The following is a 58,245-nucleotide window of genomic DNA, read 5'->3' on the forward strand; positions in this document are numbered from 1 at the left end:
TGTCCCAAATAGCCCGATATGTGTCCTTCACTATTCCACCAATAGCGGAAATCCCCAGCCTGAATTGGAAATGGAGTGAAGTCAGAGACTCACCCGTAGCTAGGAAGCTGCAGAAAAAAAAATGTAAAAAAAAATTGCACAGACCATCAACAAAAAAAACCAGTGGAATGGCCTCAAACAACCCAAAAAATTACATGCTGCAGAAAATGGTGCGCAATGTGTCAGCGCAGTTTTGTCTGCAGCATGTAATAACATTCAATATGAGCAATGACATAAGAAAAAAAAACCAGTGGAATGGCCTCAAACAAACCAAAAAATTACATGCTGCAGAAAATGGTGCACAATGTGTCAGCGCAGTTTTGTCTGCAGCATGTAATAACAATCAATATGAGCAATCACATAAAAAAAGCCAGTGGAATGGCCTCAAACAACCCAAAAAATTACATGCTGCAGAAAATGGTGCGCAATGTGTCAGCGCTGTTTTGTCTGCAGCATGTCATAACATTCAATATGACCAATGACATAAGAAAAAAAAAACAGTGAAATGTCCTCAAACAAACCAAAAAATTACATGCTGCAGAAAATGCTGCGCAATGTGTCAGCGCAGTTTTGTCTGCAGCATGTAATAACATTCAATATGAGCAATCACATAAAAAAACAACAGTGGAATGGCCTCAAACAAACCAAAAAATTACATGCTGCAGAAAATGGTGTGCAATGTGTCAGCGCAGTTTTGTCTGCAGCATGTAATAACATTCAATATGAGCAATGACATAAAAAAAACAACCGGTGGAATGGCCTCAAACAATAAAAAAAATTACATGCTACAGAAAATGGTGCGCAATGTGTCAGCGCAGTATTGTCTGCAGCATGTAATAACATTCAATCTGAGCAATGACATAAAAAAAAGATGCTTACCGCAGTGTCACCAGGAGCCGCTCCTCTGGTGTGATGGCAAGCCTCATCCTTGTGTCCTGCCTTTGGATGACATCCTCTAGTTTTCCAACCAAATAATCGAAATGTTCCATCCTCATCCGTACATAATTGAAGAATTTCTGTGGGTTGTACCGCAACTCCAGATAGAGAGTGGACTGGACACCCCTGGTCATCCGCAGTTCATTGATTGGATGTATCCAGAATCGTCGCACTCTCCGTTGCATCCTCCGTCTTTCTGCTGCCGCCTCCTTCTCCCGCACTATGATATCCAGGCGATTCGTCTCAAATATAACGTCAGTAACCAAACTCGCAATCCTACCAAGTACACCATCCATCCTTGCCACTAAACTAAAACCCTCAAAGATGGGCTGTAAATACAGTCAGTATATAGATTTCCCTTATTTTACAGTAGCCAATCAAATTTGGGTGCCTCCCATTTTAAAAACGGATCCGTCGTAAAAACGGATGCAACGGATGGTAAAAACGTATGCAACGCATCCAGCATTTCAACGCAAGCGTTTAGCGGATTTGCGATGGATCCGTCGAAATGCTGTATGCGTTGCATACGTTTTCCACTTTTTTGACGCATCCGTTTTTTCGGCAAAAAGACGTTTTTGTGACGGTTTGCAGTTAACGCTAGTGTGAAAGTAGCCTAATTCATCTCTCTCCTCGCTACTCCTCCGCTTCTCCACTCTGCAAATCTCTTCACTGGCTCCCATTCCCTCAGCGTATCCAGATCAAATTACTAATACTGACCTACAAAGCCATCCATAACCTGTCTCCTCCATATATCTCTGAACTAATCTCCCGATATCTTCCCTCACGTAATCTCTGGTCCTCCCAAGACCTCCTCTCCTCCACACTTATTCACTCCTCACCAACCGCCTCCAAGACTTCTCCCGAATATCCCCCATCCTCTGGAATTCTTTGCCCCAACATGTCGACTATCAACCACAGTTGGATCCTTCAGACGGAACCTGAAAACCCATCTCTTCAGGAAAGCCTACAGCCTGCACTGACCCCGCTGCCTTCTCAACAGTATCGGAGCTACCACCTCAGCAACACCGGAGCTGCTGCAACCCTCGATCTATTGTCTGTTGTGAATTCTGTGGCAGAGCTCCCTCCTGTGGTCACAAGTGGTACTTCGGCTGATTCTCTCTGTGAGCTTCCGTTGGTGGAGGAAAGTGGTACTGCGGCTTCTGAGTTTCCTTCCTCAGGTGATGTGGTGAAGTCGTTAGGTGCTGCTCTATTTAACTCCACCTAGTGCTTTGATCCTGGCCTCCAGTCAATGTTCTAGTATTGGACCTGTTTCCTCCTGGATCGTTCCTGTGGCCTGCTGCTCTGCATAGCTAAGTTCCGCTTTGCTATTTTGTTTGCTGTTTTTTTCTGTCCAGCTTGTCTATTTGTTTTTTCTTGCTTGCTGGTAGCTCTGGGACGCAGAGGGTGTACCTCCGTGCCGTTAGTTCGGTACGGAGGGTCTTTTTGCCCCCTTTGCGTGGTTTTTGTAGGGTTTTGTGTTGACCGCAAAGTTACCTTTCCTATCCTCGCTCTGTTCAGAAAGTCGGGCCTCACTTTGCTAAATCTATTTCATCTCTACGTTTGTCTTTTCATCTTAACTCACAGTCATTATATGTGGGGGCTGCCTTTTCCTTTGGGGTATTTCTCTGAGGCAAGGTAGGCTTATTTTCTATCTTCAGGCTAGCTAGTTTCTCAGGCTGTGCCGAGTTGCATAGGGAGCGTTAGGCGCAATCCACGGCTGCCTCTAGTGTGGTTGGAGAGGATTAGGGATTGCAGTCAGCAGAGTTCCCACGTCTCAGAGCTCGTTCTATGTTTTTGGGTTATTGTCAGGTCACTGTATGTGCTCTGACCTCTATGTCCATTGTGGTACTGAATTACCTTATCATAACAGTACTGGAGGCCCAAAGTACTAATGATTCTCAATAGAGGGAAAAAAGAAGTTCTGAGACCATTTTTTTTTTCTGCACTGTGTTTTGCCTTTTTTTTTCCCTAGACATTTGGGTGGTTCAGGACACAGGTGTGGACATGGACATTCAGGGTCTGTGCTCTTCAATGGATAATCTCGTTATAAATGTACAAAAGATTCAAGATTTGGTGGTTCAGAAGCCTATGTTAGAACCAAGAATTCCTATTCCTGATTTGTTTTATGGTGATAGAGCCAAGTTTGTGAATTTCAAAAATAATTGCAAACTGTTTCTGGCCTTGAAACCTCGCTCCTCTGGTGACCCAGTTCAACAAGTGAGAATTATTATTTCTTTTTTGCGTGGCGACCCTCAAGACTAGGCATTTTCCCTTGCGCCAGGAGATCCGGCATTAAGTAATATTGATGCGTTTTTCCTGGCGCTCGGATTGCTGTATGATGAGCCTAATTCAGTGGATCAGGCAGAGAAAAATTTGCTGGCTCTGTGTCAGGGTCAGGATGAGATAGAGGTATATTGTCAGAAATTTAGAAAGTGGTCCGTACTCACTCAATGGAATGAAGGTGCGCTCGCAGCTATTTTCAGAAAAGGTCTCTCTGAAGCCCTTAAGGATGTCATGGTGGGATTTCCTATGCCTGCTGGTCTGAATGAGTCTATGTCTTTGGCCATTCAGATCGGTCGACGCTTGCGTGAGCGTAAATCTGTGCACCATTTGGCGGTATTACCTGAGCTTAAACCTGAGCCTATGCAGTGCGATAGGACTTTGACCAGAGTTGAACGGCAAGAACACAGACGTCTGAATGGGCTGTGTTTCTACTGTGGTGATTCCACTCATGCTATCTCTGATTGTCCTAAGCGCACTAAGCGGTTCGCTAGGTCTGCCACCATTGGTACGGTACAGTCAAAATTTCTTCTGTCCGTTACCTTGATCTGCTCTTTGTCATCGTATTCTGTCATGGCATTTGTGGATTCAGGCGCTGCCCTGAATTTGATGGACTTGGAGTATGCTAGGCGTTGTGGGTTTTTCTTGGAGCCCTTGCAGTGTCCTATTCCATTGAGAGGAATTGATGCTACGCCTTTGGCCAAGAATAAGCCTCAGTACTGGACCCAGCTGACCATGTGCATGGCTCCTGCACATCAGGAGGTTATTCGCTTTCTGGTGTTGCATAATCTGCATGATGTGGTCGTGTTGGGGTTGCCATGGCTACAAGTCCATAATCCAGTATTAGATTGGAAATCCATGTCTGTGTCCAGCTGGGGTTGTCAGGGGGTACATGGTGATGTCCCATTTCTGACTATTTCGTCATCCACCCCTTCTGAGGTTCCAGAGTTCTTGTCTGATTACCGGGATGTATTTGATGAGCCCAAGTCCGATACCCTACCTCCGCATAGGGATTGTGATTGTGCTATCGATTTGATTCCTGGTAGTAAATTCCCAAAAGGTCGACTGTTTAATTTATCTGGGCCTGAGCACGCCGCTATGCGGAGTTATGTGAAGGAGTCCTTGGAGAAGGGGCATATTCGCCCGTCATCGTCGCCATTAGGAGCAGGGTTCTTTTTTGTAGCCAAGAAGGATGGTTCACTGAGACCTTGTATAGATTACCGCCTTCTAAATAAGATCACAGTTAAATTTCAGTACCCCTTGCCGTTGTTATCTGATTTGTTTGCTCGGATTAAGGGGGCTAGTTGGTTCACCAAGATAGATCTTCGTGGTGCGTATAATCTTGTGCGTATTAAGCGAGGCGATGAATGGAAAACTGCATTTAATACGCCCGAGGGCCATTTTGAGTATCTAGTAATGCCATTCGGACTTGCCAATGCTCCATCAGTGTTTCAGTCCTTTATGCATGACATCTTCCGAGAGTACCTGGATAAATTCCTGATTGTGTACTTGGATGACATTTTGATCTTCTCGGATGATTGGGAGTCTCATGTGAAGCAGGTCAGAACGGTCATCCATGATTGGACTCAGCCGACATCTCTGAAAAGTCTGAAAAAGTTCCTGGGCTTTGCTAATTTTTATCGTCGCTTCATCTGCAATTTTTCTAGTATTGCTAAACCATTGACCGATTTGACCAAGAAGGGTGCTGATGTGGTCAATTGGTCTTCTGCTGCTGTGGAAGCTTTTCAAGAGTTGAAGCGTCGTTTTTCTTCTGCCCCTGTGTTGTGTCAACCAGATGTTTCGCTTCCGTTCCAGGTCGAGGTTGATGCTTCTGAGATTGGAGCAGGGGCTGTTTTGTCGCAGAGAAGTTCTGATTGCTCGGTGATGAAACCATGCGCCTTCTTTTCCAGGAAGTTTTCGCCTGCTGAGCGAAATTATGATGTGGGCAATCGAGAGTTGCTGGCCATGAAGTGGGCATTCGAGGAGTGGCGTCATTGGCTTGAAGGAGCTAAGCATCGCATGGTGGTCTTGACTGATCATAAGAACTTGACTTATCTCGAGTCTGCCAAGCGGTTGAATCCTAGACAGGCTCGTTGGTCGCTGTTTTTTGCCCGTTTTGACTTTGTGATTTCGTACCTTCCGGGCTCTAAAAATGTTTACCCTGGTTACAAGCGTAAAACTAAAAAAAAACAAACAGCACATACTTACATTCTGGTGTCCGTCAGGTCCCTTGCAGTCTGCTTCCCGCACTCAGTGACTGCCGGCCGTAAAGTGAAAGTAAAAGCACAGCCGCTGTGCTCTGCTTTCACTTTACGGCCGGCAGTCACAGTGCGGGAAGCAGAGACGGCAAGGGACCTGACGGACACCAGAATGTAAGTATGTGCTGTTTGTTTTTTTTTAGTTTTACGCTTGTAACCAGGGTAAGCATCGGGTAACTAAGCGCGGTCCTGCGCTTAGTTACCCGATGTTTACCCTGGTTACAAGCGAACGCATCGCTGGATCGCATCGCTAGATCGGTGTCACACACACCGATCTAGCGATGACAGCGGGAGATCCAGCGATGAAAGAAAGTTCCATACGATCTGCTACGACGTACGATTCTCAGCAGGATCCCTGATCGCTGCTGCGTGTCAGACACAGCGATATCGTAACGATATCGCTGGAACGTCACGAATCGTACCATCGTAGCGATCGAAATAGTATAGTGTGACGGTACCCTTACAGTTCATCAGCGGTGCAGCTTGAGGAGTGAGCTGATAACCTGAAATAGTAGGGGGTGGTGCGGTGTGTGCCCTGGAAGATTGGGCCCTGCATCCCCCTTATCAGATAAACCCCTGCTGGCGCCATAACTCTGGAGGGATTAACCCCCTCCCTGCTGCTCTGCCTGTGGGGGCTGTGAGGCTGCTTCAAGGCGCAGTGCCTGGACAAATCCTCAGTTGCTACTTCATTAACCCCTGACAATCTTTCTGCCTGGCCAGTAACCCTTCTAGGATCTGCTTGGATATTTAACTCTGCTGGGACTGTTGCTGTGGAATAGACTAGCCATAACTATAAAGGTGATCCTTTTGTGGGGCCCTTCTGCTGATCACTATGCATCATTCCAAAGGTGCTGGGGCTGCTGACAAATTAAGGAAATATGCCAGAGAAGATGCCCCTGATAATATACGCACTCTCAGAAATAATCCTACACAGAACCAACGGGGGAAAAATCGTCTCTCTGACAGTAATGAGGAGGGAGAGCAAGACGATCTGACTCTTAAACAAGCGTCTGAGCAATTAATGCAGGCCATATCCCTCACTAGATCTTCTCTTACTGAAAAGATAGAAGACGTACACACAGAAGTGGGCCGTCTGCGCCACGATATGCAAGCTATGAGAGGACGTATCTCGGAAATTGAAACAAGAGTGTCTCATATAGAAGACACCATTACCCCTATGGAAGCTAAGTTGTCAAAGGCTGCCGGTTCTGTAAATGCCTGGAAACAAAAAGCAGATGACCTGGAAAACAGACTGCGCCGCAATAATATTCGAATCATCGGCCTACCGGAACGTTCGGAGGGTCAGCAACCTGAGCAATTTCTAGAGGATTGGCTTAAAACCTCCCTGGGAGATGGATTCTCCTCAACATTTTCTGTGGAGAGGGCTCATAGGGTCCCAACCAGACCTCTTCCCCCCGGAACTCCGCCCCGGCTTTTTTTGGCGCGTCTCCTCAATTGCAGAGACAGAGATGCGATTCTTCGCTTGGCGCGACAGAAGGGCCCTATTAAGTTCAATAATGCTGCAATTTCAATCTTCCCTGATTTCTCCATGGAGCTCCAAAAGCAGCGGGTTCGGTTCATGGAAGTTAAGAAGCAGCTCAGGGATAAAAACATTGTCTACTCCATGCTTTATCCGGCTCGGCTCCGCGTTGTCCATGAGGGTTCTTCCCTGTTCTTTACAGATCCGGCGGAGGCAGCCGAATGGTTGCGGTCATACAAGGTGTCTGGTGTACCGGACTCCTGAGCTGTTATAATTGTTCAATGGCAACACAAATTGGAGCTCTCTGTATAGGTGCTGAGCTTATCAAAAAATACCGGACGCTGGTTTCAGTGAGGGTATCCCCTTTGCTATCTGACTGTAGGAGTGTAGGATTATACTCCTCTACTGTTCAAGTTTTGTTTTGTATGGGTTTTTATACCAGTTTTGATTGTTTGATAAGTTTGTTAGTTGCCATTGGTAATTTTGTGCTCTGCGGTATGTCCCTGATTCCTGTTCAGGTTATGGTGTATATTTTTCCTTTTTCTAAGTGTAGATATGGGGTCTGAGATTATATGCATGACGTGGAACATACGGGGTATTAAGACTCCCCGAAAGAAAATAAAGGTCTTTTCGCAGATTAAACGCTATCATCCCCATGTGGTAGCTCTTGTAGAAACACATCTGACCAGAGACACAGTTAAATGTACACAAAAGCCCTGGGTGCAATGGTCCCTTCACGCATTCCATACCAGTTATTCAAGAGGGGTCTCACTGCTGATACATAGGAATGTTAGATGGGAAGCTAGAGAGGCACGACGAGATCCAGAGGGTCGCTTTGTTTTTGTACACGCCTTTATTAACACACAGGAATATGTGATATTATGTGTCTATAATCCCCCCCCCCGGCTAATATATCGATTCTTCGCATGGCAATGGGTTTCTCCCTAAATTATCCTGATGCTAGCGTTATTTGTATGGGGGATTTTAATTTAGTCATGGATAATTCCATGGATAGATTGAGGCTTGACGACGTGATATCTGGAGGGCCTTCTCCCCAGTCCCCCTCACAATTGGCACTGTTTATGGATGGTAGTGGATGGTTGGACTTGTGGAGAATACGTCACCCTGAGGTAAAGGAATACACTTGCCATTCATCAACTAAGCGGTCTCTATCTCGTATAGACTACATATTTGGATCTTGCGGCCTGGCATTATGGGTGGATAGTGTTGAACATGGCAATAGGGGGGTATCGGATCATAGTCCAGTGATTCTTAAACTTAAATACGGTAAATTAAATAATAATATACCCTGGAAATTGAACCCCTTTTGGTTGAAATTAATAGATTCTAGTGATAGAACGGTTGATCAGCTGAAATGTTTTATCTACACTCATCCAGACCCTCCAAATCTTGGTTTATTTTGGGATACTCTAAAAGCATACTTAAGGGGATGTCTATCCTCCACGATCTCTTATATCAAACGGATAACGGCGGGGGAAGATGGGGAGATGGAGCGACGGTTGAGAGACTCGGAGGCCGCCTATGTGGCTAACCAAACTAGTGGTAACAGGGCGGAATGGCTTACTTCCCAGAGGTTATATACTCAATATATAGACACTAAATCAAAACGCAAATTATTCTTTACCCGTCAATCCTACTTCGAATTGGGGAACCAGGCCAGTACATTTCTAGCTTTTTTAGTACGCCAACATAACACCTCTAATACAATATTACAAATCCGGGCACTTGACGGTACATTGGTATCCTCTACTGAAGGGATTCTCCGGTGTTTTCATGATTATTATAAATCATTATATAGGGCTAGTAGTGATCTTGGTGTCCCAGAATGTTTAGACTATCTATCGGATATAGCGTTCCCCTCACTGAGTCCAGCCCAGCAAGCCTTCATGGAGGCTGAGTTTACCTTAGAGGAAGTAGAGCAAGCTATCACGGATATGGCCACTGGGAAGGCCCCGGGACCTGACGGATTTCCCGTTGAGTTATGTAAGAAATATCGAGGCCACTTGGCACCACTTTTACTGAAGGTACTTCGGAATATATGGGAGGGAGAACTCATGCCCGAAACATTTTACGATGCAAATATTATTGTACTTAAGAAGGAGGGAAAGGATCCTCTGGAGTGTGGATCGTATCGCCCCATATCTCTTGTAAATGTAGATTACAAAATCTTCATCAAAATTTTAGCTACTAGGCTGAACACAATCATACTGGACCTTGTACACCCAGACCAAACCGGCTTTATGCCTGGAAAAAGCACTTCCATCAATATCAGGCGGGTCCAATCGGTGATTCAATACAGTTCTCTGGAGTTAGATAATAATTGGGCATTAGCATCGCTAGACACGGCCAAGGCGTTTGACTCTCTTGAGTGGCCTTTCCTATCTGCGTGCCTACGGAAATACGGTTTTGGGGATAAATTTATTAGAGGGATAGACACATTATATAAGAATCCCAAGGCGCGTATAATTGTGAATAACTCCATCTCTGATTCTTTTACCCTGCACAGAGGAACCCGCCAAGGATGTCCTCTGTCCCCGGCCCTTTTTGCCCTTGCAATAGAGGCCTTGGCAATACGCATAAGATCCTCTATGGATCTTAAGGGAATAAATATTGCGGACCGTGTGGACAGTATAGGACTCTATGCCGATGATATGATAATATTTATGGATAAAATGGAAGAAACATTGCAACAAATAATAGCGACCATAGATAAATTCAGTAAATTCTCTGGTCTTTATATAAATTGGGATAAATCTGCCCTGATGCCTCTATCTCACACTCCGATGCCCGATCTCGAGGCTCTATCGCCTCTGCCTATCGTTTCTAATTTCAAATATTTAGGTATCCATATGTCTCAATGTATACGGCTGGACCTTCAATTTAACATCTATCCGTTACTGGATATGGTCAAATCTAAATTCATAACTTGGAGCAAACTCCCTCTCTCTGTTGCAGGCCGCATTAATTTAATCAAAATGATATTGCTTCCCAAGCTTAATTACTGCTTTCAACATAGTGCTATGTCAATACCTAAGTCTTTCTTTACAAAATTAAATTCCTTTATCACATCCTTTATATGGGGGAAGACTAGGCCTAAACTTAAATTATCTACTCTGCAGAGACCGAAAAAAGGGGGTGGGGTGGCCTTACCAAATTTTTATTTGTACTATCTTGCTGGACAAGCTAAGGCGATAAATAAATGGATGCCCAATAACTCTCTGCCCAACTCTGAGAGTCATTTACTTCACTCTGCCCGGATTGATTGCCCACTGGGGTTCTTGGAGATAGAGAAAGTCAGTACTCCTCGTTTACTACCTTTACTCCGATTGGCAAGATTAATATGGAGACAAATTAAAAGAGTTATTAAATTTGTAGATATAGTAGCTGAAATGCCATTGTGGAATAATAGTTGTATCTCAGAGCTACTGAATCACCCATCTACTGATTTCTGGATCTCATGTGGTGTTCTCTCGGTAGGTGACGTACATGCCCAAGGGGTTTTTGTATCATTTGAACAACTGCAAAAAACGTATAACATCCCGAGATCTCAATTTTTCCGGTATCTACAGCTAAGGTCAGCTTTCCAGTCGCACATGCGAAGTGTTGGTACAGGTCGAGCGATTTCATCTTTACCTCTGATAGGCATTCTCAAATCGCAGGGACCCCAAGGACTGATTTCCTCTTTGTATACATATCTATTATCTGTCGGAGATGGGTCCACCATCAATTCTATCAAAGGGAAATGGGAGGAACTTCTTCCTGATGTACTGGGGGAGGAATGGGAGGAAATTTTGGAATCTCCAACTAAAGTTTCTCCTTCAGTAAACAATAAGATGACCCAGTTATATATTATATACCAGACATATTTGACCCCGACACGACTTTTCAAAATGGGTCGCCTCCTCTTGTCAGATTGTTTACGGTGTCGTACACATGATGCAGATTTTATTCACATGATTTGGAGGTGCCCGGTAGTTCTACATTACTGGAAAGAGGTGACGACACTACTAACATCTTTATTGTCGATTCCTGTCCCACTTGAGCCATTGACCTGTTTATTCGGGGTATGGGATGCGGAAACGTGGGATCACTATACTGGGATCTTCCTTCGTGAGACACTCTTCATGGCACGGAAGGTGTTGGCATTAAGATGGATGGGTGGTTCCCCCCCCGACTCTTAGAGCTTGGATGGATTTGGTGAATTCGATTATCCCGTATGAAAAAACACTATACCAAAATAGAGGATGTCCAGGTAAATTTGAAAAGATCTGGGGTAGATGGAACTCCTCTTATCATACTATATAATCTATACTGGCTAGATGTGTGTGCGGGGAGATGGATGGGTGGTTTTGGGGACATCGTTTGCAGAGCAGGATTTGCGTATGATTTTCCTTTTGGCGACTTACTATAGATGGTTAAAGTAGTTAAAGTTAATAATAGGTATTTCATAAGGTACTAGTGATTTAACATGCACAATGTATTACCCCTGTAAATTTTGGATAGGATATATCTCTGTAATTATCTGTATCCTGTGGTATAACTGACAATGACAAATGCAATCTGTGTAATGTTTGTTTTATTCTGAAATTAATAAACGAATTAAAAAAAAAAAAAAAAAAAATGTGAAGGCGGATGCTCTGTCTAGGAGTTTTGTGCCCGACTCTCCGGGTTTATCTGAGCCAGTGGGTATCCTCAAAGAGGGAGTAATTGTGTCTGCCATCTCCCCTGATTTGCGGCGGGTGCTGCAAAAATTTCAGGCTAATAAACCTGATCGTTGCCCAGCGGAGAAACTGTTTGTCCCTGATAGGTGGACGAATAAAGTTATCTCTGAGGTTCATTGTTCGGTGTTGGCTGGTCATCCCGGAATCTTTGGTACCAGAGAGTTAGTGGCTAGATCCTTTTGGTGGCCATCTCTGTCGCGGGATATGCGTACTTTTGTGCAGTCCTGTGGGATTTGTGCTCGGGCTAAGCCCTGCTGTTCTCGTGCCAGTGGGTTGCTTTTGCCCTTGCCGGTCCCGAAGAGGCCTTGGACACATATCTCTATGGATTTTATTTCAGATCTTCCCGTCTCTCAAAAGATGTCAGTCATTTGGGTGGTCTGTGATCGCTTCTCTAAGATGGTCCATTTGGTACCCTTGTCTAAATTACCTTCCTCCTCTGATTTGGTGCCATTGTTCTTCCAGCATGTGGTTCGTTTACATGGCATTCCAGAGAATATAGTTTCTGACAGAGGTTCCCAGTTTGTTTCGAGGTTTTGGCGAGCCTTTTGTGGTAGGATGGGCATTGACTTGTCTTTTTCCTCGGCTTTCCATCCTCAGACTAATGGCCAAACCGAATGAACCAATCAGACCTTGGAAACATATCTGAGATGCTTTGTTTCTGCTGATCAGGATGACTGGGTGTCCTTTTTGCCTTTGGCTGAGTTCGCCCTTAATAATCGGGCCAGCTCGGCTACCTTGGTTTCGCCGTTTTTCTGCAACTCTGGGTTCCATCCTCGTTTCTCTTCAGGGCAGGTTGAGTCTTCGGACTGTCCTGGTGTGGATACTGTGGTGGACAGGTTGCAGCAGATTTGGACTCATGTAGTGGACAATTTGACCTTGTCCCAGGAGAAGGCTCAACGTTTCGCTAATCGCAGACGCTGTGTGGGTCCCCGACTTCGTGTTGGGGATTTGGTTTGGTTATCTTCTCGTCATATTCCTATGAAGGTTTCCTCTCCTAAGTTTAAACCTCGTTTCATTGGTCCGTATAGGATTTCTGAGGTTCTTAATCCTGTGTCTTTTCGTCTGACCCTTCCAGATTCTTTTTCCATACATAACGTATTCCATAGGTCATTGTTGCGGAGATACGTGGCACCTATGGTTCCATCTGTTGATCCTCCTGCCCCGGTTTTGGTGGAGGGGGAGTTGGAGTATATTGTGGAGAAGATTTTGGATTCTCGTGTTTCAAGACGGAAACTCCAGTATCTGGTTAAGTGGAAGGGTTATGCTCAGGAAGATAATTCCTGGGTCTTTGCCTCTGATGTCCATGCTCCCGATCTTGTTCGTGCCTTTCATATGGCTCATCCTGGTCGTCCTGGGGGCTCTGGTGAGGGTTCGGTGACCCCTCCTCAAGGGAGGGGTACTGTTGTGAATTCTGTGGCAGAGCTCCCTCCTGTGGTCACAAGTGGTACTTCGGCTGATTCTCTCTGTGAGCTTCCGTTGGTGGAGGAAAGTGGTACTGCGGCTTCTGAGTTTCCTTCCTCAGGTGATGTGGTGAAGTCGTTAGGTGCTGCTCTATTTAACTCCACCTAGTGCTTTGATCCTGGCCTCCAGTCAATGTTCTAGTATTGGACCTGTTTCCTCCTGGATCGTTCCTGTGGCCTGCTGCTCTGCATAGCTAAGTTCCGCTTTGCTATTTTGTTTGCTGTTTTTTTCTGTCCAGCTTGTCTATTTGTTTTTTCTTGCTTGCTGGTAGCTCTGGGACGCAGAGGGTGTACCTCCGTGCCGTTAGTTCGGTACGGAGGGTCTTTTTGCCCCCTCTGCGTGGTTTTTGTAGGGTTTTGTGTTGACTGCAAAGTTACCTTTCCTATCCTCGCTCTGTTCAGAAAGTCGGGCCTCACTTTGCTAAATCTATTTCATCTCTACGTTTGTCTTTTCATCTTAACTCACAGTCATTATATGTGGGGGCTGCCTTTTCCTTTGGGGTATTTCTCTGAGGCAAGGTAGGCTTATTTTCTATCTTCAGGCTAGCTAGTTTCTCAGGCTGTGCCGAGTTGCATAGGGAGCGTTAGGCGCAATCCACGGCTGCCTCTAGTGTGGTTGGAGAGGATTAGGGATTGCGGTCAGCAGAGTTCCCACGTCTCAGAGCTCGTTCTATGTTTTTGGGTTATTGTCAGGTCACTGTATGTGCTCTGACCTCTATGTCCATTGTGGTACTGAATTACCTTATCATAACAATTGTCTCCATCCCCACCATCCTGTAGAATGTAAGCCCGCAAGGGCAGGGTCCTCGCCCCTCTGTATCAGTCTGTCATTGTTAGTTTGTTTACTGTATGTGATATCTGTAATTTGTATGTAACCCCTTCTCGTGTATAGCACCATGGAATTAATGGTGCTATATAAATAAATAATAATAATCAGAATATACGTATAATAAATTAATGTAATCTGTAACAATATAACAAGAAAAAAAAAATCAAAAACGTCAGAATTGCAGTTTTTTGGATGATGCAACATTGCAATAAATTGCAATAAACATCGTATGCACCCCAAAGTGATATAAATACAAACACTGTCTCGGGCGCAAACAATAAGCCCTCACACAGAAAACGTGTGTTTCGCCGGTCTTCGTCTGGAGAGCTGGGCTTAATCTCTTGGTACACTATGTAAGTTATGACTCTTGCAGTGGCACTTTATTCATGGATACCTTGTCCAAACATATGTATTAACTACGCACTATGACACTTTACCATAGGAGCCATTTATGTCCATATTGCAACTCCATTGGGAGTTTGACCCCTTATGGGACTAGTAGGAATGCGACTAGTGCTCCTTTACTGTTTTTAGTGCGTTTTTGTAATGTCTATGGAGCATAATAATTGTATCTTTCTGCATGTACATTCTTTTTGTCATTTTGACACAAAAAAATTCCCATGGCATCTGCTTTGGTAGTGCTACTCTGATATGATGTTATTCTGTACAATTTTCTTGAATTAATAAATGTTGTTTAGGTAAAATATACTCTTGACCCTTTTGTGGCCTTCCGTATCCCAATTAGGGTTTGCTGTGTTATATGGTTTACATACAGTAAACCATTTCATATCCATTATAGTTTTACATTTTCCTCACTAATAATGTTAGTAGTGTGAGTGTAAAATTTGGGAGCTGTAGGTGTTAAATTAAAGCATTAATTCACGGAAAAAAAATGGCGTGGGCTCCAGCGCCATTTTCTCCACCAGAGTGGTAAAGCCAGTGACTGAGGGCAGATATTAATAGCCTAGAGAGGGAACAAGGTCATTGCCCCCCCCCCCTGCTAAAAACATCTGCCCCCAGCCATCCCAGAAAAGGCACATCTGGAAGATGCGCCTATTCTGGCACTTAGCCACTCTCTTTCTACTCCTGAGTAGTGGTAGGATAGGGGGTACTAAGGGGTTACTGTCACCTTGCTATTGTAAGGTGACATTAAGCCAGGTTAATAATGGAGAGGTGTCAATAAGACACTTATCCATTATTAATCCAATAGTCTGAAAGGGTTAAAAATATACACACACATTAAGAATTAAGTCTTTTAATGAAATAATGAAACACACAGGTTTAATATCTTTATTGCACTCTCATTCCAAGCGAAGCCCTCGTTCTCCTGTAAAAAATTCCAGAATAAAAAAGCAACAATAGCTCATACCTGTCCACCATACAGTCAAGTCCCACGCAGTAATCCATATCTGGGGGCATTTACATTTTACAATCGGGAGCACTGCTAATGCAGAGAACGAGGGCTTCGCTTGGATTGGGAGTGCAATAAAGATATTAAACCTGTCTGTTTCATTATTTCATTAGAAAACTTTATTCTTAATGTGTGTGCATTTTTAACCCCTTCACCCCCGGAGCTTTTTCTGCTTTTTCATTTTCGTTTTTTGCTCCCCTCCTCCCCAGAGCCATAACTTTTTTATTTTTCCGTCAATATGGCCATGTGAGGGCTTATTTTTTGCGGGACGAGATGTACTTTTGAACGATACCATTGGTTTTACCATGTCAGGTAACAGAAAATGGGAAAACAATTCCAAGTGTGATGAAATTGCAAAAAAAGTGCAATCTCACACTTGTTTTTTGTTTGGCTTTTTTGCTAGGTTCACCAAATGCTAAAACTGACCTGCCATTATGATTCTCCAGGTCATTACGAGTTCATAGACACCAAGTATGTCTAGGTTATTTTTTATCTAAGTGGTGAAAAAAAATTCCAAAGTTTGCTTTAAAAAAAAATTGCGCGATTTTCCGTTACCCGTAGCGTCTTCAATTTTCGTGATCTGGGGTCAGGTGAGGGCTTATTTTTTGCGTGCCGAGCTGGTGTTTTTAATGATACCGTTTTGGTGTAGATCCGTTCTTTTGATCACCCGTTATTGCATTTTAATGCAATGTCGCGGCGACCAAAAAAACGTAATTTTGGCATTTTGATTTTTTTTCTCGCTACGCCATTTAGCGGTCAGGTTAATCCTTTGTTTTTATTGATAGATCGGGCGATTCTGAACGCGGCGATACCAAATATGTGTATGTTTGATTTTTTTTTTATTGTTTTATTTTGATTGGGGCGAAAGGGGGGTGATTTGAACTTTTATATATTTTTTATTTTTTTTATATTTTTAATCACTTTTTTTTTTTAATTTTGGCATGCTTCAATAGCCTCCATAGGAGGCTAGAAGCATGCACAACTCGATCGCCTCTGCTACATAGAGGTGATGCACAGATCACCTCTATGTAGCAGAAATGCAGGGTTGCTTTGAACGCCGACCACAGGGTGGCGCTCAAAGCAATCGGCCATCAACAACCATAGAGGTCTCAAGGAGACCTCTGGTTGTTATGGCAATGCACTGCTGACCCTCGATCATGTGACGGGGGTCAGCAGTGCGAGCACTTCCGGCCACACGGCCAGGAGCGCTAGTTAAATGCCGCTGTCAGCGCTGTACAAAACAGCTGACATGTCGCGGCTTTGAGGTGGGCTCACCGCCGGAGCCCACCTCAAAGCAGGGGATCTGCCAGCTGACGTACTATTCCGTCAGCTGGCAGAAAGGGGTTAACCCTTTCAGACTATTGGATTAATAATGGATAAGTGTCTTATTGACACCCCTCCATTATTAACCAGGCTTAATGTCACCTTACAATAGCAAGGTTACATTAACCTCTTATTACCCTATATGCCAATGCTACAGGGCAGTGGGAAGAGAGAGGCTAAGGGCTCATTCTCGCATGCGAGAAACTCCGATGAGTCTTGCACATCAATACCAGGCACTGCACCCGACACTCAGGAGCGGAGCATGCGGCCGCATAGCAAAACATGCAGCCACATACTCCGCTCCTGAGTGCCGGGTGCAGTGCCGGGTATTGATGTGCGAGACTCATCTGAGTTTCTCGCATGTGAGTATCAACCCTAAGTGCCGGAATAGGCACATCTTACAGTTGCGTCTTTCCTGGGGTGGCTGATGTTTTTAGCCGAAGGGGGGGGGGGGGGGCAAAAACCATGGACCCTCTCTAGGCTATTAATATCTGCCCTCAGTCACTGGCTTTCCCTCTCTGGTTGAGAGAATTGCGCTGGAGCCCATGCCAGTTTTTCCGCAACGCAAATTAATTCTTTAATTTAACACCTACAGCTCCCAAATTTTACACACGCACACTACTAACATTAGTAGTGAGGTACATATAAATATCTAATGGATATGCAATGGTTAACTTGATGTAAACCATGACTCAATTATCGGCTGTTCTGCTAACTCTCTATGAAATATAAGTGTATATATATATATATATATATATATATATATAAGGCTGCCGTCACACTATCAGTATTTGGTCAGTATTTTACATCAGTATTTGTAGTCAAAACCAGGAGTGGGTGATAATACAGAAGTGGTGACATGTTTCTATTATACTTTTCCTCTGATTGTTCCACTCCTGGTTTTGGCTACAAATACTGATGTAAGATACTGACCAAATACTGATAATGTGACGCCGGCCTAATTGTGTCACTGACATATATATAACCCCTGTCAAAAAATTATGTAATCACCGGACTTGGAGGATGTTAATTCAGTTGTTTAATTTAGTTTAACCCCTTCACCCCCGGAGCTTTTTTAGTTTTTTTTGTTTTTCGCTCCCCTTCTTTCCAGAGCCATAACTTTTTTTATTTTAAGTCACTATGGCCATGTGAGGGTTTATTTTTTGCGGGACGAGTTGTACTTTTGAACAATACCATTGGTTTTACCATGTTGTGTAACAGAAAACGGGAAAAAAATTCCAAGTGCAATGAAATTGCAAAAAAAGTGCAAACCCACACTTGTTTTTTGTTTGGCTTTTTTTGCTAGGTTCACTAAATGCTAAAAATGACCTGCCATTATGATTCTCCAGGTCAGTACGAGTTCATAGACACCAAAGATGTCTAGGTTCTCTTTTATCTAAGTGGTAAGAAAAAATTCCAAATTTTGCTACAAAAAAGAAAAAATGTGCGCAATTTTCCAATAACGGTAGCGTCTCCATTTTTCATGATCTGAGGTCAGGTGAGGGCTTTTTTTTTGCGCACCGAGCTGAGGTTTTTAAGGCTGCCGTCACACTAGCAGTATTTGGTCAGTATTTTACATCAGTATTTGTAAGCCAAAAACAGGAGTGGGTGATAAATACAGAAGTGGTGACGTGTTTCTATTATACTTTTCCTCTAATTGTTCCACTCCTGGTTTTGGCTTACAAATACTGATGTAAAACACTGACCAAATACTGATAGTGTGACGGCAGCCTAATTATACCATTTTGGTACAGATAAGTTCTTTTGATCGCCCGTTATTACATTTTAATACAATGTTGTGGCGACCAAAAAAACATAATTTTGGCGTTTTGATTTTTTCTCGCTACGCCGTTTAGCGATCAGGAAATCCTTCTTTTTATTGATAGATCAGGCGATTCTGAAAGTGTCGATACCAAATATGTGTAGGTTTGATTTTTTTTTATTGTTTTATTTTGATTGGGCCAAAGGGGGGGTGATAAGAACTTTTATACATTTTTTTTATATATTTTTAAACACCTTTTTTTTTTTTTTTTTGGCATGCTTCAATAGTTTCCATGGGAGGCTAAAAGCATGCACTACTTGACCACCTCTGCTACATAGAGGTGATGCACAGATCACCTCTATGAAGCAGAATTGCAGGCTTGCTACGAGCGCCGACCACAGGGTGGCGCTCATAGCAATCTGCCATCAACAACCAAAGAGGTCTCAAGGAGACCTCTGGTTGTGATGGCAACGCACCGATAACCCCCGATCACGTGACAGTGGTCAGCAGTGCGCGTACTTCTGGCCTCACGGCTGGGAGCGCTTGTTAAAGGACGCTGTCACAGTTTGACAGTGGCATTTAACTAGTTAATGGGCGAGGGTGGATTGCGATTCCGCTCGCGCCCATTGCGCGCACATGTCAGCTGTTGAAAACAGCTGACATGTTGCTGCTTTGAGGTGGACACACCGCCGGAGCCCACCTCAAAGTGGGAGATATTGCCAGCTGATGTACTATTCCGTCAGCTGGCAGAAAGGGGTTAAAAAAGCAGATTACAGACATGGCAGAAAACTAAAGTCATTTCAAATGGCAACTTTCTGGCTTTAAGAAACACTAAAAGAAATCAAGAAAAAAAATGTGGTAGTCAGTAATGGTTACTTTTTTTAACCAAGCATAGGAGAAAAATTATGGAGTCACTCAATTCTGAGGAAAAAATTATGGAATCACCCTGTAAATTTTCATCCCCAAAACTAACACCTGCATCAAATTAATTAGATCTGATCTTTAGTCTACATCTAAAGGCCCCTTCACATTTAGCGACGCTGCAGCGATACCGACAACGATCCGGATCGCTGCAGCGTCGCTGTTTGGTCGCTGGAGAGCTGTCACACAGACCGCTCTCCAGCGACCAACGATGCCGGTAACCAGGGTAAACATCGGGTAACTAAGCGCAGGGCCGCGCTTAGTAACCCGATGTTTACCCTGGATACCATGCTAAAAGTAAAAAAAAACAAACACTAGATACTTACCTACAGCCGTCTGTCCTCCAGCGCTGCGCTCTGCTTCTCTGCTCTCCTCCTGTACTGTCTGGGAGCCGGAAAGCAGAGCGGTGACGTCACCGCTCTGCTTTCCGGCTCACAGACAGTACAGGAGGAGTGCAGAGCACAGCGCTGGAGGACAGACGGCTGTAGGTAAGTATGTAGCGGTTGTTTTTTTTTACTTTTAGCATGGTAACCAGGGTAAACATCGGGTTACTAAGCGCGGCCCTGCTCTTAGTTACCCGATGTTTACCCTGGTTACCAGTGAAGACATCGCTGGATCGGTGTCACACACGCCGATCCAGCGATGTCTCCAGGGAGTCCAGCGACGAAATAAAGTTCTGGACTTTCTTCAGCGACCAACGATCTCCCAGCAGGGGCCTGATCGTTGGTCGCTGTCACACAGAACGATTTCATTAACGATATCGTTGCTACGTCACAAATAGCAACGATATCGTTAACAATATCGTTATGTGTGAAGGTACCTTAAGGGCTTGTTTTCACTTGCGAGAAACACGTCCGTGTCTTGCATGTGGAAACGAAGCTCTGGCACCGGCACTCCGGAGCGGAGCGTGCGGCTCCATGTGTTGCTAAGCGGCCGCACGCTCCGCTCCACAGTGCCGGCGCCAGAGCTTCGTTTCCACATGCGAGACATGGACGTATATCTCGCAAGTGAAAACAAGCCCTAAAAAGGAGCGATCACACCTTGGAGAGCAGTTGCACCAAGTGGACTGACATCAATCATGACTCCAACACGAGAGATGTCAATTGAAACAAAGGAGAGGATTATCATCCTGTTAAAAGAGGGTAAGGGTATGTGCACACGTAGAAAGCTCCTCTGCGGTTTTTCCTGCGGATTTATCGCGTTTTCTATTGCGGATTCCGCTGCGGTTTTTACATCTGCAGTTTTCTATTGGAGCAGGTGTAAAAACGCTGCGGAATCTGCAGAAAGAAGCGACATGCTGCGGAATGTAAACCGCTGCGCTTCCGTGCGTTTTTCCCCGCAGCATGGGCACAGCGTTTTTGGTTTCCCATAGGTTTACATTGTACTGTAAACTCATGGGAAACTGCTGCGGATCCGCAGCTGCGGAAACGCTGCGGATCCGCAGCAAAATCCGCAACGTGTGCACATACCCTAAGGGTATGTGCACACGTCAGGATTGCATCAGGATTTGGTCAGGATTTTTCATCAGTATTTGTAAGCCAAAACCAGGAGTGGAACAATTAATCATCACGCAATGTTGCAAAAGCTGTTGGTTGTTCACAGTCAGCTGTGTCTAAAATCTGGACCAAATACAAACAACATGGGAAGGTTGTTAAAGGCAAACATACTGGTAGACCAAGGAAGACATCAAAGCATCAAGACCGGAAACTTCAAGCAATATGGCTCCAAAACAGGAAATGCACAACAAAACAAATGAGGAACGAATGGGTGGAAACTGGAGTCAACGTCTGTGACCGAACCGTAAGAAACCGCCTAAAGGAAATGGGATTTACATACAGAAAAGCTAAACGAAAGCCATCATTAACCCCTTAATCCCATATGACGTACTATCCCGTCCAGGTGACCTGGGACTTAATTCCCAGGGACGGGATAGTACGTCATATGCGATCGGCCGCGCTCACGGGGGGAGCGCGGCCGATCGCGGCCGGGTGTCAGCTGCCTATCGCAGCTGACATCCGGCACTATGTGCCAGGAGCGGTCACGGACCGCTCCCGGCACATTAACCCCCGGCACACCGCGATCAAAGATGATCGCGGTGTGCCGGCGGTGCAGGGAAGCATCGCGCAGGGAGGGGGCTCCCTGCGGGCTTCCCTGAGACGATCGGTACACGGTGATGTACTCACCGTGTACCGAGCGTCTTCTCCCTGCAGTCCCCGGATCCAAAATGGCCGCGGGGCTGCATCCGGGTCCTGCAGGGAGCACTTCCGGGTCAGGATCAGGCTGCAGCTGCAGCTCTAATCCTGCCCGGCTGTATGTCAGATCACCGATCTAACAGAGTGCTGTGCACACTGTCAGATCGGTGATCTGTGATGTCCCCCCCTGGGACAAAGTGAAAAAGTAAAAAAAAAAATTTCCACATGTGTAAAAAAAAAAAAAAAAATTCCTAAATAAAGCAGAAAAAAAAAATATTATTCCCATAAATACATTTCTTTACCTAAAAAAAAACAAAAAAACAATAAAAGTACACATATTTAGTATCGCCGCGTCTGTAACGACCCGACCTATAAAACTGGCCCACTAGTTAACCCCTTCAGTGAACACCGTAAGGAAAAAAAAAAAAACGAGCCAAAAAACAACGCTTTATTATCATAACGCTGAACAAAAAGTGGAATAACACGCGATCAAAAAGACGGATATAAATAACCATGGTAACTCTGAAAGCGTCATCTTGTCCCGCAAAAAACGAGCCGCCATATAGCATCATAACCAAAAAAATAAAAAAGTTATAGTCCTCAGAATAAAGCGATGCCAAAATAATTATTTTTTCTATAAAATAGCTTTTATCGTATAAAAGCGCCAAAACATAAAAAAAATGATATAAATGAGGTATCGCTGTAATCGCACTGACCCGAAGAATAAAACTGCTTCATCAATTTTACCAAACGCGGAACGGTATAAACGCCTCCCCCAAAAGAAATTCATGAATAGCTGGTTTTTGGTCATTCTGCCTCACAAAAAATCGGAATAAAAAGCGATCAAAAACTGTCACGTGTCCGAAAATGTAACCGATAAAAACGTCAACTCGTCCCGCAAAAAACAAGACCTCACATGACTCTGTGGACCCAAATATGGAAAAATTATAGGTCTCAAAATGTGGAGACGCAAAAACTTTTTTGCTATAAAAAGCGTCTTTTAGTGTGTGACGGCTGCCAATCATAAAAATCCGATATAAAAAACGCTATAAAAGTAAATCAAACCCCCCTTCATCACCCCCTTAGTTAGGCTAGGTTCACATTGCGTTAATGGGTTAACGCTAACGGACAGCGTTGCACGGCGAAAATGTCACAATTAACGCCGTGCAACGGGTCCGTTAGCACAACCATTGACAGCAATGTGATTTTCGGGTGTAGCGCATCGCTAGAGCGTGCCATTTTCGGCTCGCGCTAGCAAGGTGCCATTCTTTTGTGGCGCGCCTCAAACGCTGCTTGCAGCGTCCGCGGCGCGCCCGAGGTCCGATCCCCGATCTTCCAGAGCGGGGACGTTAACGCGACCACTAAACACGACACCTAAAAAGACATTGCATTAGCGCAATCCGCTAGCGCTAAACGGATTTCCCTAACGCAATGTGAACCTAGCCTTAGGGAAAAATAATAAAATTAAAAAAAATGTATTTATTTCCATTTTCCCATTAGGGTTAGGGCTAGGGTTAGGGCTAGGGTTAGGGTTTGGATTACATTTACGGTTGGGATTAGGGTTGGGATTAGAATTAGGGGTGTGTCAGGGTTAGGTGTGTGGTTAGGGTTACAGTTGGGATTAGGGTTAGGGGTGCGTTTGGATTAGGGTTTCATTTATAATTGGGGGGTTTCCACTGTTTAGGCACATCAGGGGCTCTCCAAACGCGACATGGCGTCCGATCTCAATTCCAGCCAATTCTGCATTGAAAAAGTAAAACAGTGCTCCTTCACTTCCGAGCTCTCCCGTGCGCCCAAACAGGGGTTTACCCCAACATATGGGGTATCATCGTACTCGAGACAAATTGGACAACAACTTTTTGGGTCCAAGTTATCCTTGGGAAAATAAAAATTTGGGGGGCTAAAAATCATTTTTGTGGGAAAAAAAAGGTTTTTATTTTCACGGCTCTGCGTTGTAAACTGTAGTGAAACACTTGGGGGTTCAAAGTTTTCACAACACATCTAGATAAGTTCCGTGGGAGGTCTAGTTTCCAATATGAGGTCACTTGTGGGTGGTTTCTACTGTTTGGGTACATCAGGGGCTCTGCAAATGCAACGTGACGCCTGCAGACCAATCCATCTAAGTCTGCATTCCAAATGGCGCTCCTTCCCTTCCGAGCTCTGCCATGCGCCCAAACAGTGGTTCCCCCCCACATATGGGGTATCAGCGTACTCAGGACAAATTGGACAACAACTTTTGGGGTCCAATTTATTCTGTTACCCTTGTAAAAATACAAAGCTGGGGGCTAAAAAATCATTTTTGTGAAAAAAAAAAAGAATTTTTATTTTCACGGCTCTGCGTTATAAACTGTAGTGAAACACTTAGGGGTTCAAAGTTCTCACAACACATCTAGATAAGTTCCTTGGGAGGTCTAGTTTCTAATATGGGGTCACTTGTGGGGGGTTTGTACTGTTTGGGTACATCAGGGGCTCTGCAAATGCAACGTGACTCCTGCAGACCAATCCATCTAAGTCTGCATTCCAAATGGCGCTCCTTCCCTTCCGAGCTCTGCCATGCGCCCAAACAGTGGTTCCCCCCCACATATGGGGTATCAGCGTACTCAGGACAAATTGGACAACAACTTTTGGGGTCCAAGTTATTCTGTTACCCTTGTGAAAATACAAAACTGGGGGCTAAAAAATAATTTTTGCAAAAAAAAAAAATTTATTTTAACGGCTCTGCGTTATAAACTGTAGTGAAACACTTGGGGGTTCAAAGCTCTCAAAACACATCTAGATAAGTTCCTTAGGGGGTCTAGTTTCCAAAATGGTGTCACTTGTGGGAGGTTTTAATGTTTAGGCACATCAGGGGCTCTCCAAACCAACATGGCGTCCCATCTTAATTCCAGTCAATTTTGCATTGAAAAGTCAAATGGCGCTCCTTCCCTTCCGAGCTCTGCTATGCACCCAAAAAGTGGTTTACCCCCACATATGGGGTATCGTCGCACTCAGGACAAATTGCACAACAACTTTTGTGGTCTAATTTCTTCTCTTACCCTTGGGAAAATAAAAAATTGGGGGCGAAAATATCATTTTTGTGAAAAAATAAGATTTTTTATTTTTACGGCTCTGCATTATAAACTTCTGTGAAGCACTTATTGGGTCAAAGTGCTCACCACACATCTAGATAAGTTCCTTAAGGGGTCTACTTTTCAAAATGGTGTCACTTGTGAGGGGTTCCAATGTTTAGGCACATCAGGGGCTCTCCAAACGCAACATGGCGTCCCATCTCAATTCCAGTCAATTTTGCATTGAAAAGTCAAATGGCGCTCCTTTCCTTCCGAGCTCTGCCATGCGCCCAAACAGTGGTTTACCCCCACATATGGGGTATCGTCGCACTCAGGACAAATTGCACAACAACTATTGTGGTCTAATTTCTTCTCTTACCCTTGGGAAAATAAAAAATTGGTGGCGAAAAGATTATTTTTGTGAAAAAATATGATTTTTTATTTTTACGGCTCTGCATTATAAACTTCTGTGAAGCACGTGTTGGGTCAAAGTGCTCACCACACCTCAAGATAAGTTCCTTAAGGGGTCTACTTTCCAAAATGGTGTCACTTGTGGGGATTTCAATGTTTAGGCACATCAGGGGCTCTCCAAACGCAACATGGCATCATATCTCAATTCCAGTCAATTTTGCATTGAAAAGTAAAATGGCGCTCCTTCCCTTCCGAGCTCTGCCATACGCCCAAACAATGGTTTACACCCATATATGGGGTATCAGCGTACTCAGGACAAATTGGCCAACAATTTTTGAGGTCCAATTTCTTCTCTTACTCTTGGGAAAATAAAAAATTGGGGGCAAAAAGATAATTTTTGTGAAAAAATATGATTTTTTATTTTTACGACTCTGCATTATAAACTTCTGTGAAGCAATTGGTGGGCCAAAGTGGTCACTACACATCTAGATAAGTTCCTTAGGGTGTCTACTTTCCAAAATGGTGTCACTTGTGGGGGGTTTCAATGTTTAGGCACATGAGGGGCTCTCCAAACGCAACATGGCGTCCCATCTCAATTCCTGTCAATTTTGCATTGAAAAGTCAAATGGCGCTCCTTTCCTTCCAAACTCTGCCATGCGCCCAAACAGTGGTTTACCCCCACATATGGGGTATCAGCGTACTCAGTACAGATTGTACAACAATGTTTGGCATCCATTTTATCCTGTTACCCTTGGTAAAATAAAACAAATTGGAGCTGAAATAAATTTTGTGTGAAAAAAAGTTAAATATTCATTTTTATTTAAACATTCCAAAAATTCCTGTGAAACCCCTGAAGGGTTAATAAACTTCTTGAATGTGGTTTTGAGCACCTTGAGGGGTGCAGTTTTTAGAATGGTGTCACACTTGGGTATTTTCTATCATATAGACCCCTCAAAATGACATCAAATGAGATGTGGTCCCTAAAAAAAAATGGTGTTGTAAAAATGAGAAATTGCTGGTCAACTTTTAACCCTTATAACTCCCTAACAAAAAAAAATTTTGGTTCCAAAATTGTGCTGATGTAAAGTAGACATGTGGGAAAGGTTACTTATTAAGTATTTTGCGTGACATATCTCTGTGATTTAAGGGCATAAAAATTTAAAGTTGGAAAATTGCGAAATTTTCGCCAAATTTCCGTTTTTTTCACAAATAAACGCAAGTTATATTGAATAAATGTTACCACTAAAATGAAGTACAATATGTCACGAGAAAACAATGTCAGAATCGCCAAGATCCGTTGAAGCGTTCCAGAGTTATAACCTCATAAAGGGACAGTGGTCAGAATTGTAAAAATTGGCCCGGTCATTAACGTGCAAACCACCCTCGGGGCTTAAGGGGTTAACACCTAAACAGAAAAAAACAAAGTTACAATGGGCTAAGGAAAAGCAATCATGGACTGTGGATGACTGAATGCAAGTCATATTCAGTGATGAATCGCGAATCGCCATTGGGCAAGGTGATGATGCTGGAACGTTTGTTTGGTGCCGTTCCAATGAGATATATAAAGATGACTGCCTGAAGAGAACATGCAAATTTCCACAGTCGCTGATGATATGGGGCTGCATGTTAGGTAAAGGCACTGGGGAGATGGCTGTCATTACATCTTCAATAAATGCACAAGTTTATGTTGATATTTTGGACACTTTTCTTATCAATTGAAAGGATGTTTGGGGATGATGAAATCATTTTTCAAGATGATAATGCATCCTGCCATAAAGCAAAAACTGTGAAAACATTCCTTGAAAAAAGACACATAAGGTCAATGTCATGGCCTGCAAATAGTCCGGATCTCAATCCAATTGAAAATCTTTGGTGGAAGTTGAAGAAAATGGTCCATGACAAGGCTCCAACCTGCAAAGCTGATCTGGCAACAGCAATCGGAGAACGTTGGAGCCAGATTGATGAAGAGTCCTGTGTGATGAAGAGTCCATGCCTCAGAGACTGCAAGCTGTTATAAAAGCCAGAGGTGGTGCAGCAAAATACTACTGATGTGTTGGGAGGTTTTTTTTTCATGATTACATAATTTTTTCCCTCATAAGAGGGCGATTCCATAATTTTTCCCTATGCTTGGCTAAAAAAGTAACCATTACTGACTGCCACATTTTTGGTTCTTGATTTCTTTTAGTGTTTCTTAAAGTCAGAAAGTTGCCATTTGAAATGACTTTAGTTTTGTGCCATGTCTGTGATCTGCTGCTTTTCTACAAAATTAAACAACTGAACAAGGCTGGTGATTCCATAATTTTTGCCAGGGGTTATATCTATCTATCTATCTATCTATCTATATCTATATATATCTACCTATGCAGACATGTGCAGACATTTATTTTATCTATTCTATTGTAACCTGTCAGTGTGATTTTACTGTACACCGCACTGATTTGCCGGTTTTTCTATAGGACACCGGAGCGTATTTCTCGCTAGTCACACTGATGGTCCGTGTGGCGTGCGAATTTTTCTCGCACCCATAGACTTGCATTGGCGTATTTCAGGCGTAATATGGTGATAATCACAGCATAATGCGATTTCTCTCGCACGTATAATACGGCTGAGAAAACAATGGATGATGGGAGCTGCCCCATAGCCAAACATGGGTCCGAGGGCTATGTGATTTTTTTATCGCATAGCTCTCATCCATATTACGCTCTAGTGTGACTCCGGCCTTATACCTATTGTCAGACCACCCACTGATCGAACTTTCAGTCTTTTGTATTAGCTACACGTTTCCAAAAGTTGCGAGTGTTTAAGGTATCTAGAAGATTCTTCAGGGAAAATTAAATCTGCATGAAAAATATTTACAGAAAACATAAATCGGGACGAAAAGCTCCTAAAAACAATCCCCCGTTGGTAAGTATACTTCGGCTATGTTCCCACTGAGTATTTTTACTGAGTTTTTCGAGTGGAAACTCCCAAGGAAGATCTTGAAGCATTTCCGCTCAAAAACCCGGCAAAAAGTCTCAGACATTAAGGGCACGTTCACACATCATTGCAGACGAGCGGAAATGAAGGAGACACCCCCTCCCCCCTTCAGGAAACACTCCTCCAATCATTTTTTTTTTTTTTTTGCATTTGTTTAACATTTATTGTAAAAATGTTTTTATATTTTTGGGCCATTTTTTTTTTTACAGCCACAAAGTTATGACGCAAAAACCCTAAAAAAAGTATTTTGTGCTCCCCCTATTGGGTTTAATGGAAGGTACAGAGCAGAAAACGATTCAGGTCGGGTCACTTATTTTTAGGCGATTTTTCAGGTGTTTTTATAGTCGGACCCGCCTAAAAAAAAACTCCCCAATAATCGGTGTACACAGCCTACACCTCATGTTCGGCTGGCGGCTGCTGTGTGACTTGTGAAATGAACGAGCTCCCGCCGCCTGTCACGCGTTCCTATAGTAACAGGAGGAGCAGCAGCGACTCCGCCCTCATCACGTGGTGGGCGCTGTTCTCCTCCTCGCACTGGCCGCCGGGAGTTGTAGTCTTCCGCTTCTGCGGCCTCCATTGCGCTGCTGGTTCTGGGCGGGGCCGTCCTGACCTGGAAGTGACGCTCTCTCTCCGCTGTGTTTGGGTTGTGACAGCAGAGGAGCTTGTGTGTGTTCTGCTGTCTCCGGGTGACACAGGTAGGTGACATCTGGGGGGAGGATGGTGGGAGTGGTGGTGCTCGGGGTCTGTGAGTGATGGGACATGCACAGTATAAAGGGCAGTATATTATATATGATCCTGGGAGCGGCCCCTGGGGATGGATGAGGTAGAGCAGATGTGTCAGGTCCCAGAATTTGGGTTTGTCACCAAAATCAGCTGTAAATAGTGATCTATGGCGTCCTGATCCTCTGGTTTCCGCTCCATCGTAAAGCCCCCGGCGGAGCGGTGCGTGGGGGGCCGGCCCATAACCAGACCCAAGCCCACGAAATGGGGGTCAGCCAGCCTCCTCCTATGTCTAGGGAGAACGGGTTCATACAGTGGCGAAATAAGTATTGAACACATCAATGTTCTAAGTAAATCTATTTCTAAAGAGGTTATTGACATGAAATTCTTACCAGATGTCGGTAACAACCCATCCAATCCACACAGGCAAAGAAGTCACTATAGATGTCCATTTGTTATGTATAATAATGAGAAATGACACATAAAAGTATTTAACACATGAAGAAAGAGAGGTGCAGAACGTCCTGACAGCAGCTGAAATACATCAGTAATTAGAAAATAATCCTGCAACTTAGTGACGAATAATATCAGCTAGTTCTACTTGTGGCCTATAAAAAGGTGTCTCATTACCAAGGTGCCACACAAGAAGCCTCTCATGATGGGTAAAACCAGTGAGCTGTCTTAAGACCTTCACAACCTTATTGTTGCAAAAGATACTGATGTCATTGGTTATAAATGAATTTCTAAACTGAAAGTTCAAGTGAGCACTGTGGGGCCATAATCTGGAAGTGGATAGAACATCATTTCACCGTAAGCTGGCCACGTCCAGGGGAGTGAAAAGAATTGTCAGAAGAATTATACAAAAGCCAAGGACCACCTATGGAGAGCTACAGAAAGACCTGGAATCAGCAGGTAAAAATAGTTTCAAAGAAAACCATAAGTAATGTCCTCAATCTCCATGGCCTGTATGCACGCTCACCACGCAACCTCCATGGCCCGTATGCACGCTCACCACGCAACCTCCATGGCCCGTATGCACGCTCACCACGCAACCTCCATGGCCCGTATGCGCGCTCACCACGCAACCCCCATGGCCTGTATGCGCGCTCACCACGCAAGACCCATGGCCTATATGCACGCTCACCACGCAAGACCCATGGCCTATATGCACGCTCACCACGCAAGACCCATGGCCTATATGCACGCTCACCACGCAAGACCCATGGCCTATATGCACGCTCACCACGCAAGACCCATGGCCTATATGCACGCTCGCCACGCAAGACCCATGGCCTATATGCACGCTCGCCACGCAAGACCCATGGCCTATATGCACGCTCGCCACGCAAGACCCATGGCCTATATGCACGCTCGCCACGCAAGACCCATGGCCTATATGCACGCTCGCCACGCAAGACCCATGGCCTATATGCACGCTCGCCACGCAAGACCCATGGCCTATATGCACGCTCGCCACGCAAGACCCATGGCCTATATGCACGCTCGCCACGCAAGACCCATGGCCTATATGCACGCTCGCCACGCAAGACCCATGGCCTATATGCACGCTCGCCACGCAAGACCCATGGCCTATATGCACGCTCGCCACGCAAGACCCATGGCCTATATGCACGCTCGCCACGCAAGACCCATGGCCTATATGCACGCTCGCCACGCAAGACCCATGGCCTATATGCACGCTCGCCACGCAAGACCCATGGCCTATATGCACGCTCGCCACGCAAGACCCATGGCCTATATGCACGCTCGCCACGCAAGACCCATGGCCTATATGCACGCTCGCCACGCAAGACCCATGGCCTATATGCACGCTCGCCACGCAAGACCCATGGCCTATATGCACGCTCGCCACGCAAGACCCATGGCCTATATGCACGCTCGCCACGCAAGACCCATGGCCTATATGCACGCTCGCCACGCAAGACCCATGGCCTATATGCACGCTCGCCACGCAAGACCCATGGCCTATATGCACGCTCACCACGCAACCTCCATGGCCTATATGCACGCTCACCACGCAAGACCCATGGCCTATATGCACGCTCACCACGCAAGACCCATGGCCTATATGCACGCTCACCACGCAAGACCCATGGCCTATATGCACGCTCACCACGCAAGACCCATGGCCTATATGCACGCTCACCACGCAAGACCCATGGCCTATATGCACGCTCACCACGCAAGACCCATGGCCTATATGACGCTCACCACGCAAGACCCATGGCCTATATGCGCTGTCACCACGCAACCCCCATGGCCTATATGCACACTCACCACGCAAGACCCCATTGCTGAACAAAAAGTGCGTTTAAATTTTACTCAACAACATTTAGACAATCCTGTGAAATACTGGGAGAATATAGTCTGGTCAGATGAGACCAAAATTGAACTCTTTGGATGCCATAATACACACCATGTGTGGAGGCCAAAAGGCACTACATATCACCCCTAACACCATACCAACAGTGAAGTCTGGAGGTGGGAACATCATGGTGTGGGACTGTTATTCAGCATACGCCACTGGCAAACTTCATATAATCGAATAAATGACGAATGGACAAATGTTCAGAGACATTCTTGATAAAAATCTGTTCCATCTACCTGAATGATGAACATGAAACAAAGGTGGACATTTCGCCAAGACAATGATCCCAAGCACACTGCCAAGAGAACTCTCTGTGGGTTTCAGAGAGAGAAAATGAAGCTGCTAGAATGGCTGAGCCGATCACCGGACCTGAATCCAATAGAAAATGTATGGAACAAACTAAAGCTGAGAGTTCTTAAGGTACCGTCACATTAAGCGACGCTGCAGCGATATAGACAACAATGCCGATCGCTGCAGCGTCGCTGTTTAGTCGTTGTGTGGTCGCTGGAGAGCTGTCACACAGACAGCTCTCCAGCGACCAACGATGCCGAAGTCCCCGGGTACCCAGGGTAAACATCGGGTTACTAAGCGCAGGGCCACGCTTAGTAACCCAATGTTTACCCTGGTTACCATTGTAAATGTAAAAAAAAAAAAAACTACATACTTACATTCCGGTGTCTGTCGCGTCCCCCGGCGTCAGCTTCTCTGCACTGTGTAAGCGCCGGCCATAAAGCAGAGCGGTGACGTCACCGCTGTGTTCTGCGTTACGGCCGGCCGGCGCTGACACAGTGCAGGGAAGCTGACGCCGGGGGACGCGACAGACACCGTAATGTAAGTATGTAGTGTTTTGGTTTTTTTTTACACTTACAATGGTAACCAGGGTAAATATCGGGTTCTAAGCACGGCCCTGCGCTTAGTAACCCGATGTTTACCCTGGTTACAAGTGAACACATCGCTGGATCGGCGTCACACACGCCGATTCAGCGATGTCAGCGGGTGATCCAGCGACGAAATAAAGTTCTGGCCTTTCTGCTCCGACCAGCGATGTTACAGCAGGATCCTGATCGCTGCTGCGTGTCAAAACACAACGATATCGCTATCCAGGACGCTGCAACGTCACGGATCGCTATCGTTATTGTTCTAAAGTTGCTCAGTGTGACGGTACCTTTAGAAGGAGCCCACGGGACCTACAGGATGTGAAGTGTTTGTGTGGAAGAATGGGCAATATCACTTCTGAGCAAGGCCTGTGACTAGTTTCTCCATACAGCAGACGTCTTGGAGCTTCATCACCAACAACGGGTTTTGTACGAAGTATTAAATACATTTCAGTAAGCGCCTTCAATACTTTTTTCCGTGTCATTTCTCATTCTTAATATAACAATTTCTGGACATCTATGGTGATTTATTTGCAAGTGTGGATTAGATGGGTTGTTACGAACATCTGATGAGAATTTCATGTCAATAGCATCTTTAGAAATAGATTTACTTAGAAAATTGATGATGTGTTCAATACTTATACAGCGGGTGAAATAGTGGATTAAGCGTCCATCCAGCCCCCTGTACTCACATCTGGTGTATGGACAGATCAGTCCCTGGCTCATAAGTGAAATAAGCCATAATCTCGGCCTCTTGGGTGTCACAGCCGGTGTATACAGCGGTCTGTAAGCTGTGAGCCAGCCCCCTCCATATGACAACATAGAGAATACTCAGGACTGGAGGTGAAGCTGCTGGGACCAGTGACGGATTGGCCACAAGCAGATCGCGCCAATTGTCTCTTATTTAATGAATGAAATCTTCTGGCATTTAATGCTACAAATGGCACTCAGCTCTGCTACATCTGCAGTCCCTTCATTTGGATTCGCAAGAAAGAGGAAATCTGGGTTATTTCAGAAGTCTGGTGAGAGGAGGGGCACAGGAAGTGAGTGTGGTTTGTAGTCTGCGCACACCGTTCTGGGGGAAAAACACGCTGCATTTAGAGGGGGGTTCCAGCCTCATACAGTGATAATCCCTCACTTTATGGTCAGATCTGACTGCTGTGACCCCCATTGACCCTGAGAATGATGGGGATTCCCTTCACAACAGCGCTTCGGCCCATCCCATCTGCTGGTACGGTTTCCGTTGACTCTACGGATTATTTCCCAAATCAGAACTTGTACCCTGAACATAGGATGGGGGATAACATGCTGATTGGGGGGCTGATGATTGGAGAGGTAGCAAGCATACCCACCGCGCAGAGCCCCAGTCTCCGGATTGCAGGGGACACCGAGCAATGAACCAGTCAATCGCTATTTTATAGCTATGGAGATAACTTTTCATTTTTGGGTTATAGCCATTTATATGGAGCTTTCATGCTGTTCCCCCGCACAGCAGGATGTTGCGGTGAAGGGGAAGCAGGGCTAAACCTGTGATGCCGCCTCTTCATTTTCAGCGTCATAGGCGTTCCAGAGATCCGACCTCCACTAATCATAAAGGGCACATCCTACAGATACATAATCACTTCATAAGATAAGAATACCACTTATACAAAGTATTTGGTATTGAGGTGCCAAAAAGGAAACGTCTGTAGTCAAAGGAAAGGCAGACTGTTGTCTTACAGAAAGACAGGGTTGATCCCTTGTTGCTCTATAAGAAGGCGGGGGCAGGTCAGAGTCCCTTTGCGGGAGGGCGGGCCGTAGTCCCTTTGCGGGAGGGCGGGCCGTAGTCCCTTTGCGGGAGGGCGGGCCGTAGTCCCTTTGCGGGAGGGCGGGCCGTAGTCCCTTTGCGGGAGGGCGGGCCGTAGTCCCTTTGCGGGAGGGCGGGCCGTAGTCCCTTTGCGGGAGGGCGGGCCGTAGTCCCTTTGCGGGAGGGCGGGCCGTAGTCCCTTTGCGGGAGGGCGGGCCGTAGTCCCTTTGCGGGAGGGCGGGCCGTAGTCCCTTTGCGGGAGGGCGGGCCGTAGTCCCTTTGCGGGAGGGCGGGCCGTAGTCCCTTTGCGGGAGGGCGGGCCGTAGTCCCTTTGCGGGAGGGCGGGCCGTAGTCCCTTTGCGGGAAGGTTGCATTCGCTTTGCATTGGCGCATGCACAATGACCCTGTCATCTTCTCCTTTCAGATGGACCAGTCCTCTCAGTCCTACATGCTTGCCAACATTACCCACTTGCACTCAGAACAGCTCCTGCAGGGCCTGAACCTCCTCCGCCAGCACCACGAGCTCTGCGATATTGTCCTCCAGGTGGGCGATGTCAAGATCCACGCCCATAAAGTGGTGCTCGCCAGCATCAGCCCTTACTTCAAAGCCATGTTTACAGGAAACCTTTCGGAGAAAGAGAATTCGCAGGTGGAGTTCCAATGCGTCGACGAGGCCGCCCTCCAGGCCATCATAGAGTATGCCTACACAGGGACCGTCTTCATCTCCCAAGAAACGGTGGAGTCCCTTCTTCCGGCCGCGAACCTCCTGCAGATCAAGCTGGTGCTGAAGGAATGCTGCGCGTTCTTGGAGAGCCAGCTCGACGTGGGCAATTGCATCGGGATCGCCCGCTTCGCCGAGACGTATGGCTGCCACGAACTCTACCTAGCTGCCAACAAGTTCATTTGCCAGAACTTTGAGGACGTTTGTCAGACGGAAGAGTTTTTCGAGCTGACGAACTCCGAGCTCCATGAGATCGTGTCCAATGACTGTTTGAATGTTGTGAATGAGGAGAGTGTGTTTTATGCCCTCGAGGCCTGGATCAAGTACGACGTGCAGGAGCGACAGAAGTTCCTCTCCCAGTTGTTGCACTGTGTCCGGCTGCCATTGCTGAGTGTCAAATTTCTTACCCGACTCTACGAAGCGAATCACCTTATACGCGATGACCACACGTGTAAACACTTACTGAACGAAGCTCTGAAATACCATTTTATGCCTGAACACAGACTCTCCCATCAGACGGTGCTAAAGACGCAGCCGCGCTGTGCTCCCAAAGTGCTCTGCGCAGTGGGAGGGAAAGCTGGACTGTTTAATTGCCTGGAAAGGTACGTTCATGGGTCTTACCATTTAAAGGGACGCTCCATCTTCACTAATATTTCTTTCCATTGCTCTAAAATTTAGATGCTAAGTCCTTGAGGATCTTCGACCATTTTTTTGACAGTGGTCAAGATGGGTGCTAAGACTGTGCAGGTCGGGTCCTTTCGTGTTGGGCAGAAATGGTTTATCACCACTCTTGTCTTGTCTTTTTCAGCAAGCAGAAATGCTCATTTTGTTTTTGGATCCGGTGAGGTCTCCGCCTCCCCAATATCTGCCCTCAGAACAGCATCAAGTCACCCTCATATATATTATAGCTCAGTGCCAGGTTTTACATCTTCCTGCCTCCCTCACTGATGATTGACAGCAGGAGCTCCAGGCAAACCAGTGCTGTCAATCACTAGTGAGGGTAGAGGAAATATGCAAAACCAGTGGGCGGAACCCTGCACTATGGGTATGCCAAGCATTGTAATTAGCATATTTCATTGAACTTCGGTAATTGCAGAATGAAAGCTATTAAAGGAGCCATCTTTATAAGGGCTCTATCCCCTGCAAGGGTCCGTGCTTAGTTGATTCTGTCCGTTTGGGCTGACACACTCCTTTTAAAGTACTGTTAGTGTATCCCGATCTACTCCACAAAGGGTCAGCTCTTCGGATCATGTTTAGGCACTGCTGGAGAGCACCCAGTGTGGCTCTGGGGGAAGTCTCAGAGTTGGTTATTTATACCAAGCAGTTCACACCCGTGGGCTGTTCTGGGCCGTTCACACCCGCGGGACGTTCCCAGCCGTACACACACGCTGAATGTTTACAAAATGAACATTCCGGTAAAACAGCCGGAATCATTGGTTCTCAGTAAATTAAAAAGTCTCAGTCTCTTGGAGCACTGTCATCACATGTGATCGTAGGTCTGCGGGGTAAATCTGTGCAAGAAATGTATTTTATAAAGCATTGCTGATTAACAGGCAGATATGAAGAACAGGCAGAGCGTGTCCATCAACAGTAGCTAATACTAATAGTAGATTGTTTTTTACTTTCAGCCCCCACTGTCCACAGAAGGGGATTCCTTTAAGATCTCACAGGACAGGGATAGCATTAATGGCAGGCGTTAGTAGACGCGGTTATTACTTTGTAGTCTGGTGAACTCTCTCTCTCTCTCTCCTTTTTTCTCAGCATGGAAATGTACTTTCCCCAAGACGACTCTTGGATCGGCCTGGCCCCTCTCGTAGCCCCCCGTTATGAATTTGGACTGTGCACTCTGGACCAGAAGGTGTATGTGGTCGGGGGCATCGCCACTCACGTCAGACAGGGCATCAATTACAGGAAGCATGAGAGCTCTGTGGAGTGCTGGGACCCCGTGACCAACACGTGGACGTCGGTGGAGAGAATGAATGAATGTCGGAGCACCCTCGGCGCGGTGGTCTTGGCTGGGGAACTTTATGCCTTAGGTGGATACGACGGAACATCATGTTTACAATCTGTTGAAAAATACATCCCGAAAGCTAAAGAATGGCAGCCAGTCGCCCCCATGATTAAGACAAGAAGTTGCTTTGCGGGGGCAGTCCTGGACGGTATGATCTATGCGATCGGGGGCTACGGGCCCGCACACATGAACAGGTATGGGTGCATAGTGTAGTATTGTCTTGTGTTTACCCCGTTTGTGCATTTCAGTCCTCTGGATAATTAACCACCAGGGATGTAATTAGCGACCTATGAATACATTGTTGTTAGGGGAACAACTTCTGTATGTAAATGGCAGATCCCTCCATGGGAAGGAGGTAATAGTGACGACCTCATGGGGGCAAATTTGCCTTCGGGATCTCCACCTTTCTTGACTTTCCGTGAAATGATTAATTATCTACAAATCACTGTGCAAAATAAACCCCAGGCCATCTGGTCACCAAAGTCCACACAAAGGCGTGAAAGACATCACTTCTGAAAATGGGAAAAAAATTGCTAAATTTGGTAACTTTTCAGATTTTTTTTCAATTGGGTGTTGCCTAAATATGCACAACAATTATTCTATCATTTTTTACGTACAAGTAGCTGAAATATCAGCCAGCTCATAGTCATATTAGGCTATGTGCACACGTTGCGGATTGGTGTGTGGATTTTTCCGCACTGTTTTTGCAAAATCTGCAGGTAAACCGCACTGCAGATTACCCGCGGATTACCGTGGTTTTTGTGGGGATTCCACCTTCGGTTTTACACCTGCGGATTCCTATTGAGGAACAGGTGTAAAACGCTGCGGAATCCGCACAAAGAATTGACATGCTGCGGATAAAACACCGCTGCGTTTCCGCACATTTTTTTCCGCACCATGTGCAATGCAGATTTTGTTTTCCATACGTTTACATGGTACTGTACAACGCATGGAAAACAGGTGCAGATCCGCATCGTCCGATTCGCAGCAAAATCCTCAACGTGTGCACATAGCTTCATATTTCGTTTTCTGCCACGAGGACCGATCAAAAGATGCAGCAGAGTAAATCGGCAGCGGAAAATTAAATGGCGCTGCACAACACGGATGTTGTTGCACATTGCACCTCTTTTTATTAGATCTATACATTGTGCCATTCCTCTATTTTTCCTCCTGCAAATATATGCAGAAATGTACAAATAGGCGTCACTATTCAGTGGGGGTGGCATGTTCCTAATTGTTCAGTCAGTGCTGACAGTATTACACGGGGCAGGGACACGTGCCACCGACAAGCGGGATGATGATTCTCAATTGTCCAGTTGTTTTTCCTCCCATACATTTCCAGGAGGAATAACAGAGGGACAGCTGAAAGCAAAGATTTGTGAAAAAGATGATCCAGAATTACTAAAACTGAGACGTGAAGAGAGTGGACGGGCCTTGTGGATATGACACTGTGGACACCTCATTAATTGTAACTTTTTCCCCTACCCCCTCCAGTGTGGAGCGATACGATCCCGCTAAAGACTTCTGGGAGATGGTGGCCCCGATGGCCGACAAGAGGATTAATTTTGGAGTGAGCGTCATGCTGGGATTTGTATTTGTAGTGGGGGGTCACAACGGAGTGTCCCATTTATCAAGCATCGAGAGGTACGACCCCCATCAGAATCAATGGACGGTCTGCAGACCGATGACCGAACCCAGGACAGGTGAGAAAAATCCTGAATTCTTCACGTTTCTGGCGCGCGTTCCTGTGAGGAATTGGGAAAACCTAGAGGATTGCCTTGTCCCTAAGAGCAGATCTATATACACAGGAACACAACCTGGGAGGAAAAAATGCCACTGTATTTATCACTTGAAGGGGCTGTTCAACATCGGGAGGTGAACAGTTCTGATAACATCACGTCTGCACCAATAGTGCATATGTCCTAGCAGGTAAGTGCAGACTCGACGTCATCAGAGCTGGCAATAAGTGGTGCCAGATAACTGTGTGGCCTTCGATGTCTCCTCTAAACCAGTGTTCCCCAACTCCAGTCCCCAAGGCCCACCAACAGGTCATTTTTTCGGGATTTCCTTAGTATTGCCCAGGTGATAATTGCATCACCTTCACAGGCAATAATTGCATCACCTGTGCAATACTAAGGAAATCCTCAAAACATGATCAGTTGGTGGGGCTTGAGGATTGGAGTTGGGGAACATTGCTCTAAACAAGTGCAGCCCAAAACACGTTGGTCCAATTTGTTGCACACCGCACAACAACTGTAGAAAAAACCCATATGTCTGTAAATTACGGGTCTACAACCTTGCAGATTTCCAGCTGTTTAAAGGGAATCAGTCACCCCAAAATTGGCCTATAAACTACAGCCACCGGCATCACGGGCTTATCTACAGCATTCTGTAATGCTGTAGATAAGCCCCCGATGTATCCTGAAAGATGAGAAATAAAGGTTATATTATACTCACCCAGGGGCGGTCCCGCTGTGGTCCGGTCCGATGGGTGTCGCGGTCCGGGTCCAGCGCCTCTCATCTTCATACAATGTCGTCCTCTTCTTGTCTTCCTGCCGCGGCTCCGGCGTACTTAGTTGCCCTGTTGAGGGCAGTGCGCAGGTGCTGGGAAAGGCCAGAGAGGCACAGCACCTGCGCACTGCAGTACTTTGCTCTGCCCTCAACAGGGCAACTAAGTACGCTTGTGCCAGAGCCGCGGCAGGAAGACAAGAAGAGGATGTCATTTGCTGAAGATAGGAGGCGCTGGACCCGGACCGCCCCTGGGCGAGTATAAAATAACCTGTTTTTCCTATCTTTCAGGTTACATCGGGGCTTATCTACAGCATTACAGAATGCTGTAGATAAGCCCCTGTTGCCGGTGGCCTTAGTTTATAGGCCAATTTTGGGGTGACAGATTCCCTTTAAAGACTACAACTCCCATTATACCCTCATTTATTGAAATGTGTGAACATGATTGAAGTGCAGTTCTTCTAATACAAAATATAGAAATATTTTAGGGGCTTTCAGTGGAGACCCCCTTTATTGAGCCAAAGCAGAGTGCAGGATCATGCACAATTGTATTAATACTTTTTTTTTTTTTTTCCCCCGTCTTGTTCCAGGGGTCGGAGCGGCGGTGATCGACAACTATCTCTATGTGGTTGGGGGTCACTCAGGATCATCCTATCTCAATACTGTACAGAAATATGACCCCATTTCAGACACGTGGCTGGACTCGGCCGGCATGGCATATTCGCGATGTAACTTTGGCCTGACGGCCCTTTGACGAACGTGAGCAGTCGGTGTAATAACGTATTCCTGCATGAGTGGACGTCCGAGGCCTCAGAGAGAGATCTACGAAGACGTGGCGATCCCAGGCGAGATTTGTTTGGTCTGCCTGGTGAACGTGCGCTGCACATGCTGGCACTTCACTAGCCGATGATTTTTTTCCCAAACTTAGCCTACGCTCCAGAGTACCTAAGATTGCAGTGGTAGTCAGGGGAAGTCGTCGCTGTGTATCGCTCGTCTTACAGTTATAAGTTTACATTAAGGACTATTGGCTTTTATATCGGTGCTCTCAGTATAATTAGATAAACATTTCCTCCTAAAATTAAAAAAAAGAGCAGTAGATGTAAAATGAATAGTAAGCCAATAAGTCCAAAACTTTACAGCGATTCATTCCTTAATTCATTTTTATGGTGGCTGAAGCGCTGTTTTTCTTCTATAGACCGAATATGTTCTAATGAGTGTTGTGGGCATGCTCGGTGATCTGCGCAGAGGATGTGGCGCAGGAAGGGGGGAAGAGATAAGCTGTGACCATCATCAATTGTAAATGGTGGATCCTGGGTAGATAATACAGTACACCTCCCTGCGCAGTGACCTCTGCACAGTTCACAGAGCATGCCCACAACATTCTCCCATAGTTATAACTGACCATCTCTTGCTCCCTACGGTCCATGTAGTTGCTGTTAAGAATTTTTCTGAATGCTGTGCAGCATCTAGGGCAAGATGGGCGCCCCCCTTCTTATTCATGAACAGAAAAAAAAAAATGAAATATTTTTTAAAATCCTATTTAAATAGTAAAAAATGTAGGTGATAATTCATTTAACTCCTTGGTGACGGCCGACATGTATGTACTTAGTCGTGTGTAGTGATGAGCGAATATACTCGTTACTCGAGATTTCCGGAGCACGCTCGGGTGTCCTCCGAGTATTTTAGTGCTCGGAGATTTAGTTTTCTTCGCCGCAGCTGAATGATTTACATCTGTTAGCCAGCTTAAGTACATGTGGGGGTTGCCTGGTTGCTAGGGAATACCCACATGTAATCAAGCTGGCTAGTAGCTGTAAATCATCCACCTGCGGTGATGAAAACTAAATCTCTGAGAACAAAAAAATACTCGGAGGACACCTGAGCGTGCTCGGGAAATCTCGAGAAACGAGTATATTCACTCATCACTAGTCGTGTGCGATCTCTATATGGACCTGAACCTGCTCCTTGCAGCGTGGGTGACGGCTGTGTTATACAGCTGGCACCCGAGAATAACTGCTTTAATTGGAGCTACCTCCGATCACAAGGGTGTACCTTCTTAGATATCTCTGACAGCCATAACATCGGCCTTTAAAGGGCTTTAATATGGCATCTGTCAGTTCTGATGACGATCGACCACCCCCCCCCCCCCTGCACGGCGTAACCGCATGGGGGCTGATTAGTTGGCGTTGCAGCCAGGAGCCTATACAGGACTGATGCATGCCATGTTGGAACTTTTCTGCCTTTGAGCGGACTGCGCCGATCATCAATACACTTCAATAGTATAGTTTAGGCAATCGAAGATATAGGTCCCTAGACATTTTATAAAACTACACCTCATTAGCCAAAAAAGCAAATAAATAAACTTTGGTATTAGTGTAATCATCCTCACCTGGAGAATCATTCACCGGTCATCTTTACTGAACAATGAACGCCATAAAATTAAATTCCCCCCCCCCCCCCCAAAAAAAAACAACAACAAAACAATGGCAGAATTGCTGTTTTTTTTTTTTTTTTCCCGTTATTACGCTACACTTGCAATTTTTTCTTACTGTTTTTTGGCATATGCTATAGTAAAATGAATGGCGACATTTAAAAGTACAACTCGTCCCCAAAAAAAAAAATCCTCGCAAGGTTAGGGGGATGGAAAGATCTAAAAGTTATGGCTTTTGGAAAGAATGGAGGAGGAAAAAAATAGAAGTCCAAAAAACAAAACTCTCACTTTCTGTGTCTGGTAAAGCTGGGTGACCACAAATATGGCTTCTGTTACACTTCCCTTTATGCAGCAGATTGCAGTGGGCACATAAGATCACCATTATGGCAGCCATACTGGCCGTCACCCGGCTTACCCGGAAACAGATGGGACTTGAGGAAGAACCTCGGGGCGCATGAACTGCTTTAATTTTGGGAGGAAATGTTGTAGCGTATGTATCTGCCTTTCTGCATCTTGACCAGAAGGTTTTTAGTGCCGAGTGGATCGAGATATGGGGTGGTGCCAGCTGTGTACCGTCCTGGAGTACAACCCCCAATATCTACGCATATACAGTACCTGATGAAGGTCGTGAAATACCGATGCATGGTAAACCAGGTGTCCATCATGGAGTCTCTTCTGGAAATATTGTAACTCTTACTATTTAAGGAATGAATGCAGTGACCCTTGTACAGGACGTGTTGTCTGTAGATAGATATTTATGAGACTGAACCCAGGAGTATGGGCATGCAGCACCACTGGGTCACCAGGAGGCGCTGTCGTACCGCAGAGCAGATCAGAGCACCATAGTGGTGGCTTATGGGTCAAGTTACCTCAATGACTGCAGTCAGACAATATCTGGGGAAAAAGACTGGACTTCAAAGAATAGATTAAAGTGGCTGCTTTCCTTAACAGCGCCACCTTTATCCAAAGGTTGTCCCTGGTATTGCAGCTTGGCTCTAATTCACTGCAGTAGAACTGACCTGCAATACCAAACACAACCCACTGGCAGGGGTGGCCTCTTTTCTGGAAAAAAGGCAACCATAGTTATCTATCCCTTTTAATCACAATTGGGAGTCCAAAATACATGCATTTAAAGGGGTTGTCCAGGATTAGTAAAATATGGCTATAGCCTCACTAGTATAACTGGAAGCTGGTGGGATCCAATGCAAAATCTCCAACAGGCACCACACCTATCTGGACCCTAGATTTTTTTTTAGGCCCCTTACCTCCAGGACCTAGGTACTCTCCTGATCACAATTGTCTCCAGGGTGGGTCTCGTGTTGCATCTCAGCCTTGTAATGAATGGGATGTTGCAATACCACACACAGCTTTTAGGGGAGGCTGTTTTTTTTTTTTTTTTTTTTTTTGTTTTTGTTTTTTAAGGCAGCCATGTTTTTATTTTCCTAGACAACCCCTTTAAACAAACAAACAAAAAAAAACTCTCTGAAAAGTGTCTGTGTCCTTTAGCTTTTCACATCTAGACAGTGAAACCCTGCTCCGATGGCTGCAGAGCAAGCTTGCGAAATATGCCATGTCTCACAGGAGTCAGCTGGTAGAAGCCATTATTGTGCATTCTCCAGATCGTGGCTGATAATGGTAGTCTCCACTGTTGGGCAGACCACGCTTAGGCCGGGGTCACACTTGTGAGTTCAATGCAAGAAACTTGCACGAGTCTTTCGCATCAATACCCGGCAATGCCGCCGGCACTCGCACCGGAGCGTTCAGCTACCTAGAAATACATGCAGCCGCACACTCCGGTCCCGAGTGCCGGCGTCAGTGCCGGGTATTGATGTGAGAAACTCATGCAAGTTTCTTGCATTGAACTCGCAAGTGTGACCCCGGCCTTATACAGGTTGTTGCAGAAGTATACCTCCCAGTCTCAGGCAGGGCATGCTGGGAGTTGTGGTTCTGCAATAGCTCTAAAGCCGCAGATTGTAGATCATTGTCAGAAAGATACCCAGCAGAACATTAATTGCAGCGGAGGATGTTTGCAAAGCAGAACTTCTCTATGTTTCCCAAGGCTCAGGCACACAGGACGTAATATACCGTCACCTGTGCCAACAATGGCAAATAACATCCCGATTACTGGGGGTTTCACCACCAATTTTGCCCAAGAAACAGAATTCTGAATATCCCCTCCTGCATGGAACGACGGTCGAGCACGACCACCACGTCCACTTCATTCCTTGTGAGACAGTGCAGAGCTCTCCTTGGCAGTGCACGTGAATTCATGTGGGGCTATTTACTACCTTTTTAAAAAAAAAAAAAAATTTAAATTAATGGTGGTCCCTGCAGTCAGACCCCCAGTGATTAGTAGGTTATGCCTTCAGTTATGGAATACCTTCAAAACTATTTGAATGGCGTTTACAAGCAGTTATGTAGGTAAAACAAATTTAACCTTGTAAATACATTGTTATTTCTACTTTGCATCTGTATAATAAACCAGAGCTGCATTCACTATTCTGCAGGATGCCAGATTCGTTAATGTGCCCCCCCCCCCCCCCCATACAGTAGAAATCCTCCAAACATGCCAATATCAGCCGGCTAGGCTGACCGTGTAATGTGTATGGCGACCCCCCGAAAGATGATGTCGGGGGAAGAGAACGATCTGGCGCCTCTGACCTCCGGACTGAAGAGCCTTTTGTTCACCCTGAGATAAGCCACCGCTGAAGGAGACGTCAGCGGCTCTCTCCTAGATGACACAGGAGCGCTCAGGCCCCTTATAGTCGAACCACTACAATGCAATAATTAGTCATTACTTTACACCGCCATTTTCCAGAATGCAAGTCGCCATTGATTTCTCTGGCAGATTTTAGCTCTGAAGCTTGCGGTAATATGAATGCTGCTCTGGTGCCACACCTCTCTACCGGTGGTTGAATTTGGTATTGCAGCTTGGCTAAATGAATGGGTCCGAGCTACAAAACTATACATAAGCAATCAACAGCTGTGGCGCTGGTTCTGGAAGAAAATGGCCTTTGTTTTTTAATCCTGGACAACCCCCTTCATACAGTGATCATTTATACCATATCCAGAAAGGGTTAAAGGGGTTACTCCCATCTCCATAGTCAGATAAAGCACTTTTGCGATTTACTGCATATTAAAATATTCATCCATTCTTAAGATATTAATACTTTTCTTTTGTTTACAGCTCATTGTCTAGGAGACCGACCACCGCTGCTGTCTAGCTTATAAGCACCTAACTGAAGCTGGCCAGGATCAGGCAGACACATTGCTCCTCTGTGTTCATGGTCAATTTCAAACCAGGGTTTACAAGCGCAACAGAAAAAAAATAAAAAAAGCTTGTAAGCTCTGTGCATGTTTTCTGCTTTCTAGCAGCGGTAGTCGGTATCCTAGGCAACAAGCTATAAATCAAAAGAAAAATGTTAATAGCTCACGAACAGCTGATAATTTTAATGCACAGTAAATTGCTAATGTGCTTTTAAGAACTATCCGACTAGACCCATTTATAAAACGGGGAAGAGCCTTTTAAGCAGAGGTAAATGTGAATTTTCTGTCCCACAGCATAAATACAGGTGAACTAGGGAGCGCTGCTCTATAAATGTGTATACCTTTATCATATAGAAAGCTGGGATAATATGTGCAAAGGTCTTAATCTGCATTTCATGGAATTTCATGTTCTAAATAAATTTATTCTTACGATCTCTTTAAGTACATTACAAGCCTGGAGAATGTGTCATTCATCGTACAAATCATTCTAGCAACCTACTATATCATCAAAGGGGGGTACTCAATCTTTTCTCTACAAGGGATAAAAAGAAAGGAAAAAAAAGTATTAAAAATAAAGTTTAAGTTGCCTCTCTCAAAAGTAAAAAATAAAAATTAATGTTTTATGTTCATAAAAATGATATAGAATGAACCCATATTGTAAAACACCATATAAAAAAAATAAAATAAAAACATGAATAGCATCACAGCTAGGATAGAAAGGTACCAGGACAGGCTAATAGAGCATTGCAGTTAGGATAGAAAGGTACCAGGACATGCAAAGCATCACAGCTAAGATAGATACAGTCATGGCCAAAAGTATTGACACCCCTGCAATTCTGTCAGATAATACTCATTTTCTTCCTGAAAATGATTGCAAACACAAATTCTTTGGTATTATCTTCATTTAATTTGTCTTAAATGAAAAAAACACAAAAGAGAATGAATCAAAAAGCAAAACATTGATCATTTCACACAAAACTCCAAAAGTGGGCCAGACAAAAGTATTGGCACCCTCAGCCTAATACTTGGTTGCACAACCTTTAGCCAAAATAACTGCGACCAACCGCTTCCGGTAACCATCAATGAGTTTGTTACAATGCTCTGCTGGAATTTTAGACCATTCTTCTTTGGCAAACTGCTCCAGATGCCTGATATTTGAAGGGTGCCTTCTCCAAACTGCCATTTTTAGAGCTCTCCACAGGTGTTCTATGGGATTCAGGTCTGGACTCATTGCTGGCCACCTTAAAAGTCTCCAGTGCATTCTCTCAAACCATTTTCTAGTGCTTTTTGAAGTGTGTTTTGGGTCATTGTCCTGCTGGAAGACCCATGACCTCTGAGGGAGACCCAGCTTTCTCACACTGGGCCCTACATCATGCTGCAAAATTTGTTGGTAGTCTTCAGACTTCATAATGCCATGCACACGGTCAAGCAGTCCAATGCCAGAGGCAGCAAAACAACCCCAAAACATCAGGGAACCTCCGCCATGTTTGACTGTAGGGACCGTGTTCTTTTCTTTGAATGCCTCTTTTTTTTCTCCTGTAAACTCTGTTGATGCCTTTGCCCAAAAAGCTCTACTTTTGTCTCATCTGACCAGAGAACATTCCTCCAAAACGTTTTAGGCTTTTTCAGGTGAGTTTTGGCAAACTCCAGCCTGGCTTTTTTATGTCTCGGGGTAAGAAGTGGGGTCTTCCTGGGTCTCCTACCATACAGTCCCTGTTCATTCAGACGCCGACGGATAGTACGGGTTGACACTGTTGTACCCTCGGACTGCAGGGCAACTTGAACTTGTTTGGATGTTAGTCGAGGTTCTTTATCCAACATCCGCACAATCTTGCGTTGAAATCTCTTGTCAATTTTTCTTTTCCGTCCACATCTAGGGAGGTTAGCCACAGTGCCATGGGCTTTAAACTTCTTGATGACACTGCGCACGGTAGACACAGGAACATTCAGGTCTTTGGAGATGGATTTGTAGCCTTGAGATTGCTCATGCTTCCTCACAATTTGGTTTCTCAAGTCCTCAGACAGTTCTTTGGTCTTCTTTCTTTTCTCCATGCTCAATGTGGTACACACAAGGACACAGGACAGAGGTTGAGTCAACTTTAATCCATGTCAACTGGCTGCAAGTGTGATTTAGTTATTGCCAACACCTGTTAGGTGCCACAGGTAAGTTACAGGTGCTGTTAATTACACAAATTAGAGAAGCATCACATGATTTTTCGAACAGTGCCAATACTTTTGTCCACCCCATTTTTATGTTTGGTGTGGAATTATATCCAATTTGGCTTTAGGACAATTCTTTTTGTGTTTTTTTTTCATTTAAGACAATTTAAATGAAGATAATAATAACAAAGAATTTGTGTTTGCAATCATTTTCAGGAAGAAAATGAGTATTATCTGACAGAATTACAGGGGTGTCAATACTTTTGGCCATGACTGTATGTACCAGGACACGCAGAGCATCGCAGCTAGGATAGAAAGGTACCAGGACACACAGAGCATCGCAGTTAGGATAGAAAGGTACCAGGACACACAGAGCATTGCAGCTAGGAAAGGTACCAAGACACACAGAGCAATGCAGCTAGGATAGAAAGGTACCAGGACAGGCAGAGAGCATTGCAGCTAGGATTGATATGTACCAGGACACACAGAGCATCGCAGCTTGGATAGAAGGGTACTTTCTATAACTTCACCCTCACATCAGCCATAGACTCAGTCGCCCATCTCATGCATGGCAGAGTGCGACGAACCAATAGGCAACCCTGGCATATCAATCTCACAAAAAAACTTCAACAAACATCCAGGGTCGCGGAGCGGCGTTGGGAGAAAACACGCCTGCCAGACGACTTCACTGCTTTCAAACAAGCTACACTTGACTTAAAATCAGCCCTCACCTTTACTAAGCAGACCTATTTCACCAACCTTGTATCTTCACTATCCTACAACCCAAAACAACTGTTCAGCACATTTAACTCTCTCCTCCGCCCACCACTACTATCTCCAACTCCCTTCATCTCTTCCGAGGACTTTGCCACCTACTTCAAAAATAAGATCGACCAAACAAGGCAAACCTTTACTTGTACACCACCCCAACCACTCCATATACCAGACCTCTGCCCTTCCCTAATAACCTCCCTCTCCAACATCACTGAAGGAGAGCTTACTCGCCTCTTTTCCAAATCACACCTCACCACCTGTGCACTTGACCCCATCCCTTCCCACCTGCTCCCCAACCTCACTAACATGCTCATTCCAGCTCTAACCCATCTCTTCAACCTATCGCTCTCTTCCGGTACCTTCCCTTCTGCCTTCAAACATGCCACCATCACACCCATCCTCAAAAAAACTAACCTTGACCCAACTGCTATGCCCAGCTATCGCCCCATATCACTGCTCCCGTTGGCTTCAGAACTCCTTGAGCAGCATGTCCATGCTCAACTTTCCTCCCACCTCTCATCTAACTCTCTTCTTGACAACCTCCAATCTCGCTTCCGCCCCACCACTCCACCGAAACTGCCATGACAAAAATTACTAATGACTTAGTCACAGCCAAAGCTAACGGACAGTTCTCCATCCTCCTCCTTCTTGACCTGTCCTCTGCTTTCGACACATCAAAGACCTTGCCCTATCCTGGATTGCCTCATACCTATCCAACCACACATTTAGCGTTTCCCACTCCCACACTACCTCCTCATGCCGCCCTCTCTCTGTTGGAGTCCCTCAAGGCTCTGTCCTAGGGCCCCTACTGTTTTCTATCTATACCCTTGGCCTAGGACAATTCATAAAGTCCCATAGCTTCCAGTACCACCTGTATGCGGACGACACTCAGATCTACCTCTCTGGCCCAGATGTCACCTCTCTGCTGTCCAGAATCCCGAAATGTCTGTCAGCCATATCCTCCTTCTTCACCTCTCGCTTCCTTAAACTCAATGTAGACAAAACCGAATTCATCATCTTTCCCCCACCTCACGTATCTCCCCTACCCGATCTATTTATTATGGTAAATGGCATCACGCTCTCACCCGCCCCTGAAATCCACAGCTTCGGGGTAAACTCTCGACTCTGCCCTGTCCTTCAAACCTCACGTCCAAGCTCTTGCCACCTCCTGTCGCCTCCAACTCAAAAATATAGCTAGAATCCGTTCCTTCCTAAGCCCACAATCTACCAAAACTCTTGTGCATGCTCTCATCATCTCCCGCCTCGATTACTGCAACACCCTCCACTGTGGCTTCCCAGATAACTCTCTTGCACCACTACAGTCTGTCCTCAACTCTGCTGCCCTGCTAGTCCACCTCTCTCCTCGCTACTCCCCTGCTTCTCCCCTCTGCAAATCCCTCCACTGGCTCCCAATTCCCCAACGAATCCAGTTCAAACTATAGACACTGATCTACAAAGCCATTCACAACCTGTCCCCTCCCTGTATCTAGAAACAAAAAAGAAAACAGACTAGGCCAATAACGGTATGCACAACCATAAATTATATAAACATATCAAACAATTTTAATTTTAATTACACCTCAAAACAGGACATGTACAAGATAAAACCAATTAAAAAGGTCTGGATACAGGACCATATACCGTCACCCCTAACCATATGTGGCATAGATAGGTCTAACATATAGAAGGAATGTTACTACATAAATACAAAATATAGATATATATACATACGCAATGTCTCTTGTCCACAGGATATTCTATCAGATCACAGAAAAAATACAGGAACATAATATAACATAACATATACTCAGAAAATAAAGTGAGCCAAACCCAGCATACCAAATGGCAAATAATTATAGTAATTTTCTCCTATGTAATAATGTGGTCATATGTCAGGATAAGTATGCTCATATATGGCGGTGACAATGTCATAAACAAATATGTCCCTCATGACCCTGATAGGACTCAGAATACTCCAAGCCACAACCAGGTGTGTGGCAAATATCCCACAAAAGTGCAAGAAAACAGGCAAAATATGCTATCCCTAGATTTTCAATATGGGCACACAGTGAGACCATAGTATAACGTCCCAGCGGTATACCTGTGGCACCAATAGTCAGCAAAAGTGTGGCATGAATAGCGATGCCTGAAGAGGACAAGAGACAAATGAAGGGGTGAGGCAGCAAGCCCCACGCGTATCGCTGCAAGCGCAGCTTCGTCTGACGAAGCTTCGTCTGACGAAGCTGCGCTTGCAGCGATACGCGTGGGGCTTGCTGCCTCACCCCTTCATTTGTCTCTTGTCCTCTTCAGGCATCGCTATTCATGCCACACTTTTGCTGACTATTGGTGCCACAGGTATACCGCTGGGACGTTATACTATGGTCTCACTGTGTGCCCATATTGAAAATCTAGGGATAGCATATTTTGCCTGTTTTCTTGCACTTTTGTGGGATATTTGCCACACACCTGGTTGTGGCTTGGAGTATTCTGAGTCCTATCAGGGTCATGAGGGACATATTTGTTTATGACATTGTCACCGCCATATATGAGCATACTTATCCTGACATATGACCACATTATTACATAGGAGAAAATTACTATAATTATTTGCCATTTGGTATGCTGGGTTTGGCTCACTTTATTTTCTGAGTATATGTTATGTTATATTATGTTCCTGTATTTTTTCTGTGATCTGATAGAATATCCTGTGGACAAGAGACATTGCGTATGTATATATATCTATATTTTGTATTTATGTAGTAACATTCCTTCTATATGTTAGACCTATCTATGCCACATATGGTTAGGGGTGACGGTATATGGTCCTGTATCCAGACCTTTTTAATTGGTTTTATCTTGTACATGTCCTGTTTTGAGGTGTAATTAAAATTAAAATTGTTTGATATGTTTATATAATTTATGGTTGTGCATACCGTTATTGGCCTAGTCTGTTTTCTTTTTTGTTTCTATTGTTGATTTACTGGCCAGGTTTTGCACCCTTTCCTTTTCTGATTAGTGCAGGGGTGCACCACTTACATATACTACTATAGACCCTCCCTGTATCTCTGAACTAATCTCCCAATATCTTCCCTCACGTAATCTTCGATCCTCCCAGTACCTCCTACTCTCCTCCACACTTATTCGTTCCTCACACAACCGCCTCCAAGATTTCTCCCGAATATCCCCTCAACACGTCCAATTATCCACCACCCTCGGATCCTTCAGACGGAACCTGAAACCCATCTCTTCAGGAAAGCCTACAGCCTACAATAACCAAGACCCCGCCTCACCGCCGCCTCACCCCTACCTTCAGTCTCTTCCCCGCTATCCCATGGAATGTAAGTCCGCAAGGACAGGGTCCTCTCCCCTCTGTACCAGTCTGTCACTGTAAACCTGTTTACTGTAAACGATATCTATAACCCTGTATGTAACCCTTTCTCTTGTACAGCACCATGGAATTAATGGTGCTATATAAATAATAATAATAAAGGGTACCAGGACAGGAAAAGCATTGCAGTTAGGATAGAAAGGTATCAGGACATGCAAAGCATCACAGCTAAGATATATATGAACCAGAACACGCAGAGCATCGCAATTAGGATAGAAAGGTACCAAGACATGTATAGCATTGCAGCTAGAATAGAAATGTGCAGCGCCCCAGAGATCTGGTCGTTGCAGTATGACACTCTGCCGCTAAGGGGAGTGATGGTACGTCTGATGGCACTGAAGGAATTCTACTGACCAGGTATCACCAGCACACATTACACTTCACACTCCGGCCACTAGGGGGAGAAAAAGGCTTTATTTATTGGGCCACTCCTCACACTGGTAAAACTAGGGGTTGGATAGGAAGTTAGCCAGAAGCTGACTGGGTTGGATTCAGGCAACATCCCGTGGCAGGGGGTGTTGCAGGGAGAAGATTCAGGGGGGTGCCTGTCAGGCGTGGGAACCTGGCAGGTACCTAGCGAACAGAACGTTACGGAACCGCGCCTGCACTACCTTGCGGCGGTATCCTAAGAAAGAGACAAGAAGTGAATGATATTGTGGAACAGTGAGAAACGAGATCAAGCACAAAGGAGAACCAGTAGGAGTCGTGCCCCGAGAACGGCAACATCCTACTGAGGCGCGTGGCCGGAACACCGAGGAAGTAACTGACTCTATGCCTTACTTTAAACTCCGCAGGACAGTTAATTATAGGTTGGCTGTCTACCTTAAATTTTCTACGAAGACATAGGGAGCAACGCGTGGAGAGGGGCGTCTCTAGGGTCCCGGAAGAGCTCCGAGCCTTCCCGTCATACGGGTGCGTCCTAGCCATAACATACCTGGGGGACGAGAAACTAGTAACATCTGGAACGAAATAGAAAGAAAGAGAAAGAACTAGAAAGAACGAACGAACAAACTAGAACAGAAGTTGTGAGGACTATACCGAATGCTCAGCAGGGTAGCACTACAACACACAGGCGCTATTGGTAGGCAACGATTTCCACCTGCAAAGGGAACTCTGGATGTGCCATCGGACTGGCCGGTCTCAGACAGCCCTGTTAACCGTGCTCTGGATTGCGGATCCTGAAGTCTTCAGTAAAGAGGTAAAGAGACTGCAACCTTGTGTCCTCGTTATTGTCTGCACCTCACACCATCGCCATCTACATCACTGGGAAGCCCTGGGGACATACTTCACCTGTGATAAGGTATACCATCTAGCTGCCATTCCATCACCCCAGTGGGCCCCAAGCATCGTCGGTCATCCTGACCGAACACCACAGGTGGCGTCACGAAACCTTGACAGACTCCTATCACCTTTTATTGGACGCCCCTTGGCAGGGTCACGGACCGGGTCCAGCCACCGTGACAACCCCAGAACTGAGACAGAAAGGACCGGTACCGAGTAACCTGTGGCCCTGTGTCTGGGGGCGATCCAAATGTACCAGGACACGCAAAACATCACAGCTAGGATTGATATGTACCAGGACACACAGAGCATCGCAGCTTGGATAGAAAGGTACCAGGACACGCAAAGCATTGTAGTTATGATAGTAGGTACCGGGATATAGAGAGCATCGCAGCTAGGATAGAAAGGTACCAGGACATGCAGAGCACTGCAGATATGATAGTAAGGTACCAGGATACAGAGAGCTTCACAGCCAGAATAGAAAGGTACCAGGACACGCAGAGCATTGCAGCTAGGATAGTAGGAACCAGAACATGCAGAGCATTGCAGCTAGGATAGAAATATACTAGGACACACAGAGCATTGCAGCTAGGATAGAAAGGTACTACGACACGCAAAGCATCACAGCTAGGATAGATATGTACTAGGACACGCAGAGTATCGCAGCTAGGATAGAAAGGTACCAGAACATGCAGAATATTGCAGCTAGGATAGAAAGGTACCTGGACAGGCAGAGAGAGCATTGCAGTTAGGAAAGAAAGGTACCAGGACATGCAAATCATCACAGCTAGGATAGATATGTACCAGGACACGCAGAGCATCGCAGTTAGGAAAGAAAGGTACCAGTACATGCAAAGCATTGCAGCTATGATAGTAGGAACCAGAACATGCAGAGCATTGCAGCTAGTATAGAAAGGTACCAGGACACGCAAAGCATCACAGCTAGGATAGATATGTACCAGGACTCGCAGAGCATTGCAGCTTGGATAGGAAGGTACCAGGATAGGCAAAGCATTGCAGCTATGATAGTAGGAACCAGAACATGCAAAGCATCATAGCTAGGATAGATATGTACCAGGAAACGCAGAGCATCGCAGCTTGGATAGAAAGGTACCAGGACACGCAGAGCATCGCAGCTTAGATAGAAAGGTACCAGGACAGGCAGTGCATTGCAGTTAGGATGGAAAGGTACCAGGACATGCAAAGCATTGTAGCTATGATAGTAGCTACCGGAATATAGATGTAACAACTCTGCTGGCATCACGGCATGGCCTCGCATCTCTCACACTATCTTACCCACTGCTCCAGGTCATGATGTGGTTTCTGTTTCATGCCAGCTCCATGTTCTGTGTCTCTGCTCTCTGCATGCTTCATGGCTGTGTGTATAGGGGGCGGCGCCTGAACTCTTTGGTTCTTATAGGAATCAGGTGCATTTGTCTAATCTGTTCCTGACCAATTACCAAGAGGCCTCCAGTATATAGTGCAGCTCTACCCTATGGACTGGGCCTGTGCAATGTGTTAGCTCAGTTTGTGTTTAGCTGCTGAGTCTCTGCCAGCACTGTGTTCTCTGCTAACCCTGTGTATCAGCCGTGCCAGCCTACTCGTCTGAGTTTCAGCCGTGCTCTTCTGCCAGTCCTGCCTGATGCCCGCACCAATCCTGGTGTTCCTGTCTCCCAAGTGGGATCAGCAGCCACAGCCAGACACCACCCTGGAGTAGCACCTGGCAGCTGCCTGCTGCACAAGCCTGACCTCACCATCAGAGGCTCCAGTGAAAACCCAGGCAGCTGTCATAGTCACGCCCCTTCCAGGGTAGTCTGATTTGTGGCACAGTGGGGCCACAAACCCCCCGAGCTCACGCCCACCAGTCAGGGCGTGAGCGTGACAGTTTGCACAGGCCATGGTTCCCGCTGAGTCCCATGTCCTTTCGCTCTCGGAGCAAGATGCACCAATCATTGTCTCTGATGCTATTTTTAAGAAACTTCTGGCCTATGAAAAGCAAGCTCCTATGGATCCGCCAAGGTACTATGGGGATCCAAAACTGTGCCGTGTGTTCCTGGAGCAGTGTATGCTGAACTTTGAATGGTACGCTTCCGATTTCCCCTCTGATCTGTTCAAGGTGGCATACATAATGTCCTACCTAGCAGGAGATGCTTTGGAATGGATCAACCCCCTCTTTGAAGCAGGGGATCCCATCATCACGGACTTAGAGGCCTTCCTGGTGGCCTTCCATAGAGTCTTTGACATACCTCGTCCTGCTGCTCCTGTGAAGTCTTCCCCATCTAGATCCAAGAGGCACTCCAGATGGGCGAAACCTGTGAAGAAACCTCCACGTCAGGCCATGACCGTCTGTGATCCTCCAGTTCCTCTACTCGTGAAAGCTACCCGAGTGAAGCCTAAGAAGGTTGATGAGAGTGGGCTGGCAAAGCAGCAGCCTGAAATCAGCCATAAGAAGGGCATACAGTTTCGCTGTTGTGAGGAACACCTGGATGGCCTCTGTCCAGGGGATCTAAAGCTCCTAAACCTCGGGCCAGTAGGAGAGACTGCCCTTGGTGAGAATAACTCCCTTCCGCTAAAGTCTGTGTCTGTTCCAGTGTCTTGTGGGAGCTTCGGTCCTGCAGATGTGTTCAAGCTGCAAACCAGAGTCTAAGGCCGGGATCACACATGCGAGAAACACGTCCGTGTCTCGCATGTGAAATCCAAGCTCTGGCGCCGGCACTTGGGAGCGGAGCGTGCGGCTCCATGTATGGCTATGCGGCCGCACGCTCCGCTCTGGAGTGCCGGCGCCAGAGCTTGGATTTCACATGCGAGACACGGACGTGTTTCTCGCATGTGTGATCCCGGCCTAAGTGTGATTCCTGTTCCACTGCTCCAGAATCCTGTGAAGGTGTTTGGTGATTGCCGAGTTCTACTTATGAACAGTCCAGTGTCGAAGGGACAACTACAGCTCCAAATCAGAGCATTATATATAAAGAAATTTGTCTTCCACTTGCTGACCAGTTTGCCCACCGGTCGTTCTGAGCCGGGTACTCTACTGTCCAGTCCGGTCCGAAGACCCAGCATGGTGCTGCATTTTGAACTACCTAGTCTCAAGAGGTCTCTAGTTCCTATAATGCAAGGTCAGTCTACAGTGTTAACATCCTCTCCATCTGATTTGCTGGCTATTGAATCCCGGTGTGCTGACCTCACTGAAGTAAAGGAAGCAGTGGCGTCCTCTCCACACACCTCCAGTGTCAATACCAGTGACCAGTTCCCAGGAACATCCCTGTCACTTAAAAGTTTTTCTCTGAACTATAGGCAGAAGATGCTTCCTGTAAAGATGTCTTCAGACTCCATGTCACATGTGGCAGGTGGATGAAGAAGCTGAAGCAGTGGATGAAGAAGCTGAAGCAGAAGCTGTTGTATCTCTGTTCTTCACCAATCCGGAGGAAGAGATGGTCCAGTTTTGTCAGAGTAAGGCTACGTTCACATTAGCGTCATGCGACGCAGCGTCGTCGACGCACAACGACGCATGCGTCATGCGCCCCTATCTTTAACATTGGGGACGCATGCGTTGTCATGCGTTTTTGTGAAAACGCACGACGCATGCGTCGTTTCACTGCACCTGGGGTGGCGTCGGAGACACTACATGTTGCATTTTTGTAGCGTCGATAAAACGCATGCGTCGCACTTGTGTCGCTCGTGCGTCGTCATTGCGTTACAATCTCCCATTGAAACCAATTGACAACGCACGTGATGCAAGTGCGTGCGTCGTGCGTGCGTTGTGCGACGCATGCGTCGTTAAATAAAATTACACAAAAAAGTGTCTAGACAGTGTCTAGACAGTGATAAACATCCCCCATATATAAAGAGAATGTTTGGATTGTTTGTCACTTCTGCTGCAGCATAGCCAACACACCAGACGTCATCATCTGCTGTCCAGAGATGTAAGTATAGAATGATTCTGCGCATTTTCTACATGTTTTATTTTTAAATTGTTTTATTGCAAGTTGTGTATTATATTATGCACTGTGGTTGTGTAAAGACATTGTTGTATTTTTAGTCTGGTTGTGATGTATGGCGTTGTATAGGATGGCTTTTCATTGTCTCCGGCCTTGATTATTGTTCTTTCCAGGATTGACTTTTCTTTTCCATTTATTGGTTTGGGGGTGTTTTTTTATTCTGTTGTGATGTATTTTTCTTGCGTTATATGATGGTGTTTCATTGTCTCCGGCCATGTTGGTTTTATTGTAAAGTATGGTAGTATAGAATGATTCTGCGCCCTTTTATTAAATGTAATTATTTTTATTGCAAGTTGTGTATTATGTTCTGCACTGTGGTTGTGTAAAGACATTGTTGTATGTTTCTGGTTGTGATATATGGCGTTGTATGGCCTTTTATTGTCTCCGGCCCTGTCGGTTTTATTGTGAAGTATGGTGGTGTATCCAGGAATGCCGTTTCTGTCCTTAATTTTTGGGGGTTGTTAATTTTTTTGTTTAAAAAATCTATTGTGTTTTTTGGGTTGCTCCGTGCATGCTGTTGTTCCAAATTTTTAGTTTTTTTTTTTAAATAGAAATGTTTGCTTTTTTTTTTTTTCCCAAAGAATGTTTGCTTTTTAATCAGTTTCTGAGGTATTTAAGGTCTTTATATTTAGCCGTTTTCTTTTTTTTTTTTTTTTTTTTTTTTTTTTTGAATTGTCACGTATGGCGGTATGGTTTGGCTTTTCTTTTGACTTTTGGCAATCAATGTAGTAAACATTTTGTTAAAAAAAAAAACTGTCTTTTTGGATTACGACATAGGGTCTGTTGTGTATTTGTTTTGTTATCTTTAGGCTTTTGTTTACTCTGGCATTGTGTTGTCTCTGCCATTGTTATTTGTTTCAATGTGGCAGTGTTGTTTGCTCAGCGTTAGTTCAGTTGGCATTGTACATAAGTGCAATGTTCTTTGTGGTTGAAATGTAAATGTATTTTTTTTTTTATATTTTCCTATGTTCCGCTGTATTGTGCATAGGATAAATTTTATTTTGTTTTTTTATTTCAGAATTTCATCTAGTAAAAATGGCCAGCGAGTCAAGCATCACCCCACCGCTGAGGAGTCCGGTGAGTACATGATCTACTGTTGCTTACTATTCGGTGTCATTTGTAGACGGGTCACTCAACTTTTTTTTAAACTATTTTCCAGGCTTCTTCAAGTGAGGAGGAGAGCCAGGAGGAACATAGCCCTCAGGAGCAGAGACCACGGGACCAAGCTGTGGTGGCAGGACGGCGAGTAAGTTTTTATTTCAAACAACCTATTCCTTTTTTTTCTTTAACTTTTTTTTTTTTTTTTTTTGGGTATGGGGGGTGGTGGGAGGGGGGGGTGGTGGTGGAGGAGGTAGGGAGAACAATTTTTAGCTTGCAAACATTAATATTTTCCAATTATTCTAGGTTTCACAACGGGCCCATGATGAACCACTGGACATCGACCTCATGGTTGCATCCATACAGGAGCGAGGCCCGTTGTGGGACAGCCGTGACCCCCGGCACGCGGACCAGGGCGTGTTGCGCCGTTTGTGGCTTGAGGTGGCAAAATCGCTGTGGGATGGCTTCGACAGCGCTTCCCCAGCGGTCAAAGATAAATTTCGTTAGTATTGCCGAAATGCTGCTCTGACCCATCATGCCAGGATACACAACCGTCTGTGATGTCTTCTATTGGGATTGCACACGGTTGCGTTATCAATTTCAATATTTTCTCTCAACCTAATTTTTTTTTTTTACTTTATACACAGTTAAACAATTGAAGACCAGATGGCGCTCCATGAAGGACCGTTTCAAGAGGGGCATGAAAAAGGAGGGACAGAGTCGTAGTGGTGCTGCAGCTTCAAGGACCTCAATCTATAAATACAATCGTATTTT

At 45.3% G+C, this 58,245-nt stretch overlaps 1 protein-coding gene and 1 long non-coding RNA gene across 2 annotated transcripts in view; both read left to right on the plus strand.

Moving 5' to 3' along the window:
* Window positions 1-28,660: 28,660 nt before the first annotated feature.
* On the plus strand, window positions 28,661-40,583 carry KLHL28 (kelch like family member 28). Its single transcript, XM_069734861.1, has 5 exons — window positions 28,661-28,762; window positions 34,262-35,160; window positions 36,320-36,763; window positions 38,064-38,272; window positions 39,668-40,583. The coding sequence occupies exons 2-5, from the start codon at window positions 34,262-34,264 to the stop codon at window positions 39,829-39,831; spliced, it is 1,716 nt and encodes a 571-aa protein (XP_069590962.1). The 5' UTR covers window positions 28,661-28,762; the 3' UTR covers window positions 39,832-40,583.
* Window positions 40,584-57,408: 16,825 nt separating this feature from the next.
* Window positions 57,409-58,245, plus strand: part of LOC138658087 (uncharacterized) — a 2,231-nt gene continuing 1,394 nt past the window's right edge. Inside the window, exons 1-2 of the long non-coding RNA XR_011317330.1 lie at window positions 57,409-57,619; window positions 57,778-58,245. The exon at window positions 57,778-58,245 is cut by the window's right edge and continues 33 nt beyond it. This is a non-coding gene — a long non-coding RNA (uncharacterized lncRNA). The remainder of the gene's footprint in view (window positions 57,620-57,777) is intronic.

This window comes from Ranitomeya imitator, chromosome 1 (assembly GCF_032444005.1).
Source record: "Ranitomeya imitator isolate aRanImi1 chromosome 1, aRanImi1.pri, whole genome shotgun sequence".
In the NCBI taxonomy this organism is placed as follows: domain Eukaryota; kingdom Metazoa; phylum Chordata; class Amphibia; order Anura; family Dendrobatidae; genus Ranitomeya; species Ranitomeya imitator.

Excerpts from the sequence above, each read along its gene's own strand:
- KLHL28 (XM_069734861.1), top strand. The coding sequence starts at position 34,262 with ATGGACCAGTCCTCTCAGTCCTACATGCTTGCCAACATTACCCACTTG. Across the intron at positions 35,161-36,319 it reads CTGTTTAATTGCCTGGAAAG|CATGGAAATGTACTTTCCCC; the intron begins GTACGTTCATGG and ends CTTTTTTCTCAG. Across the intron at positions 36,764-38,063 it reads GGGCCCGCACACATGAACAG|TGTGGAGCGATACGATCCCG; the intron begins GTATGGGTGCAT and ends TACCCCCTCCAG.